This window comes from Vipera ursinii (assembly GCF_947247035.1).
Source record: "Vipera ursinii genome assembly, chromosome: 16".
NCBI classification, from domain to species: Eukaryota; Metazoa; Chordata; class Lepidosauria; order Squamata; family Viperidae; genus Vipera; species Vipera ursinii.
Genome location: NC_139529.1, coordinates 1,814,690 through 1,885,663, shown reverse-complemented (window position 1 = coordinate 1,885,663; position 70,974 = coordinate 1,814,690). Strand labels below are relative to the sequence as shown.

Below are 70,974 nucleotides of genomic sequence, written 5' to 3'. Positions count from 1 at the left end.
GTCTAAGATTTTTAGGTAGTTCTAATTCAACTGTTACTGGGTTTATGATTCTTTTAATTGGAAAAGGTCCAATGTATTTTGGTCCTAATTTTTTACAGGGTTGGAGAGACTTAAGGTATTTTGTAGACAGATATACCATCTCTCCCAGCTTGAACGGTGTGGGATCAGATCTTTTCTTGTCTGCCTGTGTCTTGTGTGCTAATCTAGCCTCTGTTAATGCTTTTCTGACAATAGGCCAGGTGTATTGTAACTGAGCAATCCATTCCTTTAGTTCTGGAATTACCGGTTCTTTTGGGGTTAGGTCAGGTATGGGGTTGAAGCTCTGGCCTGTGGCTACTTGAAAAGGAGTGTAACCTGTGCTGGAGTGAATTGCGTTGTTATATGCCACTTCTGCGAAAGGCAGCAGGTCTGTCCAATTGTTCTGCTGAAAATGTACATAACATCTTAAATATTGTTCAAGTACAGAGTTAGCCCTTTCAGATTGACCATTACCCTGAGGGTGATGACTAGATGTCAGTCCTTGGGTGGTTCCTAACAGAGATAAAAATTCCTTCCAGAATGCTGAGGTAAATTGCACCCCCCTGTCAGATATGATGCGTAGTGGTGCTCCATGCAATCTGTAAATATGTTGTACAAAAAGTTTTGCTAATGTTTTTGCAGTAGGAATTTTTGGGCAAGGTATGAAATGGACTTGCTTAGAGAACAGATCAGTAACAGTCCAGATAACGGTGTTTCCGTTGCTTTCTGGTAGTTCCACAATAAAATCCATGGCTATTTCTTTCCATGGGGCTGAGGGATTCGCCACTGGTTGTAACAGTCCTGGCGATTTCCCTTGTAACCTCTTGGCCATTGCGCAAATTTGACAGCTACCCACATAGCTTTCTATGTCCTTTTTCATAGATGGCCACCAAAATTGCCTTTTAGTTAAGTGTAAGGTTTTTACAAAGCCAAAGTGTCCTGCTGATTTTGTATCATGGCACAGTTGCATGAAATTGATTCTCTGTGTGGCAGGTATATATAGCTTCTCCCCCACCCACGGCAGTCCATCTTTAATTGTGCACACATGTTTATTTTTCTGGAACCATTCATCACTTTCCAAAGATTTCCTGAATTCTATTCCAGTTTGGCTATCTACCTTCGGTTTCATTTTTTCTTGTGCCCTGGTGGTGACTGGTGCTGCCAGTTGTTGTTCCGGTACAAGTGGTTTAAAGTCAGTAACTCTTGTGCTGTTATATTGGGGCATGCGGGATAATGCATCTGCCAGGAAGTTCTTTCCCCCCGGTAAGTGTTTGAGAGTGAAATTGAATCGGTGAAAGTGTTGGGACCAGCGGGCTTGCTTAGGAGTGAGCTTCCTGGGCGTTTTTAGTGCTTCTAAATTTTTGTGGTCAGTCCAGACTTGGAAAGGTATTTTATTTCCTTCCAAAAATTGACGCCAAGTTAATAATGACCACCTTAATGAGAATGCTTCCTTCTCCCATATTGGCCATCGTTGTTCAGTTTCTGTAAGTTTCCTGGATGTATATGCGCAAGGTTGCAACGCCCCCTCATCATTTTCTTGTAGTAATACGGCTCCGACTGCTACGTCGCTCGCATCTGCCTGTATTACAAAAGGTTTGTTGGGATCTGGGTGTTTAAGTACAGGTTCCGCAGAAAAGAGTCTCTTTAGCCTCTCAAATGCTGCTTGACATTCCATTGACCATTTCAGAGGCTGGCTGGGCTTCACGGGTGACCCCCCCTTCGTTTTCAACAAATTTGTGAGGGGCATGGCTATTTGGCCAAATGCAGGGATGAATTGGCGGTAGAAATTTGCAAACCCCAGGAAACTTTGCAATTGCTTCCGTGTGCGGGGGGGTGCCCACTCTAGTACTGCCCTGACCTTCTCTGGGTCCATTTCGATGCCCTCTGGGGATATGCGATATCCCAGGTAGTCGATTTTTTCCTTATGAAATTCACACTTCGATAATTTAGCATATAAATGGGCAGCTCGCAATTTCTTCAGGACTGCTCTGACTAGTTTGATATGTTCCTCTTTGGTTTCTGTGAAGATAAGGATGTCATCGAGGTAAACCAGGACCCCCTTATATAGGTGCTCTCTCAGTACGTCATTAATTAATTGCATAAAGACTGCGGGGGCCCCTTGCAGTCCAAATGGCAATACTTTGAATTGATAGCACCCCATTGGGCAGTTGAATGCAGTTTTCCATTCGTCTCCTTCCTTAATCCTAATACGGTAGTATGCTTCCCTCAGGTCTAGTTTGGTAAAAATCTTTCCTTTCGATAGGTGGGATAGCATATCCTTCATTAGGGGAAGGGGGTATAGATTACATTCACTAATTGTATTTAGGTTCCGGTAATCCACAACCAAACGAAAGGAACCATCCTTCTTCTCCCTGAACAGAACCGGGGCGGCTACTTTGGGTTTGGCGGGCTCAATAAATCCTCTTTCTAAGTTTTTCTTTATGAATCTTTCCATTTCTGCCATTTCCCTTGGGCTCATGGCATACATCCTGGGTTTTGGGAGTTTTGCCCCAGGTTTGAATTCTATGGTGCAGTCTGTGGGGCGGTGGGGGGGGAGCTCATCTGCTCTTTCCTCACTGAAAACCTCAGCCAGGTCCCTGTATTCCTCCGGTATCTCTGTTAGCCCCTTCTCTTCCCCCACTGCTGCTTTTTCCTCCCTCTGGGTTGGGGGGGTGTTTGGGGGTTTTACGTTTTCCTGTTCCCCTTTTGGGAAGTTGAGTTCTGCAGTCCTCCAGTTTATCCCGGGGTTCCATTTCTTCAGCCATTCCAGTCCTAAAATCATTGGGCATGCCATGCCTGGGGCCACTATAAATGTTATGTCTTCCTCATGGGACCCCAGGGACATGTGGAGTGGTAGAGTGGCTAGGGTAGCTGGTCCCCCCCCTGCTATAGACCCGTCTAATTGACTGAAGGAGATTGGTTGTTTTAGCCTCCTCACTGGGATGCTCAGTTCCTCCACCAGTGTTGGGCTGATGAGGCAGCGGATGCAGCCAGAGTCTATCAAAGCTTTTATTTCATTGGCTTTTGGTGCAGAGGAAGCTAATATAGTTACTGTCTTAAGTATGGGTGGAAGAGGTCCACTTACCAAAGGTTCTCCCTCTGAGCTGTCTTCCGAGGTGTCCACCGCCCCTGCAGTGTAGGCCGGAGTCCAATCCCAGGTTTTGGCAGAAATTGTGGACTCTACAGCCTCTGTCCCCTTCATGGAAGATTCTTTTGGGTTGCCTTGAGACTTCCCCAGCTTTTTGGAAGATGGTGCCTCTGTTTTGCGTGGAGGGGCTTTCGAACGACATTCTGCAGCACGGTGGCCCTCTCTCCCGCAATTGAAACATCCCTTTGATTTTTTAGCCGTGGCCGGTGGGTTTTCCCCCTCACGTGTTTGCTCGAGTGGCGGGCGGCCCCATGGTTTTCCTCTGCGTTGTCTTTTCAATAGGTCTATTTCCACTTCCTCTGCCAGGACATACCAGTCATCGAGATGGTAGGGGTCTCCCCGAGGCAGGCAAGCGTCATACAGGTCGTAGTTTAGACCGTCTTTGAAATGGCTGAGGAGGATGTCTTCTGGCCAGTTCAGCTTGCTGGCGATGGCTCGGAATTCTTGGGTATATTCGGCCACTGTTCTCCTGCCCTGCCTCACCGTCTTGATTCTCTCCCGGGCCTTCCGGTCAGCCAAAGGGTCCTCAAATCGTCGCCTCAAGGATGACATGAATCGGTTGAAGTCGTTGAGTTCTGGGGCGTTGGAGTCATGCAGGTTCACCACCCAGTCTGCGGCCGTCCCGTCCAGGGCAGATTGCACAATTCGGATGCGTGTTTTGTCACTGGGGATGTCCCGTCCGTACTCTTCCATGTAGCTGAGGACTTGGGTTAGGAAAAATCCCAGTCGTGATGGCTCCCCCTTGAATTTTGCTTCCAGGGGTGGGAATCTTTGGCTGGATCGTTGTCTGCGCCGCGGAGTGTATCGCTCCTCATCACGATCCCCATCTGTGGGTCTGGGGGGGGTGGGTACCGCTGAGTCAGCGGCTCCTGTTCCATTGGACAGCCCTGGGGTTTCAGGTGTTGGGTCCCTTCCGTTACCCCTCCAGTTGCGACCCCAGGTGTTGTGGTTTCCAGCTCTCTCCTCCCTTAGTGAGCTCAGGGTTGTTTTCATCAAGTCAATAGCTTTTTCCAGAATCCGCTCTTCCTCACTGGCGTGCAGGGAGTTCTCCATCTCTTGTTTCCATTCCGGTTGGTGGTCGCTCCATCTCAGGGTCACTTCTCTCGAAGCCTTTTTCCACTCACTTTTCCTTCCAACGCCCATCGACCACCGGGGTTTTTGTTCGTGCTGCTCCGCCGTTTCCTCCCAGGAGGAATATGATGCCTCAGTTTCCCAATGTTTCTGGGAGTTCGGCTGGGGGGAAGGCTCCTTCTCCGTGGGGCTTTCTTCCCTTCTTGCTTCATCGTCAGACATCATATTTATTTGCAAAGTCCCCCGGTAAGGTTCTTCTTCCCGGGTTGACTTTCGTTGCAAGCCCTGTCTAATGTCAGGACCCACCCCAAACCACGTCTTAGGAAGACAAAAACTCTTGGAGTCAGGATTTTAGTCCAAAAGAAATCTTTACTATGACGTGCTCGGTTGTAGGAAATGAGACAGGGCTTAATATTTCTACGATGTAAACCCTTATAAAGAGTTCCCGGTTTAACCCCCCTTAATCCCCATTTGGTCAGTCCCCCCCCATCCTTCCTCTCGTATCATCCATCTCGTGGGAAAGAGGAAGTTAGGACCCTTTTGTTTATTGCTGACAAAACCCAGATGCTAACCCCCCCTTTTGTTTCCCCAGTTCAAAAGGCTTCTCCTTTCCTTTGAAATGCCTATTGCCGGTTCAATACACATCTATCCTCTTCTCTTCGGGAGATGACAGAATCCATGGGATAATGTTTGAAACATTCCATTTATGAATATGATATAGATGGATTCTGACAGTATAGTGCATATAGTCAAGGCAGTGAAAGCTGGACCATAAGAAAGGCTGAGCACCAAAAAATTGAGGCCTTTGAACTATGGTACCCGCAAGTCCCTTGGACTGCAAGGCGATCAAACCGGTCAGTCCTAGAGGAGATCAACCCTGACTGCTCTTTAGAAAGCCAGATCCTGAAGCTAAAACTCAAATACTTTGGCCACCTAATGAGAAGGAAGAACTCACTGGAGAAGAGCCTAATGCTGGGAAAGATGGAGGGCAAGAGAAGAAGGGGACGACGGAGAAGGAGGTGGCTGGATGGAGTCACTGAAGCAGCAGGCGTGAGCTTAAATGGACTCCAGAAGATGGTAGAGGACAGGAAGGAGGAACGTTGTCCGTGGGGTCGCGATGGGTCGGACACGACTTTGCAGCTAACAACACTGATTCTGAGGCCTCTCGACACATCATCCAGAAGGATACCTGTACATGCTCAGAAACCTTTCTGGATACTGGCTGGGCTGGAGGAAAACAAAAGAAGCCAGGTGCAAAGGCCAAACTCCACTTTTGGGTGGGTGCAGAAAATAGGGTGGTCGAATTCTCTCAATTTCTCTCACAATTTCTCTGCAGCTGAGAAAATTCTAAGGTTAAAACAAAAAAGCACAGAGAAAAAAATAAAAGAGGGAGAAAAAACAAAACAGAATAACACAGTTGGAAGGGACCTTGGAGGTCTTCTAGTCCAACCCCTTGCTCAAGCAGGAGACCCTACACCATTCCAGATAAGTGGCTGCCCAGTCGCTTCTTAAAAGCCTCCAGTAATGGAACACCAACAACTTCTGGGGGCAAGCTGTTCCACTGGTTAATTGTCCTCATTGCCAGGAAGTTTCCCCTTAATTCCAGGTTGCTTCTCTCCTTGATTAGTTGCCATTCATTATTATTTTTTGCCTTCTGGTGCTTTGGAAAGGAGATTGACCCCCCCTCCTCTTCTTTGTGGCAGCCCCTCAAATACTGGAATACTGCTATTACGTCACCCCTTGTCCTTCTTTTCTCTGGACTGGCCATTCCCAAATCCTACAACCATTCTTCATTTGTTTTAATCTCCAGGTGTTTAATCATTCTAGTTGCTCTTAAAAAGTGACTTTCCTCTTGATCCAGGCAAGTATAATCAGTTTTAAGAAGCTATGACTGTCTGTAGTCTATTATTTGTACTTTCTTTTTTGTGGACTAGAACATCAGCTAATTTTATTTGTATATTAAATATTTATTATTTTTCCATATTTTACTTGTAGCTTGTATTTTTAGGTCTGTATTTTGGTGTTGTCTAGTCAAACTTGTTCCCCTTCCATAGCCTGATATAATAAGATAACCTTTACTGTCATTTTTTTTTACTGTGGGCATAATGGTGCACATCAAAAATGAAATTTAGTTTTCTAAAATCAACAAGTCATTCTTTTTCTGTTAATTAAAAAGATTGTTTAATAAATTGTTAAACACATACTTAAAACCTCTTTTATATTGGGTTGAAGGAAACTCAGCCGGGGAATTCTATGAACACTTATCTCTTTCAGAGATTCTCAATATTTAAAAAAATAATAAAAGATTTAGTCATTTGATTTCACTTAGCCAAACTGGCAGAGGTGGCTAAATTAACTTAATTAGAGGAAAAAAAACATTTATACTTGTGGTTGACCGAAAACCCTTTATAACTGTTTCCATAGAACAGAACAAAATACATTTACAGTTTGTGGTTTTGATGATTAGAAAAGAATTGGATAATAGAAAAGAGTGAACTTGTCTTTGTAATAATTGTAACTTTATAACCTCTACAGACATTTGCCGCAAAGGAAATTGGAAGCTTCTTTTTATTCTTTCTTCCTGCACTTTCTGCTTTTACTTTTTATTCATTTGTGTTAGTTTTTGTGCTCTTTGTAAACTTTTAATAAAAAATATTTTAAAAAAGCAAAAAAAGTTACTTCAAAGGAGATTAAGAAATGAGGATCAGCCATACTTTGAGTTATTAAGGGCTACGTTACTATGAACTTAGATGTAATCCTTCAACTGCCAGCTGCTCAGCTCAGGCGTTGACTGCCAATACTTCTATTCCTGCAGTTCGCTCAGGAAACGCAACTGTCCGAAGTGCTTGTGGGCTGTCTCATGATCTTTCCTTTCACTGGAGAGATTTTGCTGGCCTGAACACCGCATCCAGCTACAGATTTTAGTTGTGCTATTATCCCCATTTTTCAGGGGCAACTTCAGTTCGCCATAAAATCCTAGAATTTTATGGGACCTTGGAGTTCTTCTATGGCACGTGCCTGGCTGAGGGATTCTGGGAGTCCCCAAGTCATAAAAGGGCCAAGTTTGAAGACCCCTGGTTTACGGCTCACCCAGTGCAAAAATAAGTCCCACAAAGTAAGCACACATTCAAAATGAGCAGGAGACCTAGTTTAGAAAAACTTTATCTATAAAATACATATAAACAGGGTGTTGTGATTCAGGGTCAGCCTGTGGGTTCGGCAGTTGGGTCGGATGACTCAGAGGAGGAGGAGGGGGTTGTTGAAGACCTTGCTGAGGGGGTTGAAGATCTTGCTGATGAGAGCCCTCAGCCAGGCCCCTCCCACTTGGTCACCACGGAGACCCAGCTGTGTGAGCCTGACAGTGTGGATGAAGATGACCCACAGCTGGCCCTTTTCAAGGACGCCCGACGCAGGAGGCAGTCAATTAGGAGTAAACAGAGGAAGGCAATGGGGCTTCTCGGAAGGAGGCAGAGAGAAGCCACGCCCTGAACTCTATATAAGGGGAATGTCTGGGAGGGCTGGTTTGCTGAAGGCAACCGCTTGGATAGTTCGTGTTTCTTAAAGCTCCTGTTTCTTGGTTCGTGTCTTGTTTGTTTTTGTAGCTATAAATTTGGCAGGCGTAATTCCAGCCTCTTGCCGTTTGTAAAGGGGTTGTCCCTGCCTTTTCTGCAGGGCCGGTAGCAGGCTGGTACAGAACACAGGGCTTTTTTTCTCATAGAACGCTCAGAACGGAGTTCCGGCACCTTTTTTGGATGGAACCTTGTAGGGTAGGCAAGGTGGGTTGTATGACATGTGTGAGTTCCGGCACCTTTTTATTTTACAAAAAAAGCACTGCATATTTATTTATTTTATTTTTATTTTAATTCCATTTATATCCCGCCCTTCTCCGAAGACTCAGGGCGGCTTACAAGCTTAGCAGTAGCCTTCATTCTATGTATATGCCTGCTTTATTAGGGCTTTCACACACACACCCCAAGCGGCATTATTACAAAGTCAGCTTATTGCCCCCAACAATCTGGGTCCTCATTTTACCTACCTCGGAAGGATGGAAGGCTGAGTCAACATGATACATACAGTTTCATTCAGCTCCGGGGGACATCAACAATTCTTAACTTGGAGATCAGAAAAAACGACATAGAGAAGACTAAGACACGCCCAGACTTAGGCTGGATCACATGCCTCACACAGAACAATACTGTGTCTTAATCAAAAACAGTTCTCATTGGCTGGTTCGTTGCTATGGCTATTCCAGTTCATAAAATTTCTTACACAGTGACAGGAGTAGGTTGTGGTCTACTTTGTCAAATGCCTTACTGAACTCTAAGTATACTATGTCCACAGCATTTCGCTGGTCTACTAATTTGGTCACCTTAGTTTTCTCACCATTGTATTTTGTATAGGGCCCAAGGTTTCAGTTTGCCAAGATCCTTCTGACTCTCGAGTCTATTTGCAAAGTGTTAGAAATTCCCTGCAATTTTGCGTCACCCGCAGATTTGATGAGCACTCCCTCAGTCCCCACATGTAGGTTAATTATGAAGATGTTGAAGAGTTCTAAGACAGAACCTTGGAGAACCTTGGAGAACCTGCGTGCTTCCCTCCATGTAGATGTAGCTCCATTAAGGACTACTGTCAGGTCCCTATTGCAATGCCATTCCAAGGGGAGGGGGACCACAAACTCTTGTGGATTGATGATGTTTCTAAATGGTTTCTGCTTTTGCTTTGATGTAACTGCATGGGAAATAGGGAGGGGGGGAACCCTTGGGGCCATCTGCTTTGACTCCTGCCGGCTAGCAAGGACAAGGCACCAGAGAATGGCTGGTTATCACCTTTTCGGCTCAAAGTTCTCACAACATCTTCACGTCAGTGGATTGGCTTCTGATGGACAGGGGCATTGAGGTGGGGCTGGGGAAATGGGAATTTTAGCTTAATGCTCTTGCACAGGAACTTCAGATTCCACCTTACTTCCCTGCAATCACTTTCTCTCAGTAAAAGATCCTTTTTGAAATGCCGACTGTTTCAAGAGTCATGCTTTCCTGAGGGGACAGCTGAGGCAGGATGTCAAGGTAATGATTTAGAAGCTAGCCAGCTTGTATAATGTGAGAGGAATGATGCAATGTAAGGAATGACTCAGCAGGAGTCTGTATCCCTTTAAGAACTTGAGTATAAAAAGGGAAGGCCTTGCTGGAGTCTCTCTCTCTCTCTCTCTCTCTCTCTCTCTCTCTCTCTCTCTCTCTCTCTCTCTCTCCATTTCCTGCTGTAATGAAGGTTTGTTGGATTCTGCTCTTAGCACGTGTATTATTCCTGTTGTGTAATTGTATTACATTGTAGATAAACCACCTTTTTATTACAAGCCACTGTTTTCTGGATTTGCTCCTGGGTTGTCTCACACAACAGAACTGTGCACACTCTGACACAGGACCTTACAAGTACACACTGGGTGTGGTTGGTCAGCCAGTTGCAAATCCAATGAGCAGTGATGCTGTCTATCTAACATTGTTCTACCTTACCAAGAAATAGACTGTGATCTACTTTGTCAAATGCCTTACTGAAGTTCAAGTATACTATTTTTATTGCATTTATTTATTATTTATTTTATTTATTAATTTTTATACCGCCCTTCTCCTGAAGGACTCAGGGCGGTGTACAGGGCAATAAATATCAGAATATAAATACAAAAGTTAAAAAAGAAGTTAAAATGAATTAAATAATTATGCCCGATATAATACAATACTTAAAACTATGTTAAAATTAGATCCAGCCCTAAACCCATCAGACCAGGCCAGATTGTTCAAATAGATAAGTTTTTAAATCGCGCCGGAAGGAGCGAAGGTCGGGGGCCATCCGGAGCTCAACCGGCAAGTCCAAACGAGAGGTCACGAGCACATGAGTGACTGTACGCAAGGCATCCCGGTCTAGATAGGGCCGCAACTGGCGCACCAGGCGAACCTGGGCGAAGGCCCCCCTAGTCACAGCTTCTAAGGAGAGCTGTGAATCTAGAAGGACCCCCAAGTTGCGAGCCCGATTTCCCTGGTCCACTAACTTAGTCACTTTATCAAAGAAGGCAATAACACTTGTCTGGCATGATCTGTTTTTATGCTGATTGTCTTTTCCAGGATTCTCTCAGCTATTGATGTCAAGCTGATTGGTCTGTAGTTTTCAGGGTCTACTTTTCCCCCCTTCTTGAAGATTGGAATCACGTTACCTCTTTTCCAGCGTCTGCCAGTTCTTCCATGGTTCAGGAGCTCTGAAAGATTTTATTTAATGGTTCCAAGATGATGCCAGCTCCTTCAGTATCCTGGACTGGAAACCATCTGGTCCAGGAGACCTGACCTTCTTCAGAGCAGTCATGTTCTCCCCCCAAAATCAGAAGGGGTCCCCCAGTTGTCTTGACCTAAGCACGCTGTTTGTCTTGTTGTCCCTGGGTCAGTAAGTCCCAGAGACCCCTTGTCACCAGTAATCACCCTATTACTGCACTGGCCTTCACAGCAGCTGAATGGGGTCCTTGCACTGTCAAGGAAGAGTGGTTTGATAATCAGTTGACAGACATGTGAAGCCTGCAATGCTTCCAGGCTTGGACAGCAGCTGACCAGCTGGAGGAAACTGCTGTACCTGTTTATTATTGTAGAGTAATAATGAGAGCTGCTAATTAAATTGTTTCTAGTGGAACAATTCTTTTCGTTTTAGTAAAAACAAAATAAAATACTGCATTATGGTATGGACATTTTAGTCATGCACACCTACATGAAAATCCAATATAGCTTTTGTTGTATTTCTTTTTAAAAAAAAACAAACCTCATGTGTCAAGTTTCTGACGTCTGAGCTTTTCAAGTGACTCTGAGGCATCGTTTACCTTAAAAGTCCTTTATTCAGCCTAATACACCGGCAAATGCTTGCTCGAAGGAAGCTGGAATCTGAAATCTCTGCCCCCTTGCACAATATATTAAAACACAATTCTCCACCTTTCTAACTTTGTCATTAATCATATTGTCCAATTAATTTAACGAATCAGTTTTCCTTCCATTAGAAAACCCCCCAAGTTCTTATCTTCTTTAATTTCAGATGGCCTTGAGGAACAATCCTCCTCGTTCCCCCTCCCAACCTTAAACTCAATCTCTTAAAGCAACTGTTGTTGTTAGCTGCGAAGTCATGTCCGACCCATCGCGACCCTATGGACAACGTTCCTCCAGGCCTTCCTGTCCTCTACCATCTTCTGGGGTCCATTTAAGCTCACACCTACTGCTTCAGTGACTCCATCCAGCCACCTCATTCTCTGTCGTCCCCTTCTTCTCTCGCCCTCAACCTTTCCCAGCATGAGGCTCTTCTCCAGGGAGTCCTTCCTTCTCCTTTGGTGGCCAAAGGATTTGAGCAATACACAAGTTTAACATATGAAATGGCTACTTCCTCATCTCTTGTCAAGCAATAACATTCCATGTTAGCAGCGTTGACCTCATGTTTATCAATGTGTGAAAAGAGATCTTTGGCCAGAGGAGGAACTGATGGGCCTTGACTGCAAAGTTGCTGGACCTTTGGCTGTCCTGTGTAACTCAATGAGTGCACTTTGATCCTTCTGTGCAGGGTATTCCAACGTTTTTTAAAAGCACCTATAGTCCTGAGAAATTTTAAGGGTCCTTTAACCTCGCTTACTGATAAGTACTTATTGAATGTTTCTGTCATACTTATTACAAAATTAGAATTGTGAACGGGGTCCCTCTAGTCCAGCCCTCTACATTGTGTAGGGAAATTACGAAACCATAAATGAGAGAACCCACAAGCTCCCCCAGGAGTCTGTTTCACTCAATATTAATGCTATCTGTGGGAAGCTTTTCCTAATATTTAAATGAAATCTAGATAGCTGCAACTTGCTATCTAGATTTCATTTAAATCTAAGTCAAATTTAGATTTAAATTAAAGTCTTTCTGTGGCTGTGAAAGCCCGTTCTTGTATGTGTCCTGACATGGCTATTATGCCTCCTGATGATGTTACCTAGTTTGGATAATGAAACATCTGCAAGAAAACAACTAAGCTCAGAGAGCACCAAGGCTACAAATATTCTCCTTTATTGTGTCTCCTTCCCATCTTCCTTTCTCCAGACTGAACATCCCAGATGCTACAGCCTGTCCTTAGCAGGCATGACTTCCTGTTTCCCTATCCTCATTGGGCCTTTTTTCTAGATCAGCGGTCCCCAACCCCTGGTCCATGGACCCATACTGGCAACCGGACCACACAAACAAGGAAAGCCCCATCCGTGGGATGAAGGTAGCACACAAAAGGATGCCCCCTCTGGTCCATGGAAAAAAACCTCTCTCCATGTATCTGGTCCCTGGGGGCCTTTGTTCTGGATCTCTTTCCATCTGTCTACATGCGTTTGGAAGCTTGGTGCCCAGAATCTGTCAAATAACCCAAGGAAACTGTGATGTTCAGTGCACATAATATGGCTTAGTTGCTTCCCAATTTGCCATCTTGCCTCTGTTCCCTGCTTGCTTTTATTGATTTTGATTCTTTTAATCAAAAACGGGAAAATTGACAAGCTCTATGCTAACCTCCAGCATCATCTGTGTTTGCAAGAATGCCACTTGCCCTCTTAACCCCAAGAACATGGAAAAGCTAAACATGGGAGTGACTGCAGCCCCGGGGGTGGGGGGGGGAAGAAAAAAGGAGGAGGGCAGAAGGAAGAGAAAGCTGAGCTGGTTTGACAAAGGGAGTTCAAATTCACTTGGGGAGCATCCCCACATTTGCAACTTTGCACGACCCACTTGTTGCTCAGGCTTGGATAAACCCAATAAACTGCAGCACATTTAATGAACTTTGATTAAGTAAAGATCATAGGACAGAGAATAATAGGGTAGGAAGGGACTGTCCAATTTCTTCTTGAAAACCTCCAATGATGGAGCACCCACAACTTCTGGAGGCAAGCCGTTCCACTGGTTAATTGTTCCGTTAGGAAATTTCTCCTTAACTTTAGACTGGATCTCTCTTTAACAAGCTTCCACCCATTATATCTTGTAATGCTTTGGAGAATAGGCTGTCGTCCTCTTCTCTGTGACAGCCCCCCCCCCCCAAGTTCAAGAAGAAAGTTATCATATCACCCCTAGTCCTTCTGTTCATTAGAGTAGACATACCCAATTCCCACAAAGGTTCATCCTATGTTTAGCCTCCTGACCCCTTATCATCTTTGTTGCTCTTCTCTGCACTCTTTCCAGAGTCTCAACATCTTTTTTATAATAAGGTGGTCAAAACTAGATGCTGTATTCAAAGTGTGGTCTTACTAAGGCTTTATAAAGTGCTACTAATACTTCACTTGATTTTGATTCTATCCCTCTGTTAATGCAACCTAGAATTGCATTGGCTTTTTTGGCTGCTGCCGCACACGGCTGGCTCACATTTGTTTGTCCACTAGGATTCCAAGATCCCACTCACAGTTACTGTTTTTGAGCCCGATTTCGCCTAATCTGTACCTGTTACTTTGGATTTTCCTGCCCAGGTGTAAAACCTTACTTTTCTCTACACTGAATTTTATTTTGTTAGGTAGGGCCCACTGTTCAAGTCTGTTGAGATCCATCCAGATCCTGAATCTATGTTCTGGGATGTTGGCTATTCCTGGAGTTTCATGTTGTCTGAAAATATGAATCCCCCTTCTTATTCCCTCATCTAAATCATTTATGAAGAAGTTGAAAAGTACTGGGTTTAAAATGGAATCTTGGGGCACCCCACCGTTTACTTCCCTCCATGTGGATGTAATTCCATTAAGGTACACGTTGAACCTGGTTTGTCAGACAGTTACAAATCTATCTGGTGCTGATGTTGTCTATCCCACATTTTTTACCTTACCAAAAAGTAGGTTGTGGTCTACTTTGTCAGATACCTTACTGAAGTCTAAGTATACTACATCCACTACATTTTGCTGGTCACCTAATTTAGTCACTTTGGCAAAGAATACAATTTGTTTGGCCTGATCTGGTTTTGACAAACCAGTGTTTGTTTCTGGTTATAACTTGGCTTGCTTCTAGGTGTTTGCAGATCTGTTGCTTGATTATCTTTTCCAGGATCTCCCCAAGTATTGATGTCAGGCTGATTAGTCTGTAGTTCCTTGGATTTCTTTTTTTTAAATTTCCTTTTTTGAAGATGGGAACCACATCAGCTCTTTTCCAGTCCTCTGGTAGTCCCCTGGACCTCCAGAATCTTTGAATGGTTCTGAGATCACATCTGCCAGTTCTTTCAGAAATCTGGGATGCAATCCATCAGGTCTCCGCAATTTGAACTTGCCTAGAGTGGACAGGTGTTCTCTTACCTTTTCCTTGCCTCTTTCAACTTGTATTCTCCGGTCTGTCTTTTACGGTTGTGTTTTTGATAGGTTGGGCTGTATTATCTTTTTGTGTGAAGATAAGATGCAAAGAATGAATTAAGCTTTCTGTCTGCTTTCTGTCTACTGCCTGTTACTTTCTTGTTGTTTCCTTGACTTTTTTCTTGTTTTTTTTATATGTTGAAAAAAAATTATTTTTATCGCAACTCTTACTTCATTTGGAGCCTTAGCTTTCCTGACTTCATCTTTGCAAGTTCGAGCTATTCTTGCCCGAGTGATGTGTCCCTCTTTTTGTCCTTATCTTAGAAGAGATTTTTTGAATCTTAATTTTTTTTATCTTAGAAGACATTTCCCTTTTTATAATAATAATAAGTTGGAAGGGACCTTGGAGGTCATCTAGTCCAACCCCCTGCTCAGGCAGGAAACCCTATACCATTTCAGACCAAGGGCTGTCCAGTCTCTTCTTAAAAACTTTCAGTGTTTGAGCATTCACCACCTCTGGAGGCAGGTTGTTCCACTGGTTGATTGTTCTAACTGTCAGGAAGTTTCTCCTTAGTTCTAGGTTGCTTCTCTCCTTGACTAGTTTCCATCCGTTGCTTCTTGTCCTGCTTTCAGGTGCTTTGGAGAATAGCTTGACTCCCTCTTCTTTGGGGCAGCCCCTGAGATACTGGAACACTGCTATCATGTCACCCCTCATTCATTAAACTAGACATACCCAATTCCAGCAGCCGTTCCTTATATGTTTTAGCCTCCAGACCTCTAATCATCTTTGTTGCTCTTCTCTGCATTCTTTCTAGAGTCTCAACATCTTTTCTACATCGTGGTGACCAAAACTGGATGCAGTATTCCAAGTGTGGCCTTACCAAGGCCTTGTGGTATTGGTATTTTTTGTATTTATCTTGGAAGAGAATGTCTGTAGTTCAGAGTGGGACTGTAGAGTCCTTGATGCTCTCTGAGTTTGCAGATGTCCTGCTTGCCTCTTCTGCAGGGAGGGCAAACAGGCTCACCGCTGCCATGACAGCCTCTTGTTGAGAGGAGGGGAGGGGTGGGACATCTGGAGAAGAGCAGCTTCAGGGGTCAACTCTAGCCAGGACAGGAGCCAACTCCCTCTGAGATCTGGCTGCTCACGGACCTAATCTGGACTCCTGCAACTTCCCCAGTCTCAAAACTGTGCAATCTGAAGCCCCCTAGCCCACCCAGTGTTCATTGGAGGAACCAGCGAGTATCACCAGCTGGAAGCCATTAAGACTCTCTGCTTAAAGGCAGTGACACCGCTTCTCCTTCAACAGGATCACCAAAAAGATGTTGAGAGTTTGGAAAAAAAATTCAGAGAAGAGCAACTAAGATGATCAAAGGCCTGGAGAGTAAAACATACGAGGACCTGGGCTTGGCTAGTCTAAAGAAAATAAGAAATAGGGGCAAGCATGATAGCAGTGTTCCAGTATTTGAGGGGTTGCCACAAAGAAGAGGGGGGCCAGGTTGTTCACCAAAGCACCAGAGGGCAGGACAAGAAACAATGGCTGGAAACTGATCAAAGAGAGAAGCAACCTGGAATTAAGGAGAAACTTCCTGACAGTGAGGACAATCAACCAGTAGAACAGCTTGCCACCGGAAATCGTGGGCGCTCCATCACTGGAGGTTTTAAAGAAGAGACTGGACAGTCACTTGTCTGAGATGGTCTAGGTTCTCCTGCTTGAGCAGGGGGCTGGACTAGAAGACCTCCAGGGTCCCTTCCAGCTCTATTCTATTCTTAATGAATGGTATCATTCAGGGTTTTTCCTTTTGCCACTAAACTCTTTCAAAAGAGAAAAGGCAGCCTTTTCATGTGTCAGTCATGACGTGGTTTGGCTTTGGGGCATGGTCTGAGGGTGATGATATGACGGCTCCTTCCAACGCGATCTGAAAACGCATTTGTTTGAACAAGCCGGCTTGGCCTGATGGGGGGTGGTTGGGTTTTTTATTGTTCTTAATATTTGTATTTATTGTTTTTTACCTCGGGCATTATGTTTAATTCCTTTTAACTTTTGTATTTTTTTTGTATTTTATACATCTGCCCTGTTCACCGCCCTGAGTCCTTCGGGAGAAGGGCGGTATATAAATAAAATTAATAATAATAATAATAATAATAATAATAATAATAATAATAATAATAACTCACTGCCCACTGTCAGGAGTTCACTCACTGACCAGCTCAAGGTTGACACAGCCATCCATCCTTCTGAGGTCAGTAAAATGAGGACCCAAATTGTTGGGGGGGGGCAACATGCTGACTATCCAAACCGCTCAGAGAGGGCTGTAAAGCAGTGTGAAGCGGTATATAAGTCTAATTGCTAAGTGCCAGTGCTATTGTTACACAAACAACATCTTTTACCCACCTTTAAAAACCCACCTTGTTTTTTTGAACTGTGGCAGTTGGATTAACAGAAACTATAAACAGTTAAGCCAAAAAAGTGCTTAAGGGATCCATTGTCAGAACCCAGTTATTGGGTGGGGTGTGTTTCTTTATTCTGTCTTCCTGCTGGTTTTGCCATATTCCTGGGGCAAGGGGGGGGAGAAGAGATGGGTGCTACAATGTATCTACTCCATTTTGCTATAGCTGCTACAATGTATCTTCTCCTCTTCCCCCTACCTGCCTGTTCTTTGATCTATTTCCCCTTGCTGCCAGCCTGGGCTGAGCATGGAATGTGTCTCCGGCCATCTGCCTTATCTCTAACTGCGGAAGAACGGGCGCGAAGACCAGACAGCCTAACAACCTCGGGAATGGCCTCTTATCAACCCCATTCCCACAGCAGGTTCACACCTGCAGCCCGGCCCGTTTGAACTGACCGGATGGACGATTGGGGTGGGGTTTGCCAGATGCTCCTTTAACCCATTAACTTGTCCGGGAATCCCTCAGATCCTGCCTTCTATGCCTGCTACCAACTTCTCCTAATAAAAGTTCCTTTTGGAATGAAGCTGTTCCAGGAGTTCTGCTTTCTTGGGAAGAGCGACTTGAGGCAGATCCTTACATCCATTTAGTTACTCCTTTTTAAGAAAACTCTTGTCATTTACAACAAGCTTTGGTGACCAAGGTGCCACCAAAGGGGCAAAAACATCAGCAGCTGGGCTGGCCTGCTCCGAGTTGGCTGAAATGTTAGCAACAGGGCTGGGATTTCACAGCTGGCCTCATATCCCTTCAGGAAGATTTTTCACTTTTTTCGAGCTAAGATTAGACTGGAGTCTTCTTATCTCAGAGCAAATCATATTATTTATTATTTTGTAACATTTCAAAGGGCACTGCAATTGGAAAGAGGCGGTATAGAAAAGACACAGTATATTCAGTCATCTGCAATGCAAAGGGATCAAAGAAAGGCCACTGTACAAAAAACAAAACAAAACATACAGATTGTGCCCATATTGTTTACATGTTATATACAGAGAAAGTTCAAATATTTGTAGAATTCGGAGGAAAGTAAAAGCTGATCCACTTGTGAAATTTTTCTTGCTTCTGAACGTCCTTCTAGACATTAGTTGCTTATCTATGACATAAACACAGTACTTTTTTTAAGATATGAAACTTTCATTTATTAATTCAAATGACTTTGTTTGCATTTACAACATTCATTGCATAAACTTGGACATATAAAGTTTTCCACCTCTGGTTAATAACAGACATTTAGGGTACAAGTTATTGGTTGGATACATGTTCAAACAAATATTTGGGTACAACATCTTGTCAATGGTACATAACTTTTTTTTCTTTTTGTATTTTATAGCTACTAAAGACACAGTTCCATTAGCTACTTTGGGTCTCAGAACAGTTTGTCTAAAGGGGACATAAAGCACAGAAAGAGAGAGAGAGAGAGATGAGTTGCTAGCTGCAATGGCTAAACAATCTTTACACACAACCCTCATTTCATTTAAAAAAAAATCAAACTGCTAGTATGAATCAACTGTATGCTGTCAAACCACCCAGACATTCATTGACGCTCTCTGTGATGTAGGGAGGTGTCCATGCAACACACCAAGAAAACAAAGGCAAAAGAAAGAGGGGGGACAAGAAAACCATGTAACCCCTAATGAATGTCCAACAGTCATCGCCTTTCATTGTACTTTGTAACTACAGCTCTGCTATTGGAACATAAATGGTGGGGGGGGGGACATCCACCCTGGCCCCACCCTGAAAAAGTGGCTGGAAAGTATTTTTCAAGTGCAGTTCCAGCTGCAAATGAGTAGCGTTTCTTCCATGTTGTTGGTAATAGTAGTTTGACATTTGAGAGGTAAGTTCTGGTCTTGCAGTTTTCACTAAGGTATAATCCTCTCTGAGTACAGTTTGGCAGCTGCTCCATTTGAAACTTCCCTTCTGATATTTTAAAATACGTGTCCCTGACACCTTCGGCTCTCTGGTTGCTGTGTGTGGGTGTGTGAAGCCTTCAGTCCCATCTCTGCGCCACAAAAAGCGACTATAACTCGTCAGACCTGATGACGTGGAAAAGGGTGACGTTGTAAAGGATCTGGTGGCCGTTGTTCCAGGCGTAGAGAGCTCTATCCTTAGGGTTGTAGTCCAGCATAGAAATGTGCGAGTACTTGTTTAGGAATGGGATGTCTATGTATTCGTAAGTGGAGCTGTTGGTCTGGTAGGCATAGGTCACCTTGGTCCCTCCCGAGTAGCCATTGGTGACATACAAAGTGCCACAGATGATGAATCCCTCACCAGCACTACGCTTGGGGTAACTGGTGTTCCAGGTCTGGAGGCTCTGCAAGGTGTTGGGGTCCAGCTTGCTGATGACAATGTTCCCTGCGTTTTGGTTGGTGGCGTAGACGGCCCAGAGCCCATTCTCGTCCACCATGAGGTCAATGTCTGAATGGCCACCCCAGGCGTAATGATAGACGTTATTGTAGCCTGCATAATCCAGGCTGCGGGTTTTAAGGATGGTCTCCGTTTTCAAGTCAAATCTGATGATGATGTGGCTTTGGTATTTGTTGAAATAAATCGAGCCATTGTAGACCACTTGGCCGGTGCCAGACCACGGGTGTGGAAGGCGGTGGGAGGTGAAGTTATCCGTGTTCATAAAGTCAGACATGGATTTGTATTCACGGACAAATCGGTTGTTGTGATAGCTGTCCATGTACCAGACCTGGGAAGAGCAGCAGAACACAGAGAAGCAAAGAGCATTAAAAATGGACCCGCCTAATGGTTCTCCTGTCAGAGGTCAGTAGCCCTCCAACTGTGGGACTACAATTCCCATCTGCTTCAGTCTCCATGTCCAACAACAATGCTGGTTGTGAAGGTGAGATCTGTCATCCTACACACACAGATTGTCCCCATGAATAAATACAGGCCTCACATGTAGTATTTTGAAAGACTAACTGAGACACATCACATTGTACGGCAGCTTTAACCATGTCAACAAGCTCTGTTTCTTTCAAAGTTACCCATACTTTTCTGTGAAGAACACAGGTCAAGCTTTCCTGGTCCTTCACACAGACACCCATGGACACCACCCTTCTTCCCTCTTCATGGAGATCCACCATGGGATGGACCTCTGGTGTTCTGCAAAATCCTTGGCTCTCTCTGTGGCTCCGCAAAGCACCCACCATCCTCCCGAATGAGCAGAGCCGGTCCGGTTTCCCAGTAATTCTTCTCCATGAGGCGATTCTGTTATGCATCAGCACTCACGGAGACAATTAAACCTTCCTCAGTGAGAGGAGAGGGCTTGGGTACAGAGCTTAACAGAGACTTGCCGAGTCCTGCTGGCTTCACTTGGTCTTTTGTCCCTTTCTCTCCCACCCCCTGAGATGTGCCAGGAAAAGATAAACCAGGACTAGCTGGTAACAGGCAGAAAAATAAGGTCCCACCCTGGAGACAAGCATTGTGGCTGCCAAGCCCATCGCCTGGACGGTGCCTCCGGCGAGGGACGACAAGGCAGGCCCTCCTGGCCCTGAACCCTCAGAAGGCTGGCCGCTGGCCTGTCCTGCAAGCCGAGGTGGGTCAGCGTGAGTGACCAAGAGAGCCGAGGATTCCCGGTGGGGTTTGGACAACGCATCTCCTCTTCTTGGGACAATATTCTTGTCACAGCCCGACTGCCCTGTTCACAGCTTCAAAGGCAGGGATAAGGAAGCGGTCCTACCTTGTTTTCACCCTCGGGAGCCAAGGGGTCCGTCATCCAGGAGCCGAACCGTGAGCCAGAGGTCTTGACGGTGATGGGGTCGCTTATTGCAGTCAACTTGCCACACGCTGCAAGATAGTTGAACACAACAATAGTAAGCAAGTCCTGCGATTCCCTCCCCAGCCTAGCCTACCTTTCACCAAGGTCCGCATCGTTCTGTGTCAAAATGTGCTTTGCTTTTTTTTTTTTGGTCCCGGGAAAAAGCTTCCGTTTCTTTGTAAATCGTATTTACGAGGCTTTCACATTTCTTTGGATGGTAGTTTTGAGTTCGGAGTTCTATTCGCCAGCCAGAGAAAGTGGCTGAGATACCAGAAGAAGTGAATGGGGGGGGGGGTTGGGGGGGAAAGGGGACGTTGTAGGGTGTGTTGCAGGGTGTGTTGGCAAGGAGCTCTGGGTGTGCACAGAGGGCCCATTGAAAGAGGAAATGGTTGCATCCTCATGTAGGGGAGAAACAAAACGTAACAGCTGCTGCTCACCGTGGAACAGGGCCGAATCTATACAGAATAACAGAGCTAAAAGGGACCTTGGAGGTCTTCTAGTCCCCTGCTCAAGCAGGGGACCCTATACAATTTGAGGCAAGTGGCTGTCCAGTCTCATCGCTCTGTCCAGTGATGGAGCACCCACAACTTCTGAAGGCAACGTCTGTTCCACGGGTTGATTGTCCTCCCTGTTAGGAAGTTTCTCCTTAATTCTGGTTTGCTTCTCTCCTTGATTAGTTTCCATCCGTTGCTTCTTGTCCTGCCCTCTGCTGCTTTGGAAAGTAAGTTGATCCCTCTCTTCCTTATGGCAGCCCCTCAAATATTGGAACCCATGTTGAAACGTACAGGTAGTCCTAGATTTACAACAGTTCATTTAGGTCTCTGCCCATCTCTGGTTTTCTTGGCTGCCATTGCTTTCTGCTCAGAAAAAGCCCGTGGGGAGGAGTCCTTCTGGCTGCCTTGCCTGGGATTGAACAGTCACTTGGGAAGCGAGGAGGCTGCAGGTGGCTGGAGAGGAGCGAGGTGCAACAAAAGACCAGACCTGCCTTTGGTGCCTCCTTCGAAAGAGGTGCAAGACCTCCACGCTCCACAAAAGACATCCTTGCCCAAAGTGTATTCTTCACGAGAGATTATCATCGGCAAATGCTAGAGATGGAAAAGCCGTCTAGTCCAGGGGTAGGCAACCTTGGCTCTTTTATGACTCATGGACTTCAACTCCCAGAATTCCTGAGCCAGCCAGGAGTTGAAGTCCATGAGTCATAAAAGAGCCAAAGTTGCCTACCCCTGGTCTAGTCTGAGACAAGACCGCCCAGCATCTCTCGTGAAAGGGAACTCTCCCATTTCTTGAGAGCAAGTTCTTCACTTCAAACATAGGCAGAACTCATATAACTCAACGGAAGCTACCAGCTCTCAAGGAACTCCCTCTAATGATGGGAGAGCGTTCCGGCTCATGCACAGAGAGTGATGCTTTGACACACCTGTTTTGGGAGATCCAGGAACATCACCCCCATCCACAGTAAAGAGCAGAAAGCTGAATTTATTAGTGTATTTGGTTTTAGGATTTTGATAGCTGAATTCAGCTTTGCCGCAACTAAAGCTATATAATATAATGCCCAATACACAAGGATGTAGGCATCCGTCAGGCATCTAATTACAATTCGCTAAAAGCTACCGCATCAAGACGTTATATGATCTCTGCTTTCTCCATCCTCCTATCTTGTGTGTTTTAGGAACTTCTCCTTCAAGAAGCAGTAATTATATCTTCCTTGGACCTCAAATAAGCTGACAAAAGATCTACCATGGCTTGAGAAAAATTGGCTCCACCTATTATGGATTGCTGTTAGAATAACAGTCCAAGGAGGAATGTTATCAGTGGGAATAGGCAGGTGAGCGTTGGCACATAATAAGCTGCCATTCGTGGACCGCTTTAGGGAGTCTTGCACACTTCTTTCTTTTAGCCTGTGAGATGTAAAATTCGTCGAGCCAGATCTTCTCTTTGAGCAAGGAGCTGGACGAGAAGACCTCCAGGTCCCTTCCAGCTCTGATAGGCTATGATTCTATGACTCATTTCTGGGATATACAGTCTTGAAAAGGCAGTGAATCGGCAGCCCTCTGGAGCCAACCCAGGGGTTAGGTTAAGAGATAATATTCCCTTCTCTGGTGTTAGCAAGATCAATAAAATTTGTGGAATCCTGGTCTGATTTTTTAACCTTATCTTTAACAAGCAAGCGATGTACTACTAAAACTCTTGTGCCTGTAACCTTTAAATAGATGAACAAAAAACAAAAAAAAGGGGGGGGGATAACTTTTTGAACCAAAGTTATCTCAAACAGGCTAACTTACAGAATGGATCCAAAATCTGAGAGCCATGACTTATGTGGAATAGAAATTTGGCAAATGTTACAAAACTCTTATGAACTGTAAATGGTTGTAATTTTAGCGTAAAGCATTTTACGACATAACGCGGAATGTCCTAAACTGCTTCCTGTGGTCGGCTCCCGCTGTTTGTCTGTGCTATTAAGTTCAACGTGGGCGCTTTCAAGGCAGATGCAACTCTGAAGAACATTAGGAGCTCTGTCATGGTTGAAGGCAAGGAGAAATTTGGTAAGGGAATCTCTCTGAAACAATGACCCAAGGAGTCGGGGGCTGGCGAGTGGACCACGGACATAAACTGCCTTTCGTAGAGGCTCCCCATCTTCAAGAGAACACCAGAGAGGGAATAGGTCACCTGCCATTCCTACCTACTTACCTGGCATAAACCTTCGCAATGCTTAAGGCTTAGCTCTGATTGAGCTTTGGGGGCCTTCTACCACTACAGGTGCTGCTTCCTGCTTTAGCCCACAATCCCACTGATATCCGGCCATCCCTGACAATCCCATGTAGGAGCTCCACAGGAGATAATTTAGCTCTCTTGGTTTCCAGCAAGAAAGCCTTTGCTCCTCCCCTGATCCGTTTAACGGAACATTTCCTCGACAAGAGATCTGGCTAGTCCTGGCACAGACCCTGCCCCACAACCTGGACATGTTCCCGACTTTCCAAACGGATCCCTGGTTATTGGATCAGGGGCTTTCCGCGTGATGGACTCTCAAGTCACCAGGTGATCCTGGCTCTGGGGTAGTGGGGTCGTGGAACAGCAGAGACCCTGAGGGAGACGGGCAGTAATGGAAATATGAAATATAAATAAATACAGTAAACCAATCACTAAATAGGTCTCCCAGTCACCCAAAAAACTTGGGGATTTTCATCATCCAAGGAGTAGGGGTGGCTTCAGCAGAAAAAAACACCTTGATGCACTTCAGAGGGCCTTCTTGAGGTTGGCAGTCAGGCCTTGGTCTTAAAGATTGGCGTTTATGCTTGTAGCCATCATATCAAGCTTATCTCTGCATTTTTCCCCGTCAGCTGTTTGATATCTCGCTTTTTCTTTTTATTGTTTAGTTGTTAGCTGAAGTTCTACTGGTGTTTTAGAACAGCAGGCTATAAAACCAGGGGTAGTGGCAGTATTTAGACTCTGAGGCTGAGGGGATTTGGAGTCTTGGCTGGTGACAGCTGGACCCTTTCAAGCCAGCTAAAATAGGACAGAGGTGAGCTTGTACAGAGCCCAAGATCTCCTCGGCTGTTTCAAGAAATGTTCAGGAAAGGTTTTTCTACACCCGCTTTTGGTCAGCAGTTTCTCATCCCCCCCCCTCCCTTCCCCATGCACATTGAAGAGTCCTGCCACAATGGTCCTTCTGGAAAGCCCGTAGGTTGGCCTGGGGTGGCAGAATGGCCCTGAATCATCCATCCATCCATCCATCCATCCATCCATCCATCCATCCATCCATCCTCTCTGAGGTGGGCAAGCCTCCTGGCATGCCCAAGTGTCTCCCTTGACCTCAACCCGAGAGCCACAAGGGCACCTTCCTCTGGCCCTGGGTGGCACTTGCAGTGGGACCCTCTGCCCGGGGCTGAACTCTGCTGTGGCAGTTCGGGGGGCGGGGGAGGGAAAGGGAGGGGGCGGTTCCTGCATCTCTGGCCAGCCTGGGTGTCCGGTGGGAGCAGAACAGACCAGAGGGTGAGGACGCCCTGCCTCTCAGGGGCCGATGCATCTCCTACCTAATTTCTGCATGCATGCCCGTAGCCTCTCTTCAAGATTGGACACTCTGCTCTGAAGCTCTTCGTAGTCAAAGGCGCCAATCTCCTCCTGGAGTTCGTTTAGAACTGACGTCAGGTTCTGCACCTCTTCCTTAAACTGCAAAACCAATTTGGCATCGGCTTTGTATTCCTCCAAGACTGGGATCAAGGGCCTAAGCTCCTCCATTTTCGCTTTTATCGCCTGCAAGGTTAAAATAAGCTTGGTTTCAGTGCTCTGTGCGCAAGATTTTCCCCACCACCACCCTTCTCTCTCTCTCTCTCCCTGCGCTGGGCCGCCGCTGCGCCGTTCGGGGTGCACAAGGACCGCCATGATTAGTATTATTAATGCTTGTGTGGAGCGTGGAAACTCAAATGGGAGAAATATAAATATAAATATAGATATAGATATATATACGTATGCATATATTAAACAGTCTGCAAAACACCATCTTATTTGGGAAAAAAGGCCTTTATTTTTATTTTTTTCTGTTTTTAGAATGCAACATCTTAAGGTTACATGCTTCGGTCACATACACAAATTCTTTTTTTTTCTTTTCCATAAAAGAATGATGAGGATGAGGGTGAGGATGAGGATAATAATAATAATAATAAGCAACGCATTGACAAGGAAGTTCCAAAACTAGTGATGAAATGTAATTTCTACAAATTCCATGCAAAAGACAAGCTTTCAGCTGTGTGGTTCTGGTAAGGGTGGAAATTGGAAAGAAAAATAAACAAGGATCGGAGAACTCAAAAAGAAGAAAGAAAGAAAGACCAACTCAAAGGGTGGCGGGGAATAGCTCCCTGCCCTCTCTCTGTGTGTGTTTTTCATGGTTACATGTGGGGGGGGTGGACACCTTCTTCAGCCAGTGCGACATTGTAAAAATTTCTTTTAAGTTAGCCCTGCAAGCAAGAAGACGAAACGCTCAAGTCCCAGAGGCTTACTCAGAAGTCAACACAGTTTGCATCCCAGCCGTGGCCCTGCTGGCACCCTCCCCCAGAGACCTCCTGTCCATGGCAGGGCACCACTAAGCAGCGACTCACGGGTGGGGTGGGGGGGTCGTAGGAGCTTCTGGCCAGCTCCCCCCACTCTCCCAGCTGCCTCCCTCGACATCTGCCACCTTGCCCTTCGCCCAAGCCCTCCCCAGCCCCCCATTGCCAGGAGGCCCTCTGCCCTTGCTGACCGCATGGTGGTCCTGCAATGGAAAGGGGGGGGAAGCCCCCCTTCCCTAAGCAAGCTGGCACAGCTCCAGACCCCGGGGGGGGGCAACATTCTGTGCTCCCCGGCTCTCTGCTTTGGGTCTTTTGTAGGCTGGGAGCCCTACTGGAAGGTTTGCCTGCAGGCCTTGGTCTCATTTTTTTCCTTAAGAGGAAGGCATCCCCCCTCCCCCTTGAGTAACTATTAGGGTCCCCCCTGTGAGACACAAAGGATTCTGGGAGAGGTGGCAATGGGGGGGGTTCCTCATGTTTGTCTATGGTAGCCAAGAATGAAAGGGCGCCCTGTTTCATCTAGCAAGTCATTCAAAGGCAGGCGCTTCAGCGAGACATCTCTCGCTTGGGGAAAGGGAGAGAAAGCCGACACAAGTTTAACGGTGTTGGGCCTTACGAGCTTGGCATGACGTGTTCTGGGAAAACCTTTTGCTATTCCTTGGATTCTTCACTTCATTCGCAGTCTCTCTCTCTCTCTCCTTCCCTTCCCTTCCTTCTCCAGCCCACTGAAGGCCTCCGAAAGAAAGTCGGCCTCCTCAGAAGCCAAGCCACCGTCACTGCCAAGGACTTCTCTGCTGTGGAGGAGGAGAACTCTTTTCCCTGGAGAGTCACAGAGCATGGAGCTGGAAAGGACCTCTTACCCATGATGGAGCTACTGCCATCAACCTGCCTAGAAACAATTTGTGAAGGGTTCTGGAAGGCCTTCTCCCCCAAGTCTACTTCATTTTGTTTGCAGTGCGTCCTGCCTTTCCCATAAAGCCACTCACTCGGCTGAGAGTGTGCAGGACAAAAGGGTCCCTTTGGGCCCACGGAAGCCCCCACCCCCCCCTTTAGGGGATTTTTCTCTAGAGCTTTCCCACCAACCCATCTCTGCACTGGGGTCAAGGACAGGTTGGGGTTGAAGCCTGACAACAGTTCCAGGCAGGGTGGATGGACTGAAAGGCACCAGAGCCTGGCCCGCCCTCTCTCAAGGATGCCTGAACTTGGGGCTCTGCTTTCATTGCATTCCATGGGTGGGGGGGGCTCCGAGTGCCGCCGGAAGACTGTCCCAGCACCAGGCAGAAAAACTCATTTGAAAAAACACCAGGGTCAATGCGTTCACACAGCACGTTCATTCGTAGCGGCAATGGCTCAGAAAAACCCTTGGTCAGTGGAAGTGGCCAGTTGGAGGCTTACAGCCATCGGGAGGGGGGGAGATCTTCCCATTTGGCTTCCTACACTGAGCCGGGGGTGGGTTAGACCTCTCAAAGACTCCCTTCCAGCTTGAGGATTCCACGTGCAATATTAAACTCCCAGTTAGATTTCAAAACTTACAAGGGCGTCTTTCATTCATCACATCCATTTTACTGAGCACAAAATCTTATGGACCTTAGCAAGTTCCAGAGATAGTTGTGTGCTTCTGTGGGGATGGAGGGTCAAGATCTATTAAATGGGAACCAGTCCAGTGGAGAGATGAAAGCTTTTGAGCGAATTTTTTTTTAAGATTAAAAAAAAAATAAGGTCATTGGGTAAATGACTATGGAGATTCTCAATCATCATAGTTGTCTCCAAGATGCTTTTTCCAAAAGGCAACTGGAGTTTCTTGGGGTTTTTTTTTTTCTTTTCCTCTTCTTGGATGAGAAGCGAAACATTTTCAAACCAAGGAATTCCAATTGCCCTTTGGAGAAAGTTCCTTTCAGGCTGAGTTTCTGGTTCTTTTTTTCCTGTGGTATCAACTGCTTCCCTGCTTTAATGGCAGCCAAAGGAGTGGATTTTAGTAGGAAAAGTAGTTTTAAAATGCTGATAAAAAGAAAACGTTGCAGCCCAACAATTTGACACTCGGATTTTAAAAGTCTTTAAGTTCACCCCAAGTTTAGGGCTTCCAGGATGCCTTAAGCCAGGGGTAGGCAACCTTGGCTCTTTTATGACTTGTGGACTTCAACTCCCAGAATTCCTCAGCCAGCCACGCTGAGGGGAAAGGGAGAGGTTTCCAAACTGAGCCATGCTGGCTGAGGAATTCTGGGAGCTGAAGTCCACGTGTCATAAAAGATCCAAGGTTGCCTGCCCCTGGCCTAGGCTGCTTTATGACTTGTGGACTTCAACTCCCAGAATTCCTCAGCCAGCCACGCTGAGGGGAAAGGGAGAGGTTTCCAAGCTGAGCCATGTTGGCTCAGGAATTCTGGGAGCTGAAGTCCACGTGTCATAAAAGATCCAAGGTTGCCTGCCCCTGGCCTAGGCCGCTTTATGACTTGTGGACTTCAACTCCCAGAATTCCTGAGCCAGCCACGCTGAGGGGAAAGGGACAGGTTTCCAAGCTGAGCCATGCTGGCTCAGGAATTCTGGGAGTTGAAGTCCACAAGTCATAAAGGGGCCATAGTTCCCCCATGCTGGCTGAGGAATTCTGGGAGTTGAAGTCCACGAGTCATAAAAGAGCCAAGGTTGCCTATCCCTGGCTTAATCAAAGGAAATGGAGGTTTCCTGGAAACTCTCAGGGATTGCAGCGGAAACCAAGGCTGCACAAAGTTCCTTTTCGTTCTGCCTCGGTGCTGAGCTTCAGCCACCATTGTTGTGAGCAAGGGCAGTCCTGCAATGGGAGGGGAACCCAACCTTTGGGAAAACGGTGTCTAAGAGGCCCTCAGCCTTCTCCTCTCTGGAAAAAATATCTGCCAACAAAGCACTTCTTTCCCTCCCCAGCCCAAGTGGTCCACTTACCTTAAACTGTCTGGCCAGGTGTTGCTTGTGACTTTCTTCCACTTGCTTGAACTTGGATTCCAGGCCTCTCATTTGATTTTCCATCTTCTCAACATACTGAAGATCCCGTTGAGTTCGCCTGTCCAAGACTTCTATTGACTGGGACATGTTCTGTACCTGTGGAGCAATCGGGTGTGAGGGAGGGGGGGAAACCAAGAGAGACGGTGTCACTAAAGTAAGAAAGACATAAAGGGGAGACTCGACAAAATCTCTTTGCCATGATCAAGAGAAGGAAGACCAGAAATAACAGACACAAGTTTTGTTGTTGTTAGCTGCGAAGTCGTGTCCAACCCATTGGAACCGCATGGACAACACTCCTCCAGGCCTTCCTGTCCTCTACCATCTTCTGGAGTCCATTTAAGCTCAAGACACAAGTTACAGCTACCGAGATTTCATTTCAATTTAAGGAAGAGTTGACTGAAAATAACAATTGTCCAATAGCGGAACTAGAGAGGTTGCGGATTCTCCAACTCTGGAAGTTTTTATGAAATTGGTAATAGCTCAACTGATTTTCCTGAACTGATTCTACAGTTCTATGGTAAGAGAACATGTACAATGAAGCGGGTACAAAATGGCTCGAATTTTCCATGACAAGATGGGGAAAAATAGCAACCAGGTTTATAATAATAATAATAATAATAATAATAATAATAATAATAATAATAATAATAATAATAATAATAATAATAATAATAATAATAATAATAATAATAATAAGAAGAAGAAGAAGAAGAAGAAGAAGAAGAAGAAGAAGAAGAAGAAGAAGAAGAAGAAGAAGAAGAAGAAGTAGTTGTTGTTGGAAGGGACCTTGGAGGTCATCTAGTCCAACCCCTATACCATTTCGGACAAATGCCTCTCCAGTCTCTTCTTAAAAACTTGTAGTTCAGTAAACTCAAAAGGCTGCAGTTCTGTCCTCCTTGGACAAAATTTGTAAGTCACGTGATACTTGCTGAGTAGAAATACAGTAAAGCCTTCACTTGGACAGAAGGACAAATGTGGATTAAATGACAAATGAGATTTTGTGTGTAACACTGCTGGGTAAAGTCTCCCACTGCTTGAAGTGACACAACAGGTCAGCCAACTGAGCTGAAATTGAGGGTTTTACTCTTACTGTTAATGCAGCCAAAGAAAGCAAGGCGGTCAGATGGAGGTAAGGTTCTTGTGGTAAGTTATTTTATTTTATTATTATAATATTTGTGTGTGTTTGTATAATCAAAGAATGCTACGATTTATAGGTGGGATGCTGGAATTTATTCATTCGCTATCGATCTGATTTATATGCTATCTAATCCAGAAGTATCTTAGCCTGGCGTTTTATAAAACGTAAAAACATATTACGTAAACTACACTGAAAATAAACCAGCAACGAACAAGAAAAAAAACACACCAAGATTCCACTCCAGGGGAATTTAAGTAGAATTGAACAAGACTCTGCTTTCAGCTTCTACCTTGTCCTGGACACAGGTCTGCTGGAAAAGCCAGAGTTTAAAAGCTTTCTAGAAAGACCACAAGGTGAGCGTGAGCTGTATGGACGAGAGAGGAGGAATCTGCTACTCAAAAGAGTAGCAACACACCTCTCAGATCACATGAGGTGGCACAGTTTGATTGATGGCCCTGAAATATGCCAACGCGCTAGAGCTTAGAGAAGCTAGGATCAACTGCGTAAGCCTAAACCGTCTCTCAGGTTGCTGACTACGGTTGGCGTGTGTAGGTTTTGCTGCCAACATGCCAGTCCACCCACCACCCACCCCTCTATCAACTGCTTCATTTGCAGCAATTGGCAAGAAGAAGGCAGGCTGCTGTCGGCCAAGATCTTCCCAAGATTGCTGCAGGATCCTGGTCAAAGGAGGAGGTGTGCTGGTGTGTGAGCCACGTGTGGAAGAGTCAGCAAAGACAAAAAACCTGGAAAGGGGGTAACTGTCCTGAGCACCCCCCTTCCTGCTTGCCCAATTTCCGGCCAGCCATAAGCAGCAGCAGCAGTTGTGAAAGGATGGCTGGTTTGTGCTCAGAAGATCAAAGAGGTCCATTGGCATCTATCTAGGATTTCCCCAGCCAGCGAGGCAGGAGAGGGTTCCTTGAAGCGAAACAGGCACCCAGGAGTAGTTTTAGCCACCTTGACTTGGATGACCAAGTTTGCAAATGGCCCTAAGTTAACAGGGATAGGATCCACTTTAGAGCAGGGCTTTTCAACCAGTGGTATGGGTAGCACCTGTGGTACGTTGGCACCTGGCAGGTGGTAGGCGACCATCCTAGAAAAGGGGTAGCGGGGGAGGGGAATGGGCTGAACCGGTGGCAGCACCGCACAAGCCTGAGCGAGAGACGGCTGGAGCTGCAGGGCTGTCGGGGCTCGGCGGAAGCGGCAGGATCAGCGCCAGGATCCAGCTGGAGCTCGGCACTAATCCTGGTGCTTCCGTTGAGCCCAGAAGAAGCACCGATCAGCTGGAATGTTGCAGCATCTCCAGGGTCTTGTGATTTACATTCAGATGCTTGGCAACTGATTCATATTTACGACGGTCACAGTGTCCCAGGGTCATGTGAAGTGACCCAAACCTGCTGCAACCACCCAGCAGACAAGGGGGGGGAATAAAAACCAAACACCACCCCACCCCACCCCCACTGCCAATCCTCAACAGAAATGCTCACAACAATGAAAACCTCGGACAGGAGGAAGAGCGCCGCCGGGCAGGCAGGCAGGCAGGCGTCTTGCTCGGCTGTGGCTAGGGGGGGCACTTTTTTCAGTGCCATTGTAACTTCGAACAGTCACGAACTGTCATAAGTCAAGGACTACCTGTACTTCATCACTTTTTTCCTTTTTTGCGTCATCAAGTTTTTGACCTCTTGCTAGGCGACTGGTGGTACTCAGATGTTGCCATATCCTAAAAGTGGTACAATGGGTGAAAAGGTTGAAAAGCCCTGCTTTAGAGGACAGTAGGAAAGTTTGAAATGAGATGGGAGGCGGAAGGGAGGGAGGGAGGGAGGGAGGGAGGGAGGGAGGGAGGGAGGAAGGAAGGAAGGAAGGAAGGAAGGAAGGAAGGAAGGAAGGAAGGAAGGAAGGAAGGAAAGTTCAAAATGGTCTTGACAAGCTGGAACAGGCAGACACCAACAAGAATTTGCCCTAGCACAAGTTTAGGATGGGAAGGAGCCACACTAAGCAGCAGCCTTGGATCACTAGCAAAACATAAGCCAGCCTCCCTCTGTATGAAACCCATTGGGGGAGGGAGGTCACCCTTTGGGGTGCAGAATCTTCTTTATGCTCATGATACCCAGCTTTATATCCCACCCCCGGCTGCCCAGGAGAAGCAGTCCCCGTCTTAAGCCATGTCTGGATACTAGCTGGCTTGGATGGGGCCGAACAGACTTTTGCTCGATCTTCATAGGACTGGGTGGCTGCTTGGAGCCCCAGGTTGGGGAGGCCACCATCTTTGGTCTTGGATGGATCAAGACTGGAGCACAACTTGGGGGTCCTTTTTGACCTACAGCTTCTGTTTGAAGAGGGGGGCAACTGCAACCAGGAGGGTCTTTGCACAGGGTTCATCTTGGGGTGCCAGTTGCATCCCTTCCTGAGGCGGAAAGCGTTGTAGACAGCCACTCATGACCTGGTCCCCTCACCTTTGCATTACTGCAATGTGCTCTACATGGGACTGCCCTTGAAGACCATCCAGAAGCTACAGCTGGTTCAAATCCATCTTTTTAAGGCTCTTAACTATTTTTATGTTTTCTCTAATTATGAATCTTGCAACTGGCTTTGGGTAGCCAATACATTTAAATAGATAAATAAAAAATGACAATGGGATGTTAAAAAAAAGCAAATGCAGCCCTCAGCTGAAGCACAGTATCAAAATCAAGTAAAAGATCTATGTTCAGTATTGGTCAGATCACACCTAGAATATTGTGTCCAGTTCTACATTTTAGGAAAGACATTGGCAAATTGGAGCGTGTCCAGTGAAAAGCAACGATGAGGAGGAGGGGGCTGGAAGAAAAAGTTTAAGAGGAACGATTGGATGGCTTGGGTACATTCGGTCTGGAGAGAAGAAGACTGCAGTGAGACAAGTGTCCAGGGATGGTCGTGTAGAAGATGCGGCAGGATTGTTCAGAAGCATGTTGGAATGGCTTGGGTTGGAGACAAGGAGTCCATCCTAAGGATGAAAGCTGTTCTACAACACTCCCAGGGAGATGATGGAGCCTCCATCACTGGAGGGATTAAGCAGAGGCTGGGTGGCCACCTGTCAGGGGTGTCCTAACGTGGGTGGGGGTCCTGCACGGGGCAAGGACTGGACTAGATGAACTGCAAAGTCCTCCCAAGCCTTAAGTACTGTGACTCAAAAACTGGAGCTGTGTCATTATGCAAACCGGGAACGACTTCCCATCGCCCAGTGCGCTCACACAGAGAAGGCCTCCTCAAGGTACCGTCGGCTAGACAATGTCAGCTGGCGAACCCCAGGGGAAGGGCCTTCTCTGTGGGAGCGCCAGTCCTATGGAATCAGCTCCCCCCTGAGCTTCAGATGACCCAAGATCTCCGGTCCTTTCGCCGCGGCCTCAAAACACTCCTTTTCCACCTGGCTAACCTGGACTGACAGGCATTTTAATTATGTTTACAATTTTTAATTTATTTTTAATTTTTAATTTTAATTTATTGCACAGATGACTTTAATTTTAATTTTATCTTAATTTCTGTTATATGTTATTGTTGTTAGCCGCCCTGAGTCCTTCGGGAGATAGGGCGGGATATAAGTCCCATTAATAAATAAATAAATAAACTACCAAGCTCATTCAAGGATGTAATTAGTGTAAAGGTGCATGTGAAGATGCAAATTCTGGAGCCAGGGGAAGCAGCTGGGGACAGCCGCAGAAAGGTCATCTGCCTGAACTTCTTCCCAGTGGCAAGATGGATAATATTTCTCTTTCAACTATACTAATTATTGATAAATTTGCATCTGGGTCTGCGCATCAGAACATGCAGATCTCTGCAGATCTGCACCTATGGTTGGCTGCCCTTTGTGATGTATCACAAACTTCAGAAAGAGCACTAAAACGTTGCTAAATGCTGCCTTCTTTTCCCTGTTGCTGAATGTACAGCGGCAAACAATCTCCAAAGGCAAACCTTGATTTGCAGAAGATTTTCCAAGGCAGAGTTTGTCTCAAGCACAACTTGCCATGCAGGTAGTCCTCACTTAATGACCGGCAACACCATCATTAAGCAAAGCAGCTGTGAAGCAAAAATCACGTGACTGCCCCGCTTAGCCACAGTAGTTCTGATTGTGGCTGTTAAGCGAATCACCACAATCATTAAATGAGACATCACGCAACCACGATTGCAAGAGCACATAGACTTATACGCCGCTTCACGGTGCTTTACAGCCCTCTCTAAGCAGTTTACAGAGTCAGCCTCTGGCCCCCAACAATCCAGGTCCTCGTTTTACTGACCGTGGAAGGATGGAAGGCTGAGTCAACCGGGAGCTGGTGGCTTGTTGGGCCAGCTTCCCTATTCGCCTGCTGGAAGCCGGGTGGGAAGGTCGCAAATGGGTGGCTGTAAGTGCATAACGGTCGCCAAGCGCCCAATTTGCGATCACGTGACTACAGGGGCACCGCAAGAATTGTAAAGAGTGAGGACTGGTCCCAACTCCCGTTTTTTAGCACGGTCATAACTCTGAACAGTCGCTACGTGAACGGTCATTAAACAAGGACTACCTGTATTGGAATTTGGCACCTATCACGTCTTTCAACCATCTTCATTTTTTAAAAAAATTTCCTCTTCTTTGATGGGAATCCTTTCATGGGTGTCTCAGAATCACAGAGCACTGAAATCTGAGACACAAAAGTGCTGCCTAAACAAGCCTCTTTGTGGGACTGGCTCAAAGGTTCCACAGTCCCAGGTTTGCCCGGAGAATCTCGGCAGGGGCTGAAAATGAAGCCTCGAGTCTTGGTTGCTGGAAGGGAGCGGCTCAGCGCGCAAGACAAAACTCTGCGCTTTCTTAATCCAGCGAGGTTTGGCCTGCCCACGGCCATGGGGGAAAACGCTCCTGCCCAGGAAAGGGTGGCTGATGCCTTGAAAAACTACCACCCCTCCCTTCCTCCTTCCCTTCCATCCTTCTTCCTTTCTTCCTTTCCTTCTTCCCTCCTTCCTTCTCCCTTCCTCCCTCCTTTCTTTCTTCCTCCCTCCTTCCTTTCCTTCCTCCCTCTCCCTTTCCTCCTTCCTTTTCCTCTCTCCCTTCCTTCCTTCTCCTTTGCTTCCTCCCTTCCTTCCCTCCCTCCCTGCTTCCTCCCTCCCTCTTCCTTTTCCTTCCTTTCTCCTTCCCTCTTTCCTTTCCTTCCTTCCCTCCCTCCTTCCTTTCCTCCCTCCTTCCCTCCCTCTCTTCCTTTTCCTTCCTTCCCTTCCCTTCCTTTCTCCTTCCCTCCCTCCCTCTTTCCTTTCTTTCCTTCCTTCCTTCCCTCCCTCCTTCCTTCCCTCCTTCCCTCTTTCCTTTCTTTCCTTCCTTTTCCTTCCTTTCTCCCTCCCTCTCTTTCCTTTCCTTCCTTTCTTTTCTCCCTCCCTCCCTCCTTCCTTTCCTCCCTCCCTCCCTCCCTCTCCCGCCCTGAAAAGCATTTGTGCCTTACGAAGGCTGGCCGTGAAATGCCTTCTAATGGTGCCCTGGCAATCTGAGGCCATTTCCGCACGAGTGATTGATGGCCTCTCCAGCCCTCCGGGAGAGAGAAGGAAGTCGGCCTTCACTCCTCCTCTACGGCTCTGGCTCAGGAAGCCAAGACACCCTCGCTCACTAGTGCGGAAACAGCCAGAACGAGTGAATATTCAGGTGGTCCTCGCTTAAGGACCCTAATTGGACAGGAATTTCTGTCAGTAAGCAATGGGACATTAGCTGTAACATCACACGACCACGCCACGTAGCCATGGCAATTCCAGTACAGGCCCTCCTCGACTTACGTACCACCGCTGACCCCAAACTTTCTGTTGTTAATTGAGACATTTGTTACGTGAGTTTGCCCCACTTTACACCCGTTCTTGCCACAGCTGTTAAGTGAATCACTGCAGTTGCTAAGTCGGTAACCCGGTTATTAGGTGAAGCTTCTTGGATGAGAAGCCAAACATTTTTGAGGGGAACCCCCCCCCCCAAGAAAGTCCCATTGCCTTTTGAAAAAGCCCCTTTGGGACAACCGTGGTGTTGGTTAGTCTTTGCCTTTATCCACCAATTTTTAACAGGGTTAACTGTTGGCTCCTTAAAGAAAATTTATAACTTTTTAAAATTTTTAACTCGGAGTGTTAACTCTTAACTTTTTAAATGTTTATATACTGTTTTATATTTTGATGTTCATCTATCGTACTCTGCCCAGACCTCCTCTTTAAGAGAGGGGTGGTTTAGAAACGTGAAAAATAAATACATAACTAAAATAAGCAAGCAAGTGGATTCCATTTCTCGGCACACAGGTGGCAAAAAAGAGCCTCGTGCGATCTCCAGCAAAAGAAGCCAAGAAGAGGCATGGGGTTGTCTTACAGAACAGCCGAATCGGGGAAGAGCCCGTGATGACGCAGCTCTTGGTTCTGGTGCTCCTGGACCCCTCCTGAGTTATGGCACTTTCCCACCCACCCGACTGACACCCCCCCAAAGGGGCGCCGATGCATTTTCTCTCCGCCTCCTGAATTTTCTGGGACAAAGGAAAAGTCTTGCCTCAAATGACTCCTTGCCTGCCTAGTTCCGCCCTGCTTGGGTATGGCCTCCATCAGAACGGCAGAGGTGAGGACGAGGGCAGGTGGGACTCCAAAGCCCATCAGCAGATGGGACTCCAAGCCCCATCAGTCCATCTGGTATGGCAGGGACCAAAACGAGTTTGAATTTCATTCACACTAAACAGGATTCTCTTCTTTTACACTGCAATTTATGACAACTTTAGCTTATCCATCTTTTAAAAAGCTTAACTTTTGGAAGGGAACAGTCTTCAGTCCTGTCCAAGCCCAAGCAATCTTCTCACCCCTAATATTGCCAATAACAATAACAGAGTCGGAAGGGACCTCGGAGGTCTTCTAGTCCAACCCCCCGCTCAAGCAGGAGGCCCTATGCCATTCCAGGCAAATGGCAGTCCAGTTTCTTCTCCAAGACCTCCAGTGATGGGACACCCACAACTTCTGGAGGCAGGTTGCTCCACTGATTAATTGCGCTCACTGTCAGGAAGTTTCTCCTTATCTCTTGGTTGGATAAATTTCCATCCCTTGCTTCTTGTCCTGCCCTCAGGTCTTCTCCATGAGCGCCCCTCAAATATTGGGAGACTATCATGTCAGCTCTAGTCCTTCTCTTTATTATACCCTACAACTGTTCATCATATGTTTTAGCCTCCGGACTCTAACCATCTTCATTGCTCTTCTCTGCTCTCTTTCTAGGGTCTTAACATCTTATTTTTGTATTGTGGTGACCAAAAGTAAACACGGCATCTCAAGCAGTGTAGAGCAATTCTAATACTTCACATGATCTTTATACTATTCCTCTGGGGGCGGATATGCAGTCTAGGCACCAACTGCTCTAGATCTGGGCATTTCGTTTTTCTTGCCTAAATGTAAAACCTTTCTTCGGTCACCACTGAGCTGCATTTTGTTGGATACTGTCCAAGTCAAGATCCATCTACATCTTGAGTCTATCTTCAAAAGTATTGGCTATTCCCCCCCAGCTTGGTGTTGCCTACAAATTTGATGAGTTTGCCTTCTATCCCCTGATCTAAACTGTTTATCAAGATGTTGAGGAGTACTGGTCCTAAAACAGAATCTGGGGCTACCCCATGCTTCCCTCCATAGAGACGCAGTTCCATTGAGGACTACCCACTGAGTGCAGTTGGTCAGCTAGTTAAGAATCCTTCTGGTGGTGATGTTGTCTATCCCACATTTTGCCATCTTACCAAGAAGTAGGCTGTGGTCTACTCTGTCAAGTGCCTTATAGAAGTCTAAGTATACTATGTCCACAGCATTTCACTGGTCCGTTAATTTAGTCACTGTGTCAAAGAACGCAACAAGGAAGAGCTGCCCTGATTTGATAATCAGTCCCTGGGACTTCAGTAACTTTTTGAACAAAGAAGAAGGCAATTTATAACTCTGATGCATCAGTGCAGATCCTTCTTGCACTTTGTTCAGGAAGGTTTGGAAAGGCCGAGAAAGGCCTGGTTTAGCCACAGCTACAGATCACATCAAGAAAGCAGAGCTGTGATATGCATTCCACTTACAGAATATTGGCAACAGAAGAAGGACGCTATCATATCCAGCACAAAAAAATGGCACCCCTTTAAACCAGGATTTCTCAACTTTGGCCGCTTGAAGATGTGTGGAATGCTTGCTGGGGAGTTCTGAGAGATCCACCCATCTTCAAGTGGCCAAGATTGAGTAGAACCGCTTTGAATGGTCCACGGCCCAGCAAACAAGATTCAAAGCTTTGCTTCTGGAAAACATCTAAGGTGTTAAATTGCTTTATGCGTTGTGATTGGGGGTAGGGAGGAGTCTATCAGCATATTCATCAAAACCTGGCAAATTATATCCCAAATGCCAAGGATAATGATATGTTCAGTTGCCAGAATCTAATTAATTTGGGGGATGGAGGTGGAGAGATGATATTTCATAAAAATCTGTGCAATGGAAGCAATTAAACACTGAATTCCTTGATCTCGAATATTATCCTTCTGATCTCTGTGGACCGGAGGCTATTAAAAACAGATCACATGGATATAAAAAAAATATACTCAGGAATCCACAAATCATCCTTTTCTGTTACGGTTTGGTGATATCAAACCCAACCTTTTCAAGTCAGTTGAGAAAACAAAGGGCACAGCCTTGCATTTTAATCTTGCTGCTCACGTGTCTTTTTTTTTGGAAGCTGGTGCTTTGAACAAGTTCAAGCATTAAATTAATGAAGAGCAAAGTGGTTTGGGCCAATTGAAGGTTTAATACTTTCCTCTCCTAGAAGATTTATTTAGGGCACTAGACTGGCTTTGATCTTTTCAGTTTTAATTAGCCAATGTGGATTCAAGTCTCTTGAACATCAAGTATATTTTCTGTGGTTCTCATCACGATAACAAGGGACACAGATTAACTGAAACCAACCAATATACCCCCTTTGTGGCCCCTCGTGTATAAAGAAAAAAGGTAAATCTTTACCTTGACTATTCCCTGACTATTCAGGAATTTTAAAGTTAGCGCACTTCATCACTGGGTTCCCAACTGCAAATTTGGAAACAACAATAGCTCTTCGTGTGTGACACACAATGGCATGGGGTAGCTGGCAGCTCCGAGCCCAAACAAGAGGCACTGATTTTTCTCTAAAAGGGTCAAATTCCAAATGTGGAAGGAAAAAACTCAAAGTATTATTTTCCTAAAACGTTGTAACTGAAATTTAAGTGGCGAAAGGAGTGGACTTTGAGTAACGCTCTGTTATAAAGGAGAGGATGCCCATAAAATGTGCACTCTTCAGCCCCACCCCCCACCCCCACAAGCGCTCTGTCTCAAATTCCGCAGCCTAGCAAATAAATCCAGTAGTAAATTTAGCAGCAATGTAAAATTTGATTTAAAACGTTTGACACCTTAAATTTACTCTACCAGTAAATCAGCTGAAGTCATCATTGATCATCAGAATCCTGAAATACATTAAAACTTCTAGCACTTTATTCCACGCCCTCAACTCTGGGCGTGAGTTCAAATGCTGTTATGACAGTTTAAACGCAACCCCCCCCGCCACCCCCCATCTCTAGAGGCCCCTCACCTAATCCATATTCATTCTTCAACTTGGCTTGGCAATTGGAATTTGCATTTCTAGAAGGGGAAGGCACAGATATACCTGCGTTCCGGAGCCACCACGCCCATTTACCTTTTCCAACAGCTGCCGTAGCTGCTTTGTTCTGGCATCCCGGGAGCACATGGTCTGCTGAGGCGCCACCACTGTGCATATGCATCGTCCTTCACTGTCCTGAGCAGAACTGTACACCTGCCAGCTTTCCTCAGGGTTGGTAGGCAACACCTGGTTTGACAGACGAGAGAGAGGTCCCATAAGGCTGGTCTCAGGGGGCAAAGAACCAAAACGCTTAGCAAACGGAGAGACGGCTAGCAGTTTTAACCAAGTGCTTCACGTAATCAATAATCGGCAATACTCTCATTGACGTTCATCTCAGAAAAACCCACCCTGCAAGGCAGGCCAAGGTAGCATGCTGTAAATAGGGCACCTGAGTGAACCTGCACGGAAATCAAGGCTGTCCCAATTTACGATTTGGATTCTCAGCTCCAGCGCAGCACCACTCGTTCTGGGCCGAGCTCCCTCCGACAGGCTTTGCTCTGGCTCAGTGCAGGGAGCAGAAGAGCCCGTCCCTTAGTGGGGAGCCTCGTCCGGCCCCAGGACAGCCGGTCTGGCTTCCTTTCCCACACCGTCAAGCCTTGCAAGTCCCATTGCAAAGAGCTGTATGGGCAACCAAGCGCTGTGGTGGCCACCGGAGCTGCCAGTTGGAAGTGCCGTTGACCCACTGCTGGGGGTTCTCTTCTCGGCTTCTCCTGACATCTGCCTGACTTCACAGCCCCAGGTCTCCATGCGTGACAAAGACGCGGGAGGACCTGCAAGCTACATCCTAGTGGCAACTCTGAAAGCAAAAGGGCTCCTCTGGGGCTGGGGGCCTCTGCGCTCCCCTTGGAAGGCTTAACCCACATTAGACTCTGCTTCTCCCTCCTGCCTGCGTGGAAGATATGCTGGAGAGGGAAGCAGGGGTATGTCTCACCTGGTCCCCTAAAATCCCCTTGCAAGGAGCAAAGCCCATTGCAACCACCATGTGAATTCGCCCTCGCTTCTCTGAGACCAAGTTGATTTCCCACAACGGCAGCAAGGAAGACGGCTCAACCCTGCTGCAACCCACCAACAGACCTCGCTGGCGAGCAGAATCCGACAAGGGCAAAGCTGAAGCAGCTCCCGGCTAACAGGTGGAGAGAAGTCAATACGAGATTCTACTCAGCCGTGGAGGCAGGAGGCAGGGCTGCCCTCCTTCTGTCCTTTCAAGACCCCCTTCGGAAAATGGGGCAATGCCGGCCAATCGCTGCAGGACTCTCTAACACGGGCCGTAAAATAGCTTAGAGGCTGCTCAGGTTTTTCCAGGCACTTTGTGTTCTGAAGAATGGCTGCAGGCTCTATTTTTGCTAGCCACATAAATAATTAACTGCGTTAAAAGCATCTTTATAGCTAGTCCGTTCCCAGGAAGAGAAGCACAAAAGAAAACAGTTCCTTTGGCTGACACGCTGAGGTTTCAGGGCTGAGATTTCCAATCGCAGCCCTTGGGAGGCGTCCACCCGGCTCAGGCAGTGTCTTCCGAAGCCCCCAGGGCACACGGAGAGTAAGGGGCTCCCACCATTTCCAGGGGTCTTCCAATGTTCTCAAAAGGAGAACCGGTTCCAGAAGAAGCCATTTTGGTGATGTCCAAGAATCCATGCTGCTTCAGTTTCTTCCATTAGAGGATTTTTAAAAAATCCATGAAAGAAAGAAAGAAAGAAAGAAAGAAAGAAAGAAAGAAAGAAAGAAAGAAAGAAAGAAAGAAAGAAAGAGAAAGGAAGGAAGGAAGAAAGGAAGGGAAGGGAAGGGAAGGGAAGGGAAGGAAGGAAGGAAGGAAGGAAGGAAGGAAGGAAGGAAGGAAGGAAGGAAGGAAGGAAGGAAGGACACGCCTGCTGACAATCCCTAGAGCTCTTTCTTGCCCAGCATCTGCTGCCCCAAATCACAGACCTCCCCTCTTCTGCTTATAATGTCCTCCTCGGTGGCAGAGCTAAGATGGCAATAAATCAACCCAATTGGCGTATCTGCTTAATTGGCTCTCTGGCTCCCCACCAGAAGGCAGTAAATTTTGCCTTCTGCCCTGACCTTATTCAGCCGCGCTGACCAGATCGGGAGGAAAGTCTTTGCACCTGGCCAGGGGGCCTATTTGCTTGCCACTTTCTTTCAGCCACCTGCCTCACCAGGCCGCTGGTGAGCTGGCTGACTCCGAGATGTGGTTTACCTATTCTGCACTCGCCAAGTTTCCGAACACAAAGCAGTATCTAAATTGAGCATTGACCGTGCTGGGTCCCATCAAAGGCCTCGGTCTGGCCGAAAGGCCGCAAATGCTGTGGCTGCTCCAGCCCAGATAACATCCTGCTCCTTCTGCTGCTGGGCAGACTGGAACAGACCGAGCCAGGCGGGCCGGGATGGGGATGGGGTGGCAGAGCCCCTCCGTCTCTTCTCCGGAGGGGACCCTTGTCCAGAAGGACCTAAGCAGAAGTGACCAAAGGAGGGAGGGGCAAGTGGAGAGAAGCAATGGGGTGGCTGGGGGGACTGGCTGGTGCCAGCAAGTTTAAATCTTCAGGATGAGGCCAATGAATCTTGAAAGGATTGTCAGAGGGATGTCGTCCTCTCCGAGAGGAGAGTGCCAGAGAACGGAGGGTGGTCAATTTTGGTCTCATCTTCAAAACAGGGGAAAAGCGGACCTGGGCAATCACTAACCAGCCAGCATTGCAACCAACATCAGGCAAAATTTTGGAAAAGATCATTAAATAGGGTTTCCCCCCCCCCCAGGCACTTGGAAAAGAATGCACCGCTTGGTAAGAGGCAACATGGATTCCTTAGGAATGAAACGTTCCAAGCTCCACCTGGTCTCCTGTTTTGAAAGGCTGACCTCCGCTGACCAGGGGAACGTGACCGAGGGAGGATGCCTTGTCTTCAGCAAGGCAAGTGAGGAAGTGGCCCGGAGGGTCCAAGGAGAGGGCAAAATGTGGGCCAGGGGGCTGGGATCACCAGATGGGCAGAATGGGCTGGACAGTTGTACCCAGCGAGTGTCAAAGGCAGCCGGGGCGAGAGGAGGGGGAACGGAGGGCCCTTCGGTGCATTTATATTTATACATGACTTGGGAAAATGCTTAGGAAACATGACAGTCAAGTTCAGCAATGACGCAAACACGGGAGGGATACAGTTACCTGAGTGGATCAATATTCAGAAGGATCTTGATAAGTTGGAATGTTGGGTAAAAAACCTCCCTGCTTGGTGAAGCATTTCACCAAGGGCAGCCGGTGAGGAAGAACAAAAGTCGGTCGGTGGTAGGATGAGGATTCAAGATTGGGGGTGGGGGCTCTCTCAGCTGGAGGGGCACCATCTCTCAGGAACACCTGAGAGGCAGCCGGTGGACCGGAGAGTGCCCTCCCGTGCTACGGTTCTATGAAACTCCCAAACTGATGCAGTCGTGAGATCCCACGGGGAGATTTTAGGGACAGACGCTACTGTCAGAGCACATGATAGGAGCATGCTTTTTCTCTCAAACACTCTGCCAATTATGAAAAAACACCCACACAGTGTTTATGTGGGGGCGCAGACCTCCATCTGTGCCTCCAAATGTCCAATGCACAAGCAGCAGCTTCCCACAGTTTATCCCCCCCACACACACACAGATCTAATCGCTGGCTGGGAGGGGGCCGCTGAGTAGCAGGTGGGGCAAACCTGGGGCTCACAGGTTTGGGCAAAATGAGGAACAAGGTGAAACGTCCCCTTCGCAGAGGGCTCTTTACTCTGCAGCAATCACTGAGTACCTCAGAACTTAGCTTGAGCCGTTCCGTAAAACAACTGTTTCCTGCTACCAACCCTTCCCGAGAGGAGTGGGTGCAGATCCCCCCCTTCTTCATTTGGGAAGGACCCACTCACGCCATCATCTCCCGGTTCAGCTGAATAAAGGACTGAACGCCTTCCCTTCCTAGAGCCGTTTGCTTGGCAAGGCCTTTGGGGCAGGGAAAGCCACCTACAGGCCAGCTCTTGGCTTGCTGCTGCCGGGAGCCCACCTTGCCAATTCTACCTGTGCCCCTGCTGCCCACGGGCGTCCCCTCGGAACAGTGTTACACACAGAGGAACTGGCAGGCTTTCCAAGGGGGAACCATTCACACCACACACCAGACACCCAATCCACTTTGGATCATAAACCGCACTCAGGGAAGGAGAGGAGAGGAGAGGAGAGGAGAGGAGAGGAGAGGAGAGGAGAGGAGAGGAGAGGAGAGGAGAGGAGAGAAAATCACCCAACCTCTTTTAAGTCCCACCGATTCCTTGATAGCCAGTTTGGTGTGGTGAAGGCCCTAGGAGATGGTGAGTTCCTTGTCCCACCTTAGGCACAAGGCCAGCTTGGTGACCCTGGGCCAGTCACTCTCAACCCTAGGAACCAGGCCATGGTAAACCACTTCCAGAAAACCTTTCCAAGAAAATTGCAGGGACTAAGCCCTGTCAGTTGCCAGGAGTCTCTCACACACAAATGGGGAGCTGGGGAGCTTTCGGCATCAAAGAGTGCAGTGGTGGTACAGCCACGTCTCTGCTCAGGATTCAGAAAGGAAGCAATGGGTCAACGCTTCCTTTCATGTCCCTTGATCTCTGCAGGCCCTCGAGAGCCTAAGATCCGAGTAGTTCAGAAAGCCACGGCCTTCTGTTTATGAGCGTGGCTCCAAGGCATAGGACTGGTCAGGGGTCATTGGTGAAGGCAAGGAGAAGAAGGGGAGAGGATTCAGCCACAATGCAACAACATCCCCTCCTGGTCTTCCCCTCAGCTCCAGGGACACAGCTCAGCCCAGGAGGCCAAAGTCTTCCCAACAGACCACCCAAAGCAACTTCTGCAAACGCTCTCAGTGCTCACCGGGGTCCTCCTTTGGCACCCCCCCCCCTCATTCTTTACGTCCACCCGAAGCCTCTCTAAGGACACCAACAGCTTATCTGGTCAAACTGACTTTTGTCTCTTCCTTGGGAAGGAGTGTGTGTGGGGGGGGGGAGGGGGGGAGGCAAAGTAAAGCCCGAATGTAAACTGTTAAAATATATATATATTTTCTAAACCAGCCAGCGGATATTTATAAGGAGGAAAGCAGATCCGAATCTAAACCAAATAATTTGCAGCTGAAGAGGGAAAAAGACTCCTCCACCCAAACCGGCCCCCTTTTTCCTCTGAAATCCTCTAAAGAGTCCTTGGAAGGAACAAGATCCACTTAAGCCAGTGATGGAAAACACAGGACATTTCCCTGGACAGAAACGTGGAAGAAAAGAAGGCTGCTGTGTCCCCCCCCCCTCTAGATTTATCTGACATCTTCCGTGACAAATCCCCCCCACCCCGCACCCCCATTTTTTTGTTTAATGCACAGTAAAGTCTTTGATCCTAGAGCTTTGATTCATTCTCCGTTCAAAACCGGCCTCGGGATGGGCAGATACACAAACACCCACCCCGGAGACCCATATGCCCCCCCCAGCGCGCCCATGTCCACCTCACCCCCCATCCTCGTCTCTGCCCCCCCCCCCCGCTTAGGTTCACCTGGGCTGCATTCCGCGCCCGCGGGCCTCTCCTTGGAGGCCGAAGCTGCCACGGGGGAGTCCCTCCCCCCCCGTCCTTTCCGGGAGGGGGGGAAGGGGGGCGCCCCAGACTTTTCCCCACCGGCTCCCGCGGAGCTTTTCTCACCCCCCCCGTTCCCCCGCTTGGAGGGAGCTGCCCGCTCCATCGGGCGGGGGTCCCGTCGGGGGCCGGCAGAAGAGGCGGCCGGGGCTCGGGGGCGCGACCCGTCGGGCTGCCCCGCTGCGCTCAAACTTGGCGGGCGGGGGGAGGCGGCCCGGCCCCGCTTTCCCCCCCGGAGGCGCCGCGTCCCCGTCCCCGTCCCCGCCGCCCCCCGCCCGGCCCTGGCCCGTCCTCCCGCGCGGGGGCTGCGGCTGCGCCGGGCGGCGGCTGACGGATGGCTGCGGAGGGCCGGGCGCGACTCACGCCGGTGCTGCGGTCCAAGGTGCCCCCCGAGGCGGCGCTCAGCCTGGTGGTGTTGAGCCCGACGAGCGAGGGCAGCGTCTGCGACATCCAGTTGGTGATCATGGCCATCGTGCTCAGCACCACGCCGATCTTCAGCAGCGGCACCGACATGGTCCCGGCAGGGCGCGCCCGCCCCTTCCTCGCACCCGCCGCCGCCGCCGATGGGGCGCTCCGCCCGCCGTCGCCTTCATTCCCAGCCGGGCTGCCTGCGCCCCGCGGGGCCAGGCGCTGCGCCCCGCCGGTCGCCCGGAGCGCCGCCCCGCCGTGGCCGCTCCATGGCCGCCCGCTCGCCTCCCCGCCCCGCCGCCGCCGCCGCCCTGCAGCTCCCGCGGCCGGCAGCGCTGCGCCGAGCGGACTGGGCGATCTGGCAGCCGGCGGCTCCGCGCCGAATCTCCGCCGACCCGCCGGCAGCGCGCGCGGGACTGAGAGGCGGAGCCCAGCCGGGGCGGCCAGCCAGATGCGCGGCTGCTGATGTCAGGCCTGCCGGAGCCCCCGACGCCGCCGCCGCCGCCTCCTTGCTGCCCTCTGGCGGCCCAGGCGGGCCCGCGCCAGCCGGCCAGGGAGCCCAGGCCCCGGCCTGCGAGTACCGCCGCAGCCGGGACCCCCGTCGGCCGCCTCGGGCCCGGGCCCGGCCCCGACCCCGCTCCGCCCGACGGCGCCCCCCGCTTCGCCTGGAGCCGCGAGAGGCCCTGCCAGAAGTCGAAGCGCCCGCTCCGGCCTCTGCCTCTCGGCGCCTTTCTGCCTGTGGCCCTTCGCCAGCCCCTCTCTCAAGCGGGCCTCCTGCCTGGGAAAAGGCCCGGCGCCAGGGCCGCTTGCCCTGCGGAGCCTCCAGCTGCTGCTGGCCGCAGGTTGGAGGGCTGCAGCTGTGGCTGAGGTAGCCACACAGCTCAGCCATTGTTATTCATGACTGATGTTCCTCCTCTGACACTCACAAAATGATGGCAGCCCTTTGATCTGGCAGGCTCAATCTGGGGTCCCCTTGATGTGCTGAGGCCGAGAGACTCTGCGCTTCAAGGCAACCATCACTGGGTCTCTGACGGGGGAACGGGGAGGAAAGTCCTGTTATTCCAAGAATCAAAGAAACAAACCACCCACAATACCGGGGAAGGATTCGTGCCAACATCCATGACCTGAACATCTAAACTTTGACTACTGAGTTACTCCAAATGCAGCGGTTGTCGAGGACAAAAACCTCCGTTCGAATTTTCCAAAAGAACTACGCGTTGTAGAAGATTGGTCATGGAAAAGTTTCCTCCCATCCTTACAAATGCAGTTCAGATGATCTTGGCAGACCTTCACCCTTGTGCTTTCATGTGAAAGGTCTAGTGACTGAACTCACCCAGGTTTGCTTTTAAATTTGATGATGCTTTTCATGGCTTGGTGATTCTGGGCAACGGCTTTGGTTTAATGGGTTTTGCAGACCAGCAACATAGTTCCTGATGTGGTGGCTCAGTGGGTTAGGATGCTGAGCTTGTCGATCAGAAGGTCGGCAGTTTGGCGGGTCAAATCCCGAGTGCCACGTAACAGAGTGAGCACCTGTTACTCGTCCCAGCTTCTGCCAACCTAGCAGTTCGAAAGCATGTAAAAATGCAAGTAGAAAAATAGGGATCGCTATGATGGGAAGGTAACAGCGTTCCGTGCACCTTTGGCGTCTAGTCATGCCAGCCACATGACCACGGAGACGTCCTCGGACAAGCGCCGGCTCTTCGGCTTTGAAACGGAGATGAGCACCGGCCCCTATAGTTGGAAACGACTAGCACGCATGTGCAGGGGAACCTTTACCTAACATAGTTCTGAAACCAAGATAAGCACGTTTGGTGAAGGCAGCTTAAGGGTCTCCTTGCAGACCAGCTGCTCTAATGGCTTTGGTGCCATCTCCCAGCCAACAATGGCACTGCAGGCCCACAGCTGGGAGGAGGGCGAAGTCAGCCTGCCCTGGCAGTCAAGCTGGGGAAGGGGAGGAAAAACAAGCCCCCTAAGATGACTGGGCAGGCAGGAGGTTTAGCTGGACGTCAGGGAGTCCAGGTTCTTGCTGGCTGCTAGAGGAAGTGAGGAGTTCTTTACTCGGAGCAGAGATGCACTGGATTGTGCACTGAGCAGTGGGTGGGAGAACGTAACCTCTGCGGCCATTCCAACTATGGATGGAGAATGAAATCCTGGCACCCTTTGGGGCATGAAATCCTAGTTGTCTGCCTGGGAAGTGGCAGAGCAGTGGTTCCCAGCTTCTCTGGCTATGAGTCCGCTGGGGATGGTGGGAACCCTTTGTGGGCATCCTCCCAACCCCCCATGTTGGCTCTTTTTGTGGGGGAGGCACTGAAGAGCCCTCCACACTGATCGATCTCAGAAAAAGAGGCCGCTGCAATCGCTATCCAGAAACAGGCAGAGGCTGGCTGGGTCTCTGAGTGGAGAAGTCTCCTCTTCAGCTTGTGAGCCTCTTCAATCTCTCATTCGCTGAATCTGGTCGGAGAAGACAGCTGAGTTTGCTCAAGGGGAAAGCGGTTTGACTGGTGGTCTTTTTTTGCAGAGTCCTGGCTTAGATAATAATTCAGCGCTTTGACCCAGAAAAGGGATCCGTTCAATAACCACGTTAAATGTATGGTACAAACTCGGCAGGGCTACCCGTAGGCTCCCCTCTTTGGACCTTCTCCACATGGTTGGGGGGAGATCTCCTTGACCACCGACCATTCAGCCTCTTCTCCTGGGTCTCTGAGAAAGATCCCTCCATTTGTTCAGGATCTGCTCCTTTCAGTTCTGTTTCGTTAAGTGTGTGTTGGCCGGGTCCACCCCCAACTAATTTGGGATAGCGAAACGTTATTGGTATGTGCTTATAGCACACCGTATCCAACAGTCTTAAGGTAAGGGTTGCATTCACACAAACTGCTCAAATCAGGTCTGAGTTCCCACAGCAGGAGAACCACAAACTACCTGAACTAGTCAAGGAGAGAAGCAACCTAGAACTAAGGAGAAACTTCCTGACAGTCAGAACAATTAACCAGTGGAACCACCTGCCTCCAGAAGTGGTGAATGCTCCAACACTGGAGGTTTTTAAGAAGAGACTGGACAGCCATTTGCCTGAAATGGTATAGGGTTTCCTGCCTGAGCAGAGGGTTGGACTAGATGACCTCCAAGGTCCCTTCCAACTTATTATTATTACCCAGTCCATCTTGAGTCTCACCTAACGGATTGTGTGACATTGCATATCTGTCCCGAGAGATGGGGTTTCTCACATTCATCTGCGGATTGAAATGGGGGGACCTGAGAGGTGAGAAGATGGCCCCCAACATTTTAGGTACTGGAATAATCTTTTTTTTATTCAAAACCTGCAGCTGGATTTACACTTGGGGTGACTGCCTGGAAAACTAGGGATTTTCAAAGTCACAGAAGTCAAATAGGACACAAGTGACGATACCTTTCCAGTCACCAAAGAAGGGTTAAAAATACCAAAAAGAAATAAATTGAAACAGCCACCTCATCACTTAGATGAGCTATTTGAGTCTGCTTTGTTGATTTAATTAGGAAACAAGGCAGTTATTTTCCTTTTTAGCTCATCTGTTGACTTATACTTTGTTTTTCCTTCAGGGGCTCCAGGCGTGCAAGCTTTCGCAAAGGCTGCCTTCTGTTTGGATTCCTCAACAACCATCTTGTGAGGTGGGTTGAGCAGAGAGACTATGGCAGTCCTGAAGCCCCAGGGAGGGAGGACTTGAACCCTCATCCTAATTCCTTTCCTTCCCCTCTTCTAGGCACGCACCTCCTGCCCCACCTGGAGCAGGGCTGGAAGGAAGCTTGCGAGGGCTCATCCGGCAGGCAGCCGTGGTGAACGGCTGCCAGCTCTTCCGGCAGGCAGCCATTGTGAACGGCTGCCAGCTCAGCTGTGGGAAGCAAAGGAGTCCAGAGTGCCTGACTGGGTCAAAGAGCACCTTGGCAGTTGGAGTCTGCCTTCCTCCTCGCAGACCGGCCCAGAATGAAAAGGGGGCGGCAGGAGGCCAATTGGCTTAGGGGCAGGGGTTCTCTTGGCTTCTGCTCAGAATGGGAGGCAGCTTGGCAGAATCCAGCCCTCCATGCCTCCTGGGGCCTCTTGGAAAACCTCACCACCACCCAGCAGGTCAGAGCTGCCTTTGCTCTTGGTATCTGTCCTGGCTTTGTGTGGACAACTCTTTCTGGAAGCAGCTGGGCTTGAATCGCTGACGGTTTCAGCCACAGGCAGTTGCGTCCGTGTGTGGGCTGCACACTGATGGCCACAGAAGAAAGCAGAGCTGGTGGGCAAGTCTCTCTCTTTTTCGGGAAATGACAATTTATTTTAAATGAGAACAGGTGGTTCTCTGTTAGGCACCTGAAATGCCATTAGAATATGCCTGCTTTAGTCTAATTTGCAAACACGGAGTCAGCAGACAGCCTGTCCCCATTTCTCACTAGCAAAGGCAGCCTGTTCCTGGTACTGTTTTGCCGTTTCCCCGTCAGGGAATTGATCTGGGAGATAAATTGGAGCTGCAGCTTTGGACTCCTTTGGGGGAGCCTTCCCTTTGAGGCGGCAACGACTCTGCCTTCAAGGGCCGGTTTAGGGCATCTCCGACTCTCCCCCTACCCTGCCCTGCCCTTCCCCACCATTATTCTCCTCTCCATTCTTTGGCCAGGTGGCATCCCTTTGTCTTTTTCTTTCCTTTTTCGTATGGGCACAAACTGTACCCCAAAACAGCAGTAGACTTATATACCACTTCACGGTGCTTTACTCTAAGCGGCTTACAGAGTCGGCATGTTGCCAACAACCTGGGTCCTCATTTTACTGACTTCAGAAGGATGGAAGGCCGAAGTTAACCTTGAGCTGGTGAGAATCAAACTGCCGACAGCGGGCAGAATTAGCCTGCAATGCTGCATTCTACCCACTGTGCCACCACGGCTCTTCAGAATAGCTGTTCCCACATGGATATTTCAACTAAAGGGAATTATGCTTCTCTTGAGAACTAACAAGCTGACATCGCTTGTTCTTTCTTTGTGAGGGTGGGGTATCTACTCCCTTCATCTAGCAATTTGGCCACCAATGTCTGTAGTATTGCCAAGTGGTCAAAAAAGACATGGAGGGGGGTGGGATCAGTGGGACCCTGTGACAAGCTTGTAGGTCAGCGTTTCTCAACCCCAGGGACTCAAAGGTGAGTGGCTTTGAACTCTGGTTGTGGAATTCTGGGAGTTGAAGTCCACACACTTAAAGGTGTTGAAGCTCCATTCTGGGTCATTTTGATACGGATGAACTCTTATCAGGGCCCTCAATCTTTCCTCAGATGGGACTCTCCTTCACATTAAGTACTTTTCTCTCTAATTCTGAGCTTCGAGAGTCATTTCGATTCTGGTAGAAATGGAGCCCTGGGTGTCTCCTGGTTTTCAAAGGGAATTGTGTCAGCCTCAGAAGGAGGATGGACAGAAGCGAGGAAGGCAAAAACATTTGCCATTCTTCCAGCTTAGTGTTCTTCTAAAAATATATGGAAAAATCTCTTCTCTTGTATTCAAAGGAGGTGAGAATTTTCAGCTCCTGAAAGAGCCAAGAGGTGGAGGGGACTGGATTTCAGGCTTTTCTCATTGTAATATTTGCACAATTTTCCTGTCCTGAAGGTGAAATTAATTTATGCTATGCCGTGGTTGCAGCCTAGCTGGTACCTTCCTTAGTGCTCGCTAGGCCACCTGTCTTACCTGATGTTAATTAATAAATTAATTAATTTAACTCACACAAATTAATTTAATGTAAAAAATAAATTTACAGCTGGCATTGAAAACAAAATGCTTTTTACATCCAGCAGTGCTGCTTTCCTAAACCCCCCATACCCCGCTCCAGAGCAGGGAGGGGACTTCAGAACAGGCCCAGGTTGGGAAGGGAGGAGCTGCAGGGACCAACTGCCAGAGGGTGACCTGTTATCTACCCAGCACCTCAATGTTCTCATCTCTTCAGCATCACATTGGCTGCCGGTGGTCTGGTCAGGGGAGTTGGGTGTGGGAATTAGGGAGGGGGATTGTCTTTGGAGACGAAACAGACTCCTTCCCAAATGGTTCCAGCTTGGTTCCAAGGCCATCGTGCTCTGAGAGTCACCTGTTATCTACCTAGCACCTCAGTGTTCTCATAATGTCTCTGTGGCATCACACTGGCTGCCGGTGGTCTGGTTGGGAGAGTCGGGTTTGGGGAAAACGAAAGAACTGCTTTGTGCTTTGAGCTGAACCTTCCGATTCTGCCTGACGCTTTGCACCCGCTATCTCTCAGTAAAAGCTCTTTTGATGAACTGTAATAGAGTCAAGAGTTTTGCTTTCCTGAGGGACCAGCTGGGGCAGGTCCCTACAAGCTATTAATGAAAAAAAGAACCAGTGGTGATGGACTAGAAGACAAAAGCTTTGCTTTCTTGAGGGACCAGCTAGGGTGGATCCTTACATTAGGTAGAATCTACAGAATTGGTCAACCTGGAGGGGCACCTAGCTCTACTGTGGGGACCGTGCAAATGATGTCAACTGAAGGCAGTGACCAGGAGGAAGCTGAGTGGTGGTGAGAAGCCTCCACCAGAGCTCCCCTTGGGTTGGACCTCTCCGAGTGGATGGAGGAGGTCGCCAGCCTGGGAGACTCATCCAGACCCAGGCGGTCCATTGGCGTCAGCAAGAAAGATGACAGGGAAGGGAGAGCCAAAGGGGTGGTCCTCACCCGGGGCTGTCGAGGCAGCTGACAGTGCAAATGGCAACTAGAGCTCCAGGACAAGGAAGAAGGCAGGGGGGCTGACCACACCGATCTCCTCGTGCACTTTATGATGGACGCTTTCCAGACCTTCAAGGAATGCAAATCCCAAGCCAGGACGATTGTTGGCAAGATTCGCCAAACCCAAGAGGAGGAGATGGTGGGAGAGCATTGCCATTAGACACCACAGCAGGAGTTTCAGCAACCCCAGCCAGGGGCACCGTGGCTGCGGGAGCAGCACAGAGGCAATCACTCAGGGTCAACCCTCCGGTGGGGCGGCGGCTGGCATGGTAAATCCAAGAGGTGCAAAACCTCTCCCCTAGGTGTGAAGTCGGATGAAGACCCCTAACAGTTGGGGTTCTTCCTGGCCCATGTGTTAACTTGCATCCATGAATATGGGTCAGAGATCCCCACATCAGCTCAGGGACGAGCCAGTTTATTTTTCATCATATTGACTGATTACTTGGGGCACTTAAACGCAGCGTTTCAGACGGGGTTGCAATTAACTCTACATTTTGGCAGGCATTCCTAAACTTGGGACCCATCAGGGGCTTTTTCCAGTCATCACCTCAAAATGAATGGGGGTTGCAAATGCACAAACTCAGTATTGGAACAATATCTCAGATGCTTTATTATCAACAAGATAATTGGACTTGATGCCTTTTGCAGAAGTAGCTTACAACAATTCAATACGTAGTAGCACCAGATTCACCTCTTTCAGGATGGCCGCTAGTCAGAACTTTATTTCTATGCCTGAACTGCCTCTGAACGACCCTCCAGAGGCGCCGTTAAAAGAATGGGTCTCCCAATTATGAAATACATGGCCTGTTGTGAGAAAAGCGCTCGCTCAAGCCGACATGAAACGCCTAACAAAGCTCAAGCCGACAAGAAACGCATGGAACCCAAACCATTCAAAATTGGTGATCATGTCTACCTCTCCACGTGTTATCTACAAACTGCAACCACTGAAAAAGCTGGGCCCCAAGTTCGTGGGGCCTTTTCCCATTAAGCATATCATCTACCCTGTGACTGTGGAGTTAGAATTGCCAAAATTCCTGTGCAGGGTCCACCTTGTGTTCCATTTCAGTCTGTTAAAACCTGAGGTTGTTTCTCCTACTAGACCAAGCCTTCCACCACCTCCTGCACCACTGGTGGTCGAGGGGGAGCAACATTTTGAAATTCATGAGATTTTAGATTCCCGCAGGCACAGGGTGAACTCCAGTATTTGATCACATGGAAGGATTTTCCCAAAGCTGAGAATGAGTGGGTGAATCACCATCACGTGAGGGCTCCCAGACTTGTATAAGGTTTTCATAACCAATACTCAGATAAACCTAAATAAAGTTTCTGTTAATTTCATATTTTCTTTCTCTCCCTGTTTCCTTCTGCAGGACTAACATTGTAATGTATTGGGGCTTGTTTTACACGTGGGGGTTTGAATGCTGGAAGGTTGCTTAAGCAGGGAAGCTGGCTAACGGCTCCCAGCTCCTCAGACAACCTGTCTCCAGCGCTGCCATTGGCTGCCTCTAGGGCGTCAATAGGTTGCTTCAAATCTATTGGCCGCCACCTAGACGCTAGGGTATAAATAGATGCATTCGCAGCCCTGTTCCCCAGTTCAGTTCCTGCAAGCAAATAAAGAATGATTCTTGCTGAACTCACTCGCCTTGTCTCTTCTCTCAAGCAATGAACCCAGTACACAACAAACATTCTTTCAGAGGGCAGCATGTCAGGTCCACCATGTAGGTGTCCTGTAATTCTTGTGGAAGGAGCGGAGGGGGGGGGAGAAGGTTTCTGGCATTCTTTGCATCTTTCACTTTTGCTGTAACTGCTTGGGAATTAGGGAGGGGGATTGTCTTTGGAGACGAAACAGACTCCTTCCCAAATGGTTCCAGCTTGGTTCCAAGGCCATCGTGCTCTGAGAGTCACCTTGTTATCTACCTAGCACCTCAGTGTTCTCATAATGTCTCTATGGCATCACACTGGCTGCCAGTGGTCTGGTCGGGAGAGTCGGGTTTGGGGAAAACGAAAGAACTGCTTTGTGCTTTGAGCTGAACCTTCAGATTCTGCCTGATGCTTTGCACCCGCTATCTCTCAGTAAAAGCTCTTTTGATGAACTGTAATAGAGTCAAGACTTTTGCTTTCCTGAGGGACCAGCTGGGGCAGGTCCTTACAAGCGGTATGTAAGTCTAAGTGCTATTGCTATTAATGAAAAAAAGAACCAGTGGTGACACTGTTCCGATATCGAAGGAGCTGCCACAAAGAAGAGGGAGTCAACCTTTTCTCCAAGGCAGGACAAGAAGCAACGGATGGAAACTAATCAAGGAGAGAAGCAACCTAGAACCAAGGAGAAACTTGCTGACAACTGATGAGAACAATTAATCAGTGGAACGGCTTCCCTCCAGAAGTTGTGGGTCTTCCATCATTGCAGGTTTTAAAGAAGAGATTGGACAACCATCTGTCTGAAATGGTATATTCCTCCCTAAGCAGGGGGATGGACTAGAAGACCTCCAAAGTCCCTTCCAGTTCTTTTGAATAACAAGTAACAGGGACCTTGTTATTCTGTTATTGTTATTCTTACTTTCCCAGAACTGGGAATCTTTGCTTTCCCAGAGAATCCCTCCCTGTATCTCAGCTACATTCATATAGCCAATGGTGGGATTCAGCTGGTTCAGACCGGTTTGGTAGAACCGGTAGCTAAATTTTGTTCAGTTCGGAGAACCGGCTGAACCCATGCTGCTTCTGGAAGTCCGTTCTAGGCCTCAGAGGCCTAGAGGAGGCCTCCCAGACCTAGAACGGTCCACTGGAAGTGTGTGGATGTCACTTCTGGAAGTCCATTCCAGGCCTCGGAAGCCCAGACCTGCATCCACAAAGAGAACCGGATGTTCAGGTATTTGAATCCCACCACTGCATGTAGCCCCCACGTGGGTAAGTCTCTGGCAGCAAACAGATTCTGCAACTTATTGGATCTAGGAACAGCCAGATGGTGGAAGGGCCTGCTGGAAAGGCCACACTCCATGGTTCTCATGTTTGCATGGGATGCTGGCCATGTCTTTTGTATGGAAAAGGACCCCAAGGAAACTACATCCTTGGCTCAGCATGGGAGGGGAGGTTTTTTTTTTTTTAAATCCCACTTATATCCCGCCCTTCTCCGAAGACTCAGGGCGGCTTACAATCTAAGAAGCACAAATCAATGTGCTTAGCAATAGCCTTCATTCGATGTATATGCCTGCTTATTAGGGCTTCCCCCCCCCCAAGCGGCATTATTACAAAGTCAGCTTATTGCCCCCAACAGTCTGGGTCCTCATTTTACCTACCTGGGAAGGATGGAAGGCTGAGTCAACCTTGAGCCTGGTGGGATGCAAACCTGCACTAATTGCAGGCAGCTGGTGTTACTTAAGGAGGCATTAGCCCACTGCTCCACCAAGGTTCCCCCTCACCATCTTAGAACGTCCCCGTTGGCCACCCAGGCACTTCTCTTTCTTGTTGGGTCAGATGCCAGATAGCCTCACATTCCTTTACCCAAAGATGCTAAGCTTGATGACAGAGAGAGAACTCCTGCAAACAATGACCCAAGGCTGGAAATTAACCTTCCCCCTCCCCCATTTTCTTTTTCATGCTGAAAACTGATGCTGGTAAAATGCTACACGGTTATCCTCTTCATCAGATGATGCAGATGGGTAGCCCCAGGGCCTTTGCTCCCCCTCAGCACCCCCCTGCTCCCCAAGGCAGCTAGAAATCCCAGAGAGAATTTGGGCAGACAGCTGAGATCTCAGGAGACGCAAGCGCCATGCAAGGCAACCGGTCTGTACCAGCCGCTGCCGAGGGGGGCTTCTGAGCCTTTGTGGCTCCCACTTCAAGGAGACAACAAGGAGTCCCTCTCCCCTTTCCTCTGAGCCCCAAAGACCCGAGCTGGCTTTCCTTTGTTGTTGAGTGACTTCCCAGGTGCCTGCCCTTGAATCTCACCTCTGAGCAGCCACAGCTGGGAGAGGCAGGAGGCGGCCCTGGGAGTTGCAGATGCCCTGTTGGCAGGGCCCTCTTGCACACCCAGCTGTGGCCAAGACACTGAGCACTTCCCAGCTCATAAACTAGAGCTGCACAAGACCTTAGGCTGGGATGAAACGGCTACCACTAAAAGCAACAGAATGCAAGTGAGAGGTGACAAATTGTGTCCTCCGGCTGTGAAGGACTCTCCTAAAAGTAGCTCCAATCGAAACAGCCTCGGTAGAAGAGGAATTTAGCAAAGGTTCAAGCAAGAGAAGCCTCACTGGCAAACTTTGATTGCAGTGAAGCCTGAATTAAAGCAGATGGTGTCCCATCACACAAAAGAAGGACCTAAGGCAGTGATGGCGAACCTTTTAGAGACCAAGTGCCCATAAAAGGTAAAGGTAAAGGTTCCCCCGCACATGCGTGCTAGTTGTTTCCGACTCTAGGGGCCGGTGCTCATCTCCGTTTCAAAGCCGAAGAGCCAGCACTTGTCCGAGGACGTCTCCGTGGTCGTGTGGCCGGCATGACTAGATGCCAAAGGCGCACGGAACGCTGTTCCCTTCCCACCGTAGTGGTCCCTATTTTTCTACTTGCATTTTTACGTGCTTTTGAACTGCTAGGTTGGCAGAAGCTGGGACGAGTAACAGGCGCTCAGTCTGTTACGCGGCACTCGGGATTCGACCCGCCAAACTGCCAACCATCTGATCGACAAGCTCAGCGTCCTAACCCACTGAGCCACCACGTCCCTTACTGCAACCCAAAATCTACTTATGTATCTTTGGGTGCCAGGTGGGCATGGCCCTTTGGGTGGGCGTGGCTCATTAAGTGGGCGTGGCTGCAGTGGTAACGGCAGACTGGGTGGGACTAAAAAGTTCAATCAATCAATTCCAACTTTGCAAGATCTTTTTTTCCCCCCGCAAGATGAGATTGGAAAGTTGAACCAAATCTCAGGAGAATTTCAATCAATCAATCAATCAGAATAGAGCTGGAAGGGACCTTGGAGGTCTTCTAGTCCAGCCCCCTGCTCAAGCTGGAGACCTTATATCATTTCAGACAAATGGCTGTCCAGTCTCTTCTTAAAAACCTCCAGTGATGGAGCGCCCACGATTTCTGGTGGCAAGCTGTTCCACTGGTTAATTGTCCTCACTGTTAGGAAGTTTCTCCTTGATTCCAGGTTGCTTCTGTCTTTGGTCAGTTTCCAACCATGGTTTCTTGTCCTGCCCTGTGGAGAAAAGGTTGCCCCCCCTTTTCTTTGTGGCAGCCCCTCAAATACTGGAATACTACTAGAACTTCATGTGGTCTTGATTCTATCCCTCTATTAATGCAGCCTAGGATTGCATTGGCTTTTTTTGGCTGCTGCTACACACTGTTGTTGATCAGAAGGTCAGCGGTTTGGCGGGTCGAATCCCGAGTGCCGCGTAACAGAGTGAGCGCCTGTTACTCGTCCCAGCTTCTGCCAACCTAGCAGTTCGAAAGCACGTAAAAATGCAAGTAGAAAAATAGGGACCACTGCAGTGGGAAGGGAACAGCGTTCCGTGCGCCTTTGGCATCTAGTCATGCCGGCCACATGACCACGGAGATGTCCTCGGACAAGCGCTGGCTCTTCGGCTTTGAAACGGAGATGAGCACCGGCCCCTAGAGTCGGAAATGACTAGCACGCATGTGTGGGGGAACCTTTACCTTTTACCTTTTAAACAGTAGATGCATCATAGCAAGCCAGCTGAAATATCCCAAGGAAACCCTGTTCCATTAAACCCATCCAAACCATGGTCCTAGATAGCCAGCATGGAGTAGTGGTTAAAGGCACCTAACTAGAAACCAAGTAGCTGGGAGATCTGAGTTCTAGTCTTGCCTTGGGCATGAAACCAGTGAGGAGTTTGGGCCAGTTTGTCTCTCCCGGCTCTAGGAAGAGATTCAAAGGGGAGAGAAGAACAGGTTTGGAGTCGTGGGTGAAGACAGGGCAGGGCAGAGACCAGGAGAATCTGAGTTCTAATTCTGCCTCAGACATGAAGCCAGCTGAGTGACCTTGAGCCTGTCCTTGTTTTTAGAACCCAAGAAGGATCAATGGGAACCCCTTCTAAAAAACCTTGCCAAGAAAACTGCAGGGATGCGTGCAGGCAGTCTCTAAGAACAAAGTCTCTAAGTCTCTAAGGACGAAGCTCGACATGTTTGCCCCCTCCCGTGGAGACCCCCGTATTCTTTGGGCCTCTCTCTCCCCCTTCACTCTTAGCCTTTCCATCCACGCTCCCAATTTACGTAACAAACTCCCTCCTGGTTGGGATCGTATTTATTTGTTCTGCCTGATTGTAGTCTGATCACAGGCGCAGGTTGCAGGTTGCTCGTGGAAAGGAAGAAAAAAAAGGAGGAAAGCTCTGCCTGAAGACCCCCCCCAGAGAAAGCTTTTTGGAGGGGTGGGGGGCTTCTTTGTCCTTGAGTCAGCAGAAAAGATGCCAGCCTGACATTTGCTGACTGCCTGACCTTCCCCCAAAGTTCAGGACTAGCAGAGTTGTCCAGCTTGAGGCCTCAAGTGAAGCCCCCCCCCAGTCAGAGGAGCTCTCTGGGGACCCTGGGGCAGCCTCACCCCCCCCCCCATCCCAGTGGGGCCCCCAGAGGCTGATTTTGTGTAAAAATGGCCCAAGAAGCCCCTGATGGTCCCCAAAGGGAAGACGCCATATGAATCTAACAAAGAAATCAGGCAATTAAGGCCTGAGTATTTCACTTGGCTTCTATTATTTCAGATTCCTTGAATGAGTTATGAAGCTGGTCTGGGGCTGTAAACAAACCAGGGGAACACAATGGAAGCTGCTCTCGTCGCCCCCTCAAAACCCAGCCACGTAAAGCCTGGTGGGAATATCGGACGCCAAAGATGGTGAGTGGGAGAAATTAGGAAAGGAGGCTTTAAAGGTGAGGGTCCCAAACAACATGCTGGGGTTGGGGAAGGTAACAACAAAAAGGATGATGGAGGAGGAGGAGGAGGAGGAGGAGGAGGAGGAGGAGGAGGAGGAGGAGGAGGAGGAGGAGGAGGAGAAAACGCATGATAGATTACAGGGGAGGCAACTTTCTGCCTACAGTCCTTCAACTATTCAACCCTGGAGTTGAATAGTTGGTGGGGTGATTCTGTCCCCACCATTTCATGAGGAATGGCCACCATCCTCACCTACCTCTTCCTCATGATTTGCATGGCCACTGGACTTTTCACACACACACTCAAACACACACACACCCCAAGGCTGTTCTGAAGATTCCCAGTCTGGGATGGACTGGCAATTCCTTTGAGACGCCGTCTTAGGAGCTGCCGCTCGCCACCTTCCCTTTTTATTAAGGGAGGGGCTGCCTCCTTATTTAATATCAGAAAGACCGGAACACCCCATAATATTGGCCTGCCTGTTCCGTCTGCCCTTAACGCGAGGCAAGACTTGATATGCAAAGCCACGTCTCCGAAGCCGTCACCGCAAAAGGCAAACTTCTCCCGTGGACAGAAATCTCTCCTTTTTCAACGAAATATCTCGGTGAAACGTCTGTCGTTGGCTGGGAGCACCCAGAGTTAGCGTTGGAGAGGCTAATTTGGCCCTGGGTTGGAATTCCTCTTGGCAACCAGACAGAAAATGTGATCAAGCTGTGCCGGGGAAGGAGATCTGCCAGATGGGGAAGACGCAGGAGGAGCGGAGCCCCTGCAGAGTTTCAGAAAACCACATTGGGGAAAATGACGTTCCCTTCCCACTGCGAGGGAAAAGTTGTAAGCCGCCCAGAGTCACGTTGTTGGGGGGGGGGATGGATGGCATATAATCTTAATAAATAAATGAATATTCATGCAGCAATCGGACAGCGGTTGGTCAGCGAGCTGAGAGCACCGAGGGAGGGGAAGTGGGTCTGGCCAACTTCAGCTGAAGTGCACTTAAGGACTTCTTCTCCAGCCTTGGGACAAGAACAGCCGGCAAATTGGGTTCTGCAGTAGCTCACCCTGTGGAGGAGCCAGTGCAGGAGGAGGCCAAGGATTTCGTATTTATACCAAACATGAAGTTGTTGACTTCGGAGTTGGATGACTTCTGATTTTCAGGTGATTGTTCTAAGGTGAAAGGGATTTGCAGCCACCATTTATGTTTTTTTCCTCTTAATAACAATCAGAATAGAGCTGGAAGGGACCTTGGAGGTCTTCTAGTCCAGCCCCCTGCCCAAACAGGAGACCCTATACCATGTCAGAAAAGCGGCTGTATAATCTCTTCTTAATAATCTTAAAAATCTCCAGTGATAGAGCGTCCATGATTTCTGAAGGCAAATTCTGTTCCACTGGTTAATTAACTTAATTAGGTTTCTCCTTAATTCCAGGTTGCTTCTCTCATAGAATAGAATAGAATAGAATAGAATAGAATAGAATAGAATAGAATAGAATAGAATAGAATAGAATGGAATGGAATGGAATGGAATGGAATGGAATGGAATGGAATGGAATGGAATGGAATGGAATGGAATGGAGCTGGAGGGGACCTTGGGGGTCTTCTAGTCCAGCCCACTGCTCAAGCAGGAGAACCTAGACCATCTCAGACAAGTGACTGTCCAGTCTCTTCTTCAAAACCTCCAGTGATGGAGCACCCACGATTTCTGGAGGCAACTTCTGTTCCACTGGTTAATTGTCCTCACTGTCAGGAAGTTTCTCCTTAATTCCAGATTGCTTCTCTCTTTGGTCAGTTTCCAACCATTGTTTCTCTTCCTGCCTTCTGGTGCTTTGGAGAATAAATTGACCCCCCCCCTTGTGGCAGCCCCTCAAATACTGGAATACTGCTGTCATGTACGCCCTAGTCCTTCTTATCCAACATTATTAACATAATAGCCAATAACGTAGCCCCAATACTTGTAAAAGCTATGAATACTGGGAAAATATCCTAATTTGAATGCTATTGATAGGAGCATTTTCCGACACAAACCCCACACGATCAGTTTAAGCTTTCAGGCGGCCCCTCCATAGTAAGTCATGAGACTAAATTAAAATCTCAGGCAGAGTTCTTTCACTCATGACTAATTTTTCTAATCTTGCTTTCCCCAAATTCCTCTGGAGGTGTCGAATGACAGCAGTGGCGTAGCGTGGGGGGTGCAGGGGGGGCCGGCCGCACCGGGCGCAACATCTGGGGGGGGCGTGCTCGCACTGAGCTGCTCAGGGAGCCCCAAGGGCTGCACAGAGTTGGCTTGGCTCCGCTCTCGAGCTGCTCTTTCTTGCAAAGCGAAATGAGTCCGGCAGGTGAGATGGGCGGCCACATAAACTGAATAAAATAAATAGAAGCGGCCAACTCTCCGCCCAGGCTCAGGCCAACCGCAAGCACCCCGCAGGCGCCCTGGCAGGTTTGGCCGAGCGAAGACGGACCCACTGGCCGGCCGACCTAGCTTCGTGCGCATGCGTGGCTTTATTTAGTGGGGCTCACGTGCGAGCTTGAATGCAGCGGCTCTTGCAGGTCGGAGCCCCGCCCAGCCGCCCTCGAGAGGGACCCGGAAGCATCCCGCATGCGCGCAACTCTTCTTGGAAAGTCTACGCCGCTGCGGGGCGCGTCTTTTCAGCAGTGCCGTGACGTCACCGCCCGCCCCTCTATTTCCGCTTCCGGTTGCCTTGCCCCGGGTGCTGACAACCCACGCTGCGCCACTGAATGACAGCTTCACAGAATTGGAGGTTCCATTATTCCCAACCGGCGTGCCCCATGGGGTCGAGAAGTACCGTGGCTGGAGGTTTTCGGAGGAATCGGGCTGTGGAAGGCTTCCCTGATCATGTCTCAGATACCAGAACCCAGAAGTTGTTTAAAGCCAGGACAAAGAAATCCAGCCTTTAGGGCTCAGATCAACACAGGTGGAATTCCGGAGGAAGGTTGTGGCTGTGCATCCCTGCCTTGTTTCACCTGATGCAGACATCCCAGTCGTAGGATCTCGGGGAATTCGCCCCCTCAAGGGTGCACTGCAAATGGCCTTTGAGCTAGGGATGACCCAAAGGATTTGAAAAGGGGAAGGTCCCGCAAACCCAGCAACTTAAAAGACCAGTAGCGTCTTCAGTAACATACCACAAACATCCAAAACCCAAGGATGGACAGAATTCCACAGAACAGAGAACCCAGAAGTGCAAATGTGCCACAATTTTTCACCATTCCAATCTCAGACCAATATTTTCACCTTCAGTGGCTTCTGCTCAGGGACCTGCCAAAGATTTCTATTTCAACAGCCCTGCGAACCGTGTCAGGCTTAAACGTGAGCAAAAGAGGGAAGCAAGTAATTTAGGGAGGGGGGGTGTCACCCTAGAAAATGTCTAACGTTCTTTCTAACCCTAAACTTCCATTTGTTCATTACCCACCTTTCTGTTGCAACCGCACAGGCCGCTCCCAAGGTAGTGTATAGTTTAAAATAAAGAAATCAGTGTAAGATTTAAAAAGCAACAAAAAGTTCAATTGCTGACATTCAAAATCCAGAATAAAGAGACTCATTTCATAGACGTTATAACGGGAGAGACACAAGCGAGGCAGGGTGAGTATCAGCTTTAGCACTTGCTGCATCTTTGGATCACGGGATCTTTTAAAGGAGCTCTGGAAGCAGATCTGAAGGCCCAAAGAGTAAATGGTCCCTGAGATTGATAGAGACAGAGTTCTAAACATCTTCAACTGATCTCACAAAGTCATTGGAATCAGCGCCTATCTCTCAGGACGGGCCTTATGCAGTCCCAGTAACCTCCGCTGGTTGGGTGTCAAGATGCCAACTGGAGCTTTGGAATCCAGCCATTCCAGCCGCAGCTCCTTCCCTCCATTGACAAGAGCACGTTTTCTTCCTTTTGTTGTCTCCCAACGTTCTCCACTCTTCGCTCGGCCCATCCTGGGGTTGCAAAGGACGAGATCTTGTTTGTGGGGCAACGCTGATTCCTTAGCACCTGCTTCCAGCTTTGTTCTGGGCCTTTCATTCTGCTGCACGGTTGCCTTCCATCTCTGTTTACATCCATCCCTCTTTCTGCCTTCACTATAAATCTGGGAAAGAAAAAGGTGCCGGAACTCACACATGTCATACAACCCGCCTTGCCTACCCTACAAGGATCCATCCAAAAAAGGTGCCGGAACTCCGTTCTGAGCCTTCTATGAGAAAAAAAGCCCTGGGTCTCCCTCTGGGAAGGAAGTGGCTTTGGGCTGTAGCTTCAGTCTCCCATTTTGGGTGCCCATTTTAAATCTCTGTGCATTTGGACTTTGCCCATTGGCCACTGAACACCCGGTGATAGGAACAAAGATGTGCACGAGTGCGCATTGACGTTGCAAGTGTCCTGACTGGAAAGCAGGTGGAGTGAAAGAAAAGGAGGCCCAGTCCAGGGAAAATGGTAATTCAAAAGCAATGGATCGTTACTAATTGCAGGTAGAGGTAGGAGAAATAAAATAAGAATCTAAAGATCAACATGACCCCTCTTGGATTGTCCCTCCGAGTCAAGACAATCTAATAAACAGCCCTTTTGAGGAATAGAAAGGGGCACCAGGCCAGCCATACCAGAGAGAAGGTCCAAGCCGCACAGCTCAAAGCATCAAAACCAAGTCGGGGGCACCAGGGGGGACCTCTGGCCTCTTCTGTTCCACCACCCCCAGTTGGGGTGACTGTCTCCACAGATGAACGATCAGAGCAGGCTGAATACCTGAAGCAAGGATGCTCTAGATTTTGCAAGCGTCCAACCTCTGGGCTATTACTGAATTAAGCAGACGCAACCGGCCATGGGAATGGTGAAGATGATGGGTCCTCAGAGGGACGGGGAAGAGGGGACTGGAGCTTCTTAAGCACTTAAGCACTTTTTGCTGCTCAAGTTCAGGACGGTAGAAAGATGCATTTTGCCTATGGGGGTCCTGGATGGAGAAGGTCTTTCCCACCCCCTGTCAAAGGGGAGGGTTTCTTACATGCAACGCAGGTGGTTGACCCTTGAGCTTCCTCCAGCCCCACCCCGGTCTTCCCATGTGTCCTCACCAACTGCTGTCTGCAGAACAAAGCTAGACAACGAATGCCAAGAGCAGAAAGAGCAGAAAAGCACACCCAGCCTTGGCGCTGCCTCCCTGCCTCCCTCCCTCCCTGTCCATCAAGCCCATTTATTCTTTCAGCCTCTTCAGAATCATGGTTTTGTTATTTGGCATGTACAGAAGCAACATTCTGGCTACAAGTGAAACGTTGGCTGCATTTGGATGTTGATGGTTAGCCTAAAAATCTGAGGAATTTCAAAGGAAGCAAAAACAACAACAACACCCCACATCATTTTGACTTCCTGGAGGATGTGGGATCACCTCTTTCTCAGGCAAGTAGTGCATGTGGGGAAAAATCCAGATTGTCTATTGCAGACGGTCAACTTCCTAGAAACTTTGGCACGTTCACAAACTGGCTTTTAAAAGAAAGGAAAGGCAACTCAGCTGCCTCCCGGTTTTGTTCCAGAACGGGAGCAAAGCAAAGGTGCACACGTGCAAAACTCATTTTCCCACTGCTCTTTACAGTCGCCTCATTACTCCAGAGGATGAATCCCGAGCCACAAAAATCCCCCGCCGAAGTTATGCCTCAGCCAGTAATCATCTCAAAAGATGACCTGGGCAAGAGACCTCTTCCCCACAGCGCAAAGGGATGTCGTGGTCTACCCTACAAGGCGGTCATGAAGATTCTTGAAAGCATATGGCCGTGTTATTCTGTGCTTCCCCCCTGACTTGGAAAACCTCTCAGCAGTGAAACCCAGACTTCCAAGGCCCCCCAATGGGACTGCCTCCCCTGCTCTTTCTCCCAGCAACCTTGGACTCAGCATCGTCGCTCAGACTCTTCTGCAGGAGATGCAGCTCTGGCTGCACCCAGGGAGTGAGAGGTTTGTCAAACAACTGCAGTGGTTGTGTTGCTACCATCCTCTGCCTGATTGGGGCTCCTCACCTCCACAACGGCCGAGCATTCTCTCCCATCTCCTCATCCAACTGGGCACATTCTGGGAGAGTTGGAGTGAGGGTCTTGACACCCCACCCTGCCTGCCACGGCCACTCTTTCCAACTCTCTTTATTATGTGTCCAGCAGAAAAGCAGAGGCGAACAAAACCGCTCCCTTGCCCTTGAGGAAAATGTATACTGGGGGGGGAATGCAGGTGCTGCCATGGTCAGGCAAGAAAGTGGTGATTTAAAGTGTGTGTGTGTGTTGGGGGGACACTGCTGGCGATGTGAGGGTCCCTGGAGTGATCTCCTTCGTCAAGGAGACCTTCTCCAGCCTGGGAGGGGAGGGGGCTGGGACGCTAAAAGGCACCCCACAGCTGCAAGGCAAGCAGCTGTCCGTTTCACCTGGGCTTTGTCCACTTCTGGCCCATGCGCAGTTCTGGGCAGAGAGGAATAGCTGCTCTCCGTTTCTCCTTGTGCTGTGCACACGCACGCACGCGCACACACACACAATACCAACAATGGTTGCAGTCAGCTACCAGGCTTCACCTGCCCTCCCAATTTGTCAAAAATAGCAAAACCAAGGCAAGTACCCCCTCCCCTTTTCTGCCCCCTCCCCTCCCCCCTATTTAGCGGCCCCTGTTCCAAGCGGGCTCCGGGTCGCTCGTTTTTCAGGGCAACCAGGGGGGAAAAAAGAAAAGGCAATGAAAGAAGGCAGACCGAGGGGTCACCATCCCCTCCAACGCCAGGCTGGTCGTCTCCGCCAGGCCACTCGGGGCTGCCAGGCAGAGCAAGGGCGGTGAAGCCCCCGCCCCCACCCACCCACCCAGGGCCGTGGAAAGGAGAGGACAGACCGGCCTCCGCATTGAACCGCTGCAGGCGGGCTGTGGGCGAGCCGGAGAAGGTCTGCAAAGAGGCTTTGCGCTTCCTCCAGGGAGGCGAGCCGTCGGCCGGCGGGGCGGTCCAGCGGGGCACGGGAGGGAGGGAGGGCCGGGGGCTCGGAGCGGACTTCCTCGCTCTCCGGGAAGACCCCCGGCCGGCCAGCCCGTCCTCCCGACGACCCCGCCAGGCTTCCTCCAGGCAGGCCACGCGGGGACCCGGCGAGCGGGAAGGCTGCAGCCCGCCCGGGGGGAGGGGGCGCCCCGGGCTCCCCTTCCCCGACCTGGCCGGGCAGCCTTCCCAAGCCCCACCCGGCCGCTCGCCCGGGGAAGCGGGCGGGCGCCCTTCGGCACCTCGGAGAGCGCCCGCCTGCTCCGGCCGTCCGGCTGCGCGGGCGGGACCCCAACTTTCCCGGCCCGGGGCGGGGGCGCGGGGGGGCTGGAGGGAAAGTCCGCGGCGGGCGGGCGGGCGGGGGGGGTCACCTACTTGGCTGAGCTCGGTGCCCATCAGCAGCAGGAGCAGCAGGCTGAGCAGCTTGCGGGCGGGCGGCATGGCTTCGGCGGCCGCCTCCTCCGCTTCAGGCGCGCCGGCTCCGCGCTCCCGACTCCCTTCGCAGCCCCGCCGAGGAGGCGCCGGCGCGGGCGGGCTCTCAGGCGGCGGCGGGCGGTTTAGCAGCCCGGGGCGGGACGGCTGCAGGCGGGGGGCATCCCTGCCGGGCGCGGCTCCCCCGACCCGGCTCCTCTGCGTCGCCCGCCCGCCCTGCCGGTGGCTCCCAGGCCGGGGAGAGGCTGGCGGGAAGCAGCGGCAGCCGAGCCCGGAAGGGCGCTCTCCGCTCCGCCGCTGCCAAAAGTTTGCCTGGAGAAGCAGGTGGAGGAGGAGGAGGAGGAGGAGGAGGAGGAGGAAGAGGGGCGCGGGGGGTCGGGCGCAGGAGGCAGGCAGGGAGGGAGGGAGGGAGGGAGGGAGGGGCGGGGGGGCGCCGCGAGAGCAGGGCCGGGAGCGGATGTGACATCAGGCAGGCGGGGGGGGGGACATTTGACCAAACCGAGGGAAAGTGAGGCAGCCTCGGCCGGAGCCAGCGCCGTCCCCCCCCTCCTCTCCCGAGGAAGCCCCCCCGCCTCTGCTGCCCCCCGTCCCCCCCCGCCCCTTCGGAGGCTGCCTCTGGCCCTTCCGAGGTGAGGCCGCTCCGTCTGGCGGCGGCCCCCTCGGTGGCTCTCCGGCTCTCGCGGCCAAAGCCGCTCCGTCGCCCCGCGAAAGTTTCCGTGGTCTCGATCCTGGGGGGGGGGGGATTCGTTTTCCCTCAAGGTGGGTGCGGAAAACCTGGACTGGCTGCAAGGCGCGTTCTGATCGGTGCAGATGGTCCTCCAGGTGTGTCTGGATTTGAACCGGGAACCAGTCCGAGTCCCTAGGTGTCCTCTGGCAAATTCTTCTGCTAGGAGCCCGTCACCCGTTCTAAAAACTCTGCCCGGCTGGAGAGGTGGAAAACGGGGGTGGTTCGCTCAATACAATTCTGTCTTGTGTTGCGCTGCATACCCCACCCTCAAAATAAATAAATAAATAAATAAATAAATAAATAAATAAATAAATAAATAAATAAATAAATAAATAAATAAATAAATAAATAAATAAATAAATAAAATAAAAAATCGAGATGGAGAAAAGGCTGTTTCCAGGATGGAAGGTCAGCCCAGGAGCATCCTTGCGAAACTGGGCCCGCCTCACCTTGCGGTGGCAACTTCCCTGTTCGTGGGCAACGATCCCCTTTGATCCATTTCATGGTTTCCTTCCCCAGCAGGCTGGGGAAGCCTTGAGAGAAGGTCCAGATCCTTCAGCAGGCGCAGGGCCCCAGTGGGATCCAGTGGCTTTGTGGGGTAGATTCAAAGTGATTTTTTTTCTAAGCTCATCTATAGTCCTTATTGAATTACATGAAAGAAAGGTTTGTCTTGGAAAAGAGAAAAGAGTTGGGGAGGATTGTTCTTAGAAGGAGTGGGGTGTCTTGCAGTTGTTTAATCTCAAGACAGCCAAAGAATGTCTGTGCATATTCTCCCTCCATGGTTCCCCAAATCCCATCCATCTCCCGGAATGGAAGGCCTGCAGATTTTCTTCTCCTAAAGCTACTCAGAAAATTCTTTTGCCCAGAAATTTGCTATTTGGGTTCTTGAAAAGGCTGTTCTGAACAGCCCTTCCTTTGGGGCAGATAATATTTTGCGTGTTGCAAATTATAATAGGGATGGTGTAACACCACACAAAAGGGACGTGGTGGCTCAGTGGGTTAGGACGCTGAGCTTGTCGATCAGAAGGTCGGCAGTTTGGCGGGTCGAATCCCGAGTGCCGCGTAGCAGAATGAGCGCCTGTTACTCGTCCCAGCTTCTGCCAACCTAGCAGTTCGAAAGCATGTAAAAACGCAAGTAGAAAAATAGGGACCACTCCAGTGGGAAGGTAACGGCGTTCCATGCACCTTTGGCGTCTAGTCATGCCGGCCACATGACCATGGAGATGTCCTCGGACAAGCGCTGGCTCTTCGGCTTTGAAACGGAGATGAGCACTGGCCCCTAGAGTTGGAAACGACTAGCACGCATGTGCGGGGGAACCTTTACCTTTAACACCACATAGCTTGTCCCTTTGAAGCTATGGTCCATCTGCTTTAGAGAGCACTGACTCCAACCAATTTCAGTGAATGTAGATTGATGTACCTTAAATCCTAAACACAGGTTAACTAAACTATTATTGTATCCACCTTATCCTAGGATATAGACCAACTTAGTTCATGACACATGCTAAAGTATTGGCTGGGTTTCCATAATATGCCAACCCCATTTTAGCCTAGTTTAGTGTTACCTGAAGCCAGTTATTTTGTCACAATAGTAGTTTCTATCATAAAAAAAGCAATTGTTTGCTAATTTTTTCTCTGGTTGGACACATTCAAGCAGTCTAAAATGGTTGGCTTTTCAATGTAAGCTAAAATAATCAAATGTTTGCCATTTCCTTGTTGGGTGCCAATCATCATTCTGAACAGAGAAAGACTTTTGTAATCTGATCTATCCAACTAAGGAACAAAGAAATGTTTCCAACAGGCTAGGAAGAAACAAATCAACATTTGCTTGTCTTCAGAATCTGAGCTATTTCTTCTAAAGATGGAGACGCTTTGTTGATCTATCATGGTCAAGCCTGACTTACTCTTCCCAGTTCACCTTTATAGTCCCATAAGGATCTGTTTGAAGGTCCTTTTCCTCTACGGTCAGTTTCTGACCGTTATGAAGTCTTGGGGTCCTCAAATTCTCCACCCCGGCTTTTCGCAGAGGGAGACAACTTTTATCTGGCCTCTTTTGCATCTGGGAAGGAGCTCTGGGCTTCTTGCCCATTCACTTTTTATTTTTATTTTATTTTAATCCCATTTATATCCCGCCCTTCTCCGAAGACTTAGGGCGGCTTACAATTTTAAAGCACAAACCAATGTGCTTAGCAATAGCCTTCATTCTATGTATATGCCTGCTTATTAGGGCTTCCCCCCCCCCAAGCGGCATTATTACAAAGTCAGCTTATTGCCCCCAACAATCTGGGTCCTCATTTTACCTACCTGGGAAGGATGGAAGGCTGAGTCAACCTTGAGCCTGGTGGGATGCGAACCTGCAATAATTGCAGGCAGCTGGTGTTACTTAAGGAGGCATTAGCCCACTGCGCCACCAAGGCTCTTCCTTCCTTCTTTGTAGGGCTCTGCCACTTCCAGGCACCCAGCTGGGTTTCCTCTCCAGTCTGGGAGTCACCAGCTGTGCTTAGCAGGGGGGGTCCCAAACAGCTGGCTCACAGGTATACCCAAGGTTGCCTCCCGCCCCTCCCTCTGCACTCTTCATGAGGCTGGACTTCAGTTCCCATCATCCCCATCTGTATTTCGCCCAGACCTTGAGACAAACCACACCTGACGATCTTCAGGATCATCACATCCTTGCAACCTTATCCCTAACCTATAATGGCCAAAGCATACACAACTATTTTACTGATATGCTGTTCTTTCTTGGGGGGGAGAAGTAAAGAATTAAAAAGGCAGGAATGTCTTTGTAGCCCAGAAGGCGATCTACAGCCAGTCAGGGCTGAGCTTGCAAACCAGGTTAAATGACTCGGTGGGTTTTGTGAATTAGGAGGGTGGGAGGAAGAAGACAGGAGAAAGGATTTCCCCCCACTCCTGAGAAACAAAGAAGTTAAGAATCATATTTATGTTTTACTTGTGAACTTCTTCCTCACTGGGGCATTTGACTGGCTGCTTAGAAGCAGAAAGATGGATGATCAGACTTCTGACATTTTCCAGAAGGGAGGGTGTGCCTGTGTGTGCCTCTGTGTGTGTGTGTGTGTGTGTGTGTGTGTGTGTGTGTGTGTGTGTGTGTGTGAGAGAGAGAGAGAGAGAGAGAGAGAGAGAGAGAGAGAGAGAGAGAGAGAGAGAGAGAGATATTTTATTATGTGTGTGTCCCCTCCTTCCATGCACAGTGCTGGCCTGTTCCAGGCGGCCCACAGGGGCGGGGGGGGGCTTCTTCCTGGGATGTGGATATGGGGGAAACTCGCTTCCCTTCCCTTGAGATTTTCGGCAGCCTCCTCGCTCCTTTAAGAACGGCCTCCTCTTCCCCACAGGCAGCAACCGAGGCAATCTGGCAGTTGCCACAGTAACAGCGCCAACATCGCTCCCGGAAAGAAGGGGGAGAGAATAAAGCAAGCGGGTGTCCTTCAGAGAAACTCACCCAGGATGCCACAGACACGGTGTTAATATTGCTAGTGGGTTAGATATGTCGAGGAGATTGCATTTTCTTTTGCAAGAAAACATCTCTGTGATTCACAAGGACAAGTGTGTGTGTGTGTGTGTGTGTGTGTGTGTGTGTGCACGTGTTCACACATGCATGTACACCCCAGAATGCCCTATACGTCTCATGCCTGGACACGTCCCTCCTGCCTGTCTGATCAATGGATTCCAAGCTGCTTTCCAAAACAAGAGGTTGGGCCCACTGCCCTCTCCGTTGACCTGGGAGCAATTAGCGGTTGGTCAGCAGCGCCCCTGCTTGTCACAGGCAG

The 70,974-nt window shown here is 49.0% G+C and overlaps 1 protein-coding gene across 2 annotated transcripts; it reads right to left on the bottom strand.

Annotated features, from left to right (window-relative positions):
• Nucleotides 1-18,014: 18,014 nt before the first annotated feature.
• Nucleotides 18,015-66,602, bottom strand: OLFM1 (olfactomedin 1; the record flags this gene model as incomplete). 2 transcript variants are annotated; one of them, XM_083375399.1, is made up of 6 exons in its annotated part: nt 18,015-19,654; nt 20,648-20,754; nt 24,757-24,976; nt 28,675-28,830; nt 39,543-39,692; nt 66,409-66,602. In XM_083375399.1, the coding sequence occupies 6 exons, from the start codon at nt 66,472-66,474 to the stop codon at nt 18,980-18,982; spliced, it is 1,374 nt and encodes a 457-aa protein (XP_083231525.1). In that variant the 3' UTR covers nt 18,015-18,979. The 2 variants fall into 2 exon arrangements, with proteins under 2 accessions (XP_083231525.1, XP_083231524.1); XM_083375398.1 differs by lacking the exon at nt 66,409-66,602 and adding an exon at nt 45,442-45,591.
• Nucleotides 66,603-70,974: the final 4,372 nt, after the last annotated feature.